Here is a 72,089-nt window from a genome sequence, read left to right on the forward strand (position 1 = left end):
TGGCATCCTCTGAACACCATAGTCCTGCAGTCCTTCCCCATGCTCAGCTTCGCCAGCTCCATCCCACACCAATCTGCTCTAGTCCTAGCCTCTCTTGGCTGGTCCATGGTTTATCACTGCCTCCAAGAACCATCACCAGATCCCCATAACCACCTGGAAGATTTGGTTCAAACATTTATATTTTTCTGTGACTTTTCAACTTTTCTTAGCCTTTTGCATTACTGTGCGCATTTTGAAATTAAATTGCTGGTGTGTGACCAGTGGTGTCAGAACTGATTTTAGCGATTCGGAAGATTTTTGTGATTTCATTAGCAGAGCTGGCACACCATCCCTTCATGCCGTGCCTGAGCATAAGCCTTGTCTTGCACACAGCCAGTGTCATGCATTCAGCCCCATCTCCTGTGCCACGGTTCCTGGAGCTTCCCCTAAGGCTCTCTCCAGGTCCCTGGAGAAACCAGGCAACGGGTCATGACACTATTGCCCTCAAACTTCTGGTCCTTTTTTTTTTCTAAATATGCAACTGGTAAAGAGGCTCCTGGATTCCTTTTGTGAGTTATTTCACCCTTCAACAATCTGTCAATGAAAACAGCTGCCAAAATATTGTTGACTTTAGACAAACCTCAAAAGTCTTTCTGAACTCAGAAGCCAGAACTTAGAGCCAGGCTGTTCGCCTCTCTTTGACCTTGAACTCAGAAGCCGACTATTTCATCACTTTTATCTTCGGCCTTTGATTGAAACCTCAACATAAAACCATATTCCTCCTCCAAGGAATGGGAGGAAACCATTGGCTTCGGGGTCAGGTTCAAATCCAGCTTTGACATTTATTAGCTGTGCCTGGGGCGAATGGTCTGATGAGGTTACACAGAATACCATACTTCCAGCCTCCAGCACGGAGCCTAATGCTTGCTCAATGCTCTGTATTTTGCTATGTCCTCTCAGCGTTCCTTCTTAAACATGCTTATGTTAGAAACTACTGAATTTGTCTTTATGTTCCATAATCAGCTGTCTTCATTCTTAATCCCACTATGACCCCCCTTCCTCTGGGCACATTATAAAATGTCAATAAACAATGCTTTAGCAGTTATCTTTTCTGAGACAGGATCTTGCTGTGGGGTACTGGCTGGTCTAGAACTCACTATGTATACCAGGCCAAGCTCAGTTTCACAGTAATCTTTCTGTTTCAACCTCCCTAGTGCTGGGATGACAGGCATGTGCACTTGGCAGGCTTCGCCGCTGCTTAATAACTGTTCTCTCACATCCACAGTTCTAACTGTAGAATACATTTTGACATTTTGACCTCTCCTTAATATTTATTTAATTTAGTGGGGCAGTGGCGGTGTACGCTTTTAATCCCAGCACTTCAGAGACAGAGGCAGGCAGCTCTCTGAGTTCGAGACTAGCCTGGTTTAGAGTGAGTTCCAGGATGGCCAGGGCTACACAAAGAAACCCTGACTCCAAAAAACAAACAAACAAACAAACAAACAAAAAAAAAACAAAACAGGTGTGTGGGGACACGCATGTGAATCTTTGTGTCTGTGGAATAAGCCTGGAGCTGGATTCACAGGCAGTTGAAATCTGACCCACCCGAGCACTGAGGACAAAACTGGGGTCCTTTGTGTGGGATGTTCCTGAACCACTGAACCCTCTCTCCAGCCTTTTTCTTTGTTTTTTGTTTTTTGTTTTGTTCATGGTTCTGTTAGTTCTTTTCTTTCTGCAGCTGAACACCTCGTTTTTGGATTTGAAGCACTTTCTATGTCTAGTGTCCTGGGGATGACTACCACCCTCTGACCATGGTGAAATCGCTAACCAAGTCAGTCACCCGGACTGACACTCCTGGCTCCAGGTTCTTCTGTGGCTACAGGCACCACAACAGTGCCTCGCCAGCTCTTTTGTGCTGCGGCGTAGCAGCACCCTCACGCTACAGAGCTTTGGTAGATGGGAACTAGGCTGTTTGAAGGCAACTCAGAGAGAACATGCCTTCTGCCACTTAGTTTTGCAGCCCACGGAATGTTTTAGTAGCATGTTATGTCTGACATAACATTTATGTCATACATAAGGCCGTTTGTGTGTTTGTTCTGCATTCAGGAACACATCCCTGAATTACGTACCATGAGAAACGTGAAAGAAATCTGTCCCTTCCAACATGGACACAGAGCCTGAGTCAGCTTGCTGGGAACACTCTTCCCTCAGGTCAGGGGCTTTCCAGAAAGAACCTTAAATTCTTTCTACAAAGGTGCACCTGGCAGACAAATCCACCCAGATCCCAGAGGCTCAAATGTCTAACTTAGCTGTGGTCAAGCATGAGCTCTACAGAGGACCCCATAACACTGTCAAGTGTAGCAAAGAGAAAAGTCCTTCCACATTATATTTACACACTAGGAATGGAGGAATGTGGCTTTGTGTTTTTTTTCTCCTCAGGCACAGCTGGAATTCCTTCCCATTCGACCCTTCTAATGTAAGGGGAGCATGGCTTGGCCTTCCATCATTTCCTTTCACAATTGCTTTACATTCGTACCCATACGCTTATCTGATCTTCGGACTTCACCAGAATATAAATCTTCCAAACATGATTGTATTTTTAAGACATTCATTCTAGGGTTCAAGTAAAGAAATTTCCTCCCCCAAAAGAATTCCCCTCATACTGATCAGCAAAATAGCTACAAACCCAGGCCTGCTGTGCACAGCTCCCTTCTGGTGCTCAGCCTGGTCCCCTGAACTGAGGCACATGTCCAGGTGTCTTGTCTCAAACCCATCAAGTCTCTGAAAGGTCCCTGTGTCCCAAAACCCAGAAGCACAGCATGTGGTGACCTCACCTCTGCAGGGGACTGCAGAAATCGGGATGCTAAAACACTTCAGAGTTCATATTTAGAGGAGGAGATGTTAGCACAGGACTTGCCTGAGGTGAGACTGCGGTGTGGAGAGGGGTGTGGGAGCACCAGTAGCCCCATTTAATCCCCTTCATCTCTGCTTGCATCTGCAGGAGTGATGTTTTATCCTTAGGTAGTTGCCACTGACATCATAATGAGGGTGAAATTATTTACAAAAGTATTCTAGAGCATACACCCCTGCAGTCATTTGGGTTTTGCTCAATATATGGTCAGGATGAGCACATTTGTAAGGAGAATTTAGGATGACTAGCAAGGCAAAACATTGCAAAGCCAGGGATGAAGGAGTCTTCAGGAACTCTGGGGAAACAACCCAAATGTTTCTCCCGCTTGGCTTAGAATGGTAATGTCAGGCAATCTTACACTTCTGTCTTGCTAGGACATAAAATGTGCCTCCTCCTTCCTTGTCATTTAAGCATAGCACTGAAACACACAATCCTCAATTCTATAATTCTCTCACCATAGAAATAGATCCACAGAGTTCAAAAACAACCCTATGTAGAATTCTTCATTGCCTTAGTTTCCTTCTTTCTTCACATAACCATAATCACCATAAGATCTAATCTTCTTGATGATGCCTGGAGTTTGCCAAAATAGTTTGTTACATTAAAATTGAGATTGTTTTCATTTCATATAAAGTGAGAAAACTAGGGAAAGCATAGTGGTTATACCATACTAATGGTGACAATAACAGCAAAGACATAGGTCTTAATTCATATCTGCATTGCTTAAATTAGTTGTCTCTGAGTCCCAAGGCCTGGCATAGATAACACAAAGAAGGAAAAATTTCTCTCAGTGCATGGTTTCAGAACCATCAGTCTGTTACCACAGAACAGTGTAGTTTATGTCATTAACAGGAGGTAAAAAGATATTACAGAAAGCAGCCCTGAAGGATAGACCTACTTCTTTCTACTGTACCCCACCAGCTCCTTTCACTGTCCCCCAACAATGCATTAATATTATGAGTACAACAAGGCATTAACCCACTTATGAGGCCAGAGCTCTCATGACATCATTGACTCTAGAAAGTCATCTTAGTCACACCCTAAGACACTATAACAATCTCCTCGTTGGTTCTTAAGTTGCTGCCATTGTCAATCAATATCTTAATACCTATTTCATAAAAGCTTTTCTTTGTCAATTTATTACAAGCTTTTAATGGTCAGTCTGTTTTGTCAAGGATTCCTGAAAGTTCCCCCTGGCTAACAAGACCGATGTACACTTTTCCAAACAGGATTTGTGGAACTTCTGAATTAGGAGTCATACCATGCCAACTCTGACTTGATATAGTAATTATAACACTATTGCTATTATATATTCCAAATATGAGCTCACTCTTAGTCAACAGAGAACAGAATAGAGTAACATTTTCAGTATGAGCCATGAAATGATAAGATCATTGAAGGAAATAAATAAATAAAAGTGAATAAAAGTTCCAGCCTCAAGAGAGGGGTTTGTTCAAAGCCAGACCTCAGATGGAGCCTAAAGAAGTCCAAGATGAGGTTTATTTCAGGAGAATAAGGAAAGAAGGAAACACTTTCCATTAAGAGCCACTGAGATCTCAGTCCATCATATCACTGAGCTATGGGATCTTACCATTTAGTCACATGTCTCCAGAACCACCTACAGGCTGATGAATGAAGGGCTCATTCATCATAAAAGGTGTAGCTGTATCCATGTTGTTTAAGTGAATAAGTGAAGTGTTAACGTTACATGTGATAAGACACACAGAGAAAGCCGCTTAATAACCCAGTTGTAAATCCAATTTTTAAATGGAACTTTAAAAAAAATACACAAACCTTCTTAAAACTAGACATTACTCGACAAAGAGAAAAAGCTCAAGTGTCACTATCATGCCAGACAATTAGGTCAGAATGTAGCAGAATATAATATGATGAACCCAGAGGTTTACATTTTAAAACTATCTCTGTTGTAATTAACTGGTCATTGGGAAGAATTTACTTAACCTCACAAATTGGCAGAGCACTTTGAAATTAAATGGTACTACATAATAATCAGAAACCTGATTTAGCCCATTGATCAGTGGGATCAATGAAAATGGAGACACAGATCATTTGGGAAATGCAAGCATAAAAAGTCCTGCAGAATCCAAGAGCTGGGAGACAAAGCCAGCACACATCAACCCTCCAAAGGTGAGTTCTCTACACTTCTTTAAACTTTGGTGGTTTTCAAGTTGTTTGCACCTAAAGAATATCAAATATTTCAGGCCCAGATTGCTCAGCTAGTAAAAATTTATCAAACACTTAAAGAAAAAAAATATTAATTCCACATAGATTCTTCTAGGAAAGATAAAAAGAAGGCAAGGCTTTTTAACTCATTTGAAAAGGCAACATTATCCTGATCAAAACCCAACAAAGCTATTTAAATAAAATTAGTGACAAGTATCCATCATGATAATGGCATACACAGAATAAAAATCCGCACAAAATGCTAGGATTCCACAGACAACAGCACATGAAAAGCATAAATACATCATGACCAGGTAGGGTTGATCCTTGGAATGCAAGTTTCATTCAATACCTAAGAATCAATTTAATACATCTATTTATATAGATATATATTTATATATATGCTAACAATAAGCCAATTAAAATTATAATTTTTGAAAGTACAACTTGCAATAACAATATAAACTATAACATAAAAAATAAATAAATATAAGTAAATCACCATGGATGAAAAAGTGTAGTGATAAAACCAACAGACTAATGAGATAACAAAGTTACAAACATACACTATGTGAAACTCTTGGACTGTGCCTCCAGAGGAACTGCCATAGCTGCCTAGATGGAGTGTGCTCAAATCCCGGAAATCTCAAACTTGAGCTTTAAAATCTCATCCTGAGAACGAAAGGTGGGGGACAAAACCTGCCTCGGGAGCACATGACACAAGCCCCAGGGAGCTGCAGGTGGTCAGTCACATGAGCTTATCACCGGTACCTTTCCCCATGCAAACAGAACATTGCCAGCATCCTAAGCCAATGAGACGCAGTCATTCGCAAAACCTCTCCACACTGCCAAAGGTTTATAAGTCCCTGTTTTGTATGAAATAATGTAGCAAGCGCCATCTACTTCATTGAAGGATGTCTGAGACTTGCCGTTTATTCTGAACTGTAACTCTCCGATAAGAAGGACCTCTTTCTCCCCGAAGAATTCATTGCTGGACCCCTGGTCTTGACTGACAGCCAGGCGGTCACTGCGAAACCTCTGTGGTCACTAGCCTCAAGGGCTAAGGGCCAAGTGACATATAAAAGCAGACCTATTAGGATAACACCAGACTTCTCAACCAAGACTTTAAAAGACAGAAGGGCCTGGGCAGATAGCGTGCTAACCCAAAGAGACCATAGATGTCAACGCAGACTACAATATCCAACAAAGCTTTTAATCACCATAGATGGAGAAAACAAGATATTCCACAACAAAAAACAAGTTTAAACAATATCTTTCCACTAACCCAGACCTACAGAGAATCCTAGAAGAAAAACTCCAATACAAGGAGGTTAACTACAGCCAGGAAAACACAGGAGATAAATAATTTCACACAAGCAAAAACAAAAGAAGGGAATAGCACTACCACAAACAGCAAAATTATAGGAATCAAGAATCATTGGTCATTAATACCACTCAAAATCAACGTTTCCAATTCCCCAATTAAAAAATACAGGCTAACAGAGTGGATGTGAAAACAGGACCCATCATTCTGCTGCATACACTTCAACAACAAAGATAGACATTATTTCAGAGTAAAGGCTGGAAAGAGATTTTTCCAAGCAAATAGACCCAAGAGACAAGGCATAGAAACCATTCTACTATCCAATAAAATAGACTTTCAATCAAAAGTAATCAAAATAAATGGGGATGGACACTTCATTTCATATTCATCAAAGAAAGAAAATTCACCAAGATGACATCTCAATTCTGAACATCTATACCCCAAATTCAAGGACTCCCACGTTAATAAAAGAAACATCACTAAAGCTTAAATCATACACTAAACCCCACACATTAATACTGGGAGACTTCAATATCCCATTTTTACAAATGGACAGGTCAATGAGACAGAACCTAAACAGAGAAATAATTAAAATAATCAATGTTATGAATCAAATAGACCTAACAGATATCTACAGAACATTTCACCCAAACACAAAAGAATATCCTTTTTTTCTCAGCACCACACAGAACCTTTTCCAAAATTATCCATATACTTTGTCACAAAGCAAGTCTCAACAGACAGAAGAAGATTGAAATAATCCCTTATATCTTATCAAACCACCATGGATCTCAACAACAACAGAAACAACAGAAAGAAACAACAGAAAGTCTACAAACTCAATGAAACTGAACAACTCTCTACTCACTGACCACTGGATCAGGCAAGAAATAAAGAAAGAAATTAAAGACTTCTAGAATTCAATAAAAATGAGGCACAACATACCCTAACTTATAGGACACAATGAAAGCAGTACTAAAAGGAAAGTTGACAGCACTAAGAGCCTTCATAAAAAATAAAAATAAAATTTGGAAAAGTCTCATACTAGTAGTACATCTGAAAGCTCTAGAACAAAGAGAAACAAATACACCAAAAAGGAGTAGAGAGCAGGAAATAATTAAACTCACGGCTAAAATCAGTAACTTAGAAACAAAAAGAACAATATAAAGCATCAATGAAACTAAGAGCTAGTTCTTTGAGAAAATTAAGAAGATAGACAAACCTTTAGCCAAACTAACTAAAAGGCATAGAGACAATATCAAAATCAACAAAATTAGAAATGAAAAGGGGGACATAACAACAGACACTAAGGAAATCAAGAAATGCTAGCTTTTACTTGAAAAGCCAACATTCCACAAAATTAGAAAATCTAAATTAAATGGATGATTTTCTTGATAGATTCAACTTACCAAAGTTAAATCAAGATCAGGTAAACAATTTAAATAGTCCTATAACACCTAAAAAAATAGAAGCAGTCATTAAAAGTTTTCCAACCAAAAAACAAAAACAAAACAAAACAACAAAAAACAAAAACAAAAAACCCAAACAAATAAAAAAAAAAAAAAACTGCCCAGGGCCAAATGATTTCAACAAAGAATCACAAAATTCTACTAGACTTTCAAAGAAGAGCTAATACCAATACATCTCAAACTATTCCACAAAATAGAAACAAGGAGTATTGCCAAGCTCATTCTATGAGGCCACACTCACCCTGACACCTAAACCACACAAAGACCCAAAATAGAAAGAGAATTCCACAACAATTTCCCTTATAAACACTGATGTGAAAATACTCAATAAAATACTTGCAAACTAAATCTAAGAACACATAAAAACATCATCCACCATAATCAAATAGGCTTTATCCCAGGGATTCAGGGATGGTTCTACATACGAAAATTCATCAAAATGTAATCCATCATATGAACAAATAAAAAGAAAGAAAAACACACATGATTATTTCATTAGATGCTGAAAAAAACCTTTGACAAAATCCACCACCCTTTTATGATAAAAATCTTGCAGAGATTTACAAGGCCAATACCTAAACATAATAATGGCAATATACAGCAAGCTGATAGCCAATATCAAATTAAATGGAGAGAAAAAAAACCTAAAACAATTCTGTTATAACCAGGGATCAGACAAGGCTGTTCATTCTCTCAATATGTAGTCAATAAAGTACTTGAAGTACTTGAGAAAGAAATTACAGAAACAATATCATTCATAATAGTCAAAAATAATATAAATTTATCTTGCTGTAACTCAAACCAAGCAAGTGAAAGATCTGTATGAAGAATGTAATTGAAGAAGATATCAGAAGATGGAAAGATCTCACATACTCATAGATTGGTAGGATTAACAGTAGAAATGGCCATCTCACCAAAAACAATCTACAGATTCAATGCAATTCCCATCAAAATATCAATACAACTCTTTACAGACCTTGAAAAGGGAATTCTCAACTTCATATGAAAAAATTAAAAAAAAAAAACAGGATAGCTAAAACAATTCTGTGCAATAAAAGAACTTCTGGAGGTATCACCATCTCTGATTTCAAGCTGTACTACAGAGCAATAACAATAAAAACCACATGGTACTGGCATAAAAATCGACAAATAGATTAATGGAACCAAATCAAAGATGCTGAAACAAACCTACACAGCTATGGACACTTGATTTTTGACAAAGAAGATGAAATCATACAATACAAAAAGGGAAAGCATCTTCAACAAATAGTACTCATCTAACTGAAAGTCTGTATCCAGAAGAATGCAAATAGACCCATATTTATCACCCTGGACATAACTTAAGTCCAAGTGGATCAAAGACCTCAACATATCGTATACTCTAAATCTAATAGAAGAAAAAGTGGGGGAAATAGCATTGAACTCATTGGTACAAAAGACAACTTCATGGACAGAATACCAACAGGCAGGTATTAAGATCAACAATTAATAAATGAGACCTCATGATACTAAAAAGTTTTTGTATAGCAAAGGACACTGCCAACTGAACAAAATGGCAGCCTAAAGATTGGGAAAAGATTTTACCAAACCTTCATCTGACAAAGGGCTAATATCCAAAATAACTCAAGATGTTAAACACCAAAACACCAAATAATACATTTTAAAATGGGGTAAACCAAGAATTTTCAGCAGAGGAATCTCTAATGGCCAAGAAGCACTTTAACAAATGCTCAACATCCTTAGTCATCAGGGAAATGCAAATTAAAACAACACCATCAGAATGACTAAGACAATAAAATTGAAGTGACACACACATTGGCAAGGAGAAGCAAGGGTAGCACTCCTCCTTTGCCTGTGGGAGTGCAAACTTTAAAAAGCACTTTGGAAATCAATCTGGAGCTATACAACTCCTGGGGATATTCCCCAAAGACAATCCAACATACCACAGGGATACCTGCTCAACTATGTTCAGAGCAGCTTTATTTGTAATAGCCAGAAACTGGAAACAACCTAGAAATGTCCCTCAACTGAAGAATGGATAAAGAAAATGTAGTACATTTATGCAATGGAATACTACTCAGCTATTGAAAACAAGGACATCATGAAATTTGCATGCACATAAATGGAAGTAGAAAATATCATCCTGAAGGAGGTAACCCAGAAAGATACACATGGTATGCACTCACTTATAAGCAGATATTAACCATATACTACAGGATAATCCACAGACCCAAAGTAGTCAAGTAGCAAGAAGCACCCAAGTGAGGATGCTTAAATCTCACTCAGAAGGGAAATAAAATAAACATAGAGAGTGGATGAAGAGAGAAAACTTGGTGGGAGAGAAGTTGGGCGGGGGAAAGAGGCTGGGGATTAAGTTGAGGAAGAGTGGGGTAGGAGATGAGAGGGCTGGAAGAGAAAAGGGAAAACAATGAGGGGGGCATGTCTTGGCCAAGTTGGAGACCCATGACTGGGTAGGCTCCTAGGGGGATATTGTGGTGATGCTAGCTGAGACTTCTAGCAGCAGGGGACATGGAGAATATGGCCACCTCTTATCCAGATAGGACTTCCAGTGGAGGAAGAGAAGACACCAACCTACCCACAAAACCTTCGACCCAAAATTTACCCTGCCTACAAGGTGTGCAGGAATAAAGATAGAACAGAGATTGAGGGAATGGCCAAACAATGACTGGCCCAACCTGAGATCCACCCCATGGGAGAGAGCCAACCCCTGAAACTATTAAGGTTGCTTTGTTATGCTCACAGACAGGAGACTAGCAAAACTCCTCTGAGAGCCTCCAACCCAGCAGAGGATCAAAACAGATGCAGAGACCTTCCCACAGCCAAACATTAGGTGCAGCTGGGAGAGTCTTGTAGAAGAGTTGGGGGAAAGATAGAGGGACACAGAGGGAACAAAAACTTCACAAGAAGACCAACAGAGCCAACTAACTGAGGACCAAGCAGGCTCACAGAGACTAAACCACCATCCAAAGAGCATGCATAGACTGGACCTACGTCTCTGACACATGTAGCTGATGGACAGCTTGGCTTTCTTGTGGGTCTCCTAGCAAGTGGAGCAGGGGCTGTGTCTGACATGGACTCTGTTGTCTGCTTTTGGATCACTTTCCCCTAGCTGGACTGCCTTGCCCAGCATCAATGCAAGAGGATACACTAAGTCCTGATGTGACTTGATGTGCTGGGGAAGTTAGTCAGGGGTGGGCTCCCCTTTTCTGAGAAGAAGGGGAGGGGGAAAGAGGGAAGAGGTTGGGAAGGTGAGGCTGAGAGGAGTGGAGGGAAAGGGCAGTGATAGGGATGCAAAGTGAATAAATAAATAATTAAATTTAAAAGCAAGAAAAAGTAATTTCAATCATAAGAATGCTGAAACAATGAACGTGAAGATGAAAAGAATATTCTATGTGGAGACCTAGACGCAAACACTAGAAGAATACATCAGAGAGAAAAAAATCTTTGCAACCTTGTTTTGTTTATAAAACAATTCCTAGAGTGCAAAAGGAAATTAATAAATTGGACTTCATCAAAGCTGAAAGCTTCTGCTCTTACTGAGTTTGCTAAGGAAATAAAAACAACCCAAGAGGTAGAGGTAACTAGACTGCTATAGGTTTGAAGCCGGTGTGGTCTACATAGAAAACTCTAAGTACATAGTGAGAACCTGTCTCAAAATAAATAAATAATGCTAAAGAAAAAGTTTTTGACTGTGACATCTCAATAATAATAAGAAAAAAAGTAATACTATGAAGAAATAATAAAATATTTTAATAAATAATTCATGAAATAAAATATAGACCTGGCAATGAACTCATTGAAAGATGTTTTCCATTTTTAATGAGATATCATGCTGCTACATAATTTTTACAGTACAAGTCCTAATCCTGAGTATCATGCAAGATGACTGCAAACATATTTCCTTTACAGGACACCATAGGAGGCCAGCAAGAAGGCTTAGTGGGTGAAGGTGCTTGCCACCAAGCCTGACAACCCAAGTTTGATCCCCAAAATTCTGGAGAGAGAAAACTGACTACTTCAAGTTGTCTTCTGACTTCCTCACACGTGTGTACACACATACACAGAAACGGAAACATACACACCAAACAAATAAACAAGTAAATAACAGCTTTTAAACTACACACAAATATTTATGTCTACTTTAATTATAATTTCCAAACTGTAAACAAAACAAGTGACTTTCAGCTGGGGAGAAGCTCGAACAGTACAGTTCTGGAAGCCGGGGAGGCAGCACCAGAGAGAGGATAAAGGGGGCGTGCTAGCAAGTGGCAGTTCATTCACTCTCTGCTCTTAGGTCACCCTGAGGTGAGTGTACTGGGCTATTGCTTGCTCCCAGCATGACGCACTTCCCCAAAACCAATGGCGCCAGATGGCCAGGAGCTGAAACATCTGAAATCAGGAAACAAACGTTTCCTCCTTATAAAGTGATCATCTAAGGCATTTTGTAACAGTAATGGAAAGGTTGCTGATGTAACTGTATACCATAACAATAGATTCAAACAAAAAATGAGAAAGATGAGATGCTTTGTGGCTAGCAGGGACAGAATGCTTACTCAGACTCAAAGAATCTCTGACAAAATGGATATTTATTAATCAATTATTAATAAATAGAAAATATCTATTCGCTAACGGGGAAAACACTAGGGCTAATAAGAGCAGGAATGGAACCACCTGAAGCTGCCTTCCCTGAAGCTTCAGTTAGGCAATCAGTCAGAGCTGACCTAAGAGAACATTACTTCTAGAATGTCCCTGCCAGATGTCATAGCTCAAGGAAGCAGACCAATCGAGAGTAAGAACATGTTGCTTGTACACTTCTAAGCGAACTGCTGGAGATAACAAAGGCATGCTTACTTGCCCCAGACTGGAGGAAACACACCTGGCTGCTAAATACACTGTTTGCTGCTGGTCTGACTCATCTGGAAAGGAAAGGGAGGAAGGTTTTCTTTCTGCTGCTTCACAAGATTTCTTTCTTTCTTTTTCTTTCTTTTTTTTGTGTCTATTATCCTAAATGAAATTGACAAAATAATAAAAAAGTTTTGAATGGGGTTTGTGAATTACATAGCAGCCTTATAAATGTTAATTTTCTGATGTGTGTGCATGCGCATGTGTACATGTGTTTTTATATACATAAATACTCTAGTTTGATTAGGAATGACTGAAATATTTAAAAATAATAGAAATAATATCTTTTCAGTTGAAATAAAATACAAACAATAGGTGGTAGAGGTAGAGAGCACATGACAGATGAAAGATACAGATACAGAGAAATTTTAAACAAACAGACAGATGATAGACAGACAGAGGATAGTGGATAGCAGAAGATAGACAGACAGACAGATAGATAGATAGATGGATAGATAGATAGATAGATAGATAGATAGATAGATAGATAGATGATGCAGAGATAGATAGATGGGCAGATAGATAAATAGAAGACAGACAGACAAATAGATGATAGATGACTGATAGAAAACATTGCCCACGTGGCACGCTGAGGTTGGCTACCCAGAGGCTATTTAAGCTGTGGGCTGGCTTTCCCCAGGGTCAGATGATTGTTCAAGGTTCCTGAATAAACTGCATTGAAAAAAAAAGAAAATAAATAGGTAAATGATAAATAGAAGACAGGTATTCTAAAATCTAAAGTAGAAGTAATTAGAGAAATGATGCAAAGGTTAAACAAGATTTAGTTGCATTTTTTGTAAGTTTGAATGTATTTTTCTGTATAAAAGATTTAAACAACAAAGACAATATGCTTTCTCTATTTTTTATAATGTCCACAAAAATATAAGTGGCAATAGGAACATCCATTACCATATTTTTCACATACCTTATTTGGTGTGTTTTCAAATTTTAAAAATCGGCATGAACGCTGCAGTGTGGGCGCAGGAACACTTTACAAAAACCATGAAGACTGTGCAGCCATGTTTTCATTCCTGTGGTCATTACAGGCTCTTTAATTTGGTCACAGTTCAGAGCTGTAAATACATTTGCCCTTGCGACATACTCGTAAATTCTATTTATTAATGCTCTCTTAAATAAAACATAGCCTGAAGAAAAATCTTTCAAACTGACACCATATAGTATTGGAATAAAAAAAAAAACTTTTCTGGTGAAATACATGAAAATTAACAGGCATTTGTTGATACATGTGTACATGCTTGAACTGCAGTCTAAGCCTCTTTTATATGAGGCTTGGGTCTGCAATTACTGGTGTCAAGTCATGTGTTCAACTTCAGCTTGCTGTCATATTTATTGTAGTGGTTAAATGTTGACTTCGGCGTGGGACACGTTCTTCTTACAATACTACATGGTTCTGATCTGAAATGAAGCATTCTGTTTTCTCTCTGAAAGACCCTTGTGAATGAGAAGAAATAAAATTTATGGATAGTTTGGAGGTGGATGTATTTTGGGAAGGAAACTTCACTACTGATTACCCCTAAAATTAACACAAGAACACATGGTTTAAATGCTATTTTAAATCCGCAGAAGCTAATTAAAGAGGGAAAATGTGGCTAACGCTTTAAAATTTTATGTTGCCTCATTCCAAATGACTGGACATACCCACCACCCCACACAGTGACCCCAACCAGAAACAGAAGAAGAAAAGAAGGCAGTTGAGTAGAGTTCTGTTTCCTTGTCATCATTGTTTGGTTTAACTGTCCATTTAAGCATGGAATTTCTCATGCCGCAGTCAATAAATATCAGGAATCCACGTTCGACATAACCTGCACTTGCTGGGTGTCTGTCTTTTGAGTTAGCCCCTGTCTCTCAAACAAAACCTGGGTGGTGAGGTTACTCTCTAGGGAGGGAAGATCATCAGCATCACCCCGAATCACCTCAGCCTTCATCCCGTCATAAGAAGAGAAGGCTCTGGAATCACCAAAGACCCACCTATGCCTTTTAAAGAGAAAAGCAGACACAGGGCATGTCTGAAAGTATTACTTTTAAGGATGACTCTAAATTTGTTTCCACCCTAAGCAGGGGGTGAAAAGCAAGTCAGTGCCCTGCATCTTCACTTTCTACCCCACTAGGGTAAAACTTTTTAAAAACACAAGACAAAACTTGGGAAGGTATCAACCACCAGTCCATCAAGTTGGACAATCCCGGGTGGTTCTGTAGGCAGGAATTTTCACACCAGACAGTGAGATCCTTAGCTTTCAGTCCAGTGTGGAGCTGACTGACCAGCAGACACAACTCACTTTGCTTTGAGTCTAGCCCGCCCCTAGGCCAGGTCCCCAGGTCTTGCCATCTTGCTGCACTCTGAGTTTTCACTCATTTAGAAAATGTATCCACAGTCTAGCTACAAATCAGAAGGAAAGGCATATTCAGGACAGAAGCAGGAGGTGTGGCTTCTACTCAAAACTTTTTAAAAAGTTAAGTAACGTACCGTATCTCTCAGGACCCATCAGACCATCATTCAACATTACTGGGCAATAAGCGGCCTCTAGGAGCCAGGTTTTAAATCAGGTCTTATATGGAAGTTGAGTCTTAAGCAGTGTGGCCTAATCTTTTCAGATATCGGGTTCTCTGTTTAACAGCACAGCTGTAGCAGGCTAAACTGTACCCTGAGAGGCTGTCCAGCAAGAGTGGGACCCGGTGACAAAGGGCAGCTGTTACTAAATAAGGAAAGCAAGAATTTTTTTGAGGTAGGTCCTAATTTTGTTCCCAATGGCAGAAATATCTACCTCTGCTTTAGTTCTCTGGTATAAATATTTTTTGTTTGTTTTGTTTTGTTTTGTTTTGTTTTACCAGAATTGCACAAAACAGGTTTACAGCATCTTTCTATGCTACAAGGACCTATGCAGTCCTTGAAATCTTCAAGAAGGAGTTGTGGACTGACTCAGGTCTTACAAACTCCTAAGTTCTTTTGTTTTTTAGTTAATCGGTAAGGTCAGCATACTGTCTACAGCTAAACCACTCATTCTTGTCTTGTCTCAGGAAGTCAGCATATAAAGTAACACATTTTACTGTGGCTTTTTTATACACGTGGCACAAACCTGTGCTCCAATACATCCCCCATGACCCGTACCCTTCTTCCTGTTTCCTGCTCTCCTCTGACTTGTTCCACTCTGTTGTTTCACAGGTGAGTTCTTTTTCACAAAAAGTGGCAGTCACTGAAGGAACAAAGCGTTACCTCTCTCCCACAGCTTCACTCAGTCTCACAAAAGCTCAACTCAGATTTCACTCCACACTGAGCCCTCATTCTGCAGGTGCAAATGTCACTTCCGGCTGCTGTGTATGCCTGGTGAGGCTGCATCTCTGTCTCTCTCAGTGTCCCTATATGAAAGGTCGGCTCAGCCTACCTAGTGAAAAACAAAAGCATGGAGCTCTGTGTTGAAACACAAGACAATCATATTAGAGCACTGAGCCAAACACAGACACCACCCCCCACACACTGAGCATACACACAGAGATACATAGATGATAGATTGGAAACAGATGATAGGTAGATAGAAGATAGACGGATAGAGGAGAGTATCTAGATGGTAGATAGGTAATAGGTGATAGGTAGAGGACAAACAGACACAGAGACTTAGGTTAGGACACAGATGAATATACAGATAACTCTAAGTTGCTCTGAATTGCTGGCCTTGCACCAGCTTAAATGAACCGTCTCCTTTCTCAGCAGACAGCATAGCACAGAGACCAGATCAGCACCACTGTGTGTAGGCATGTGGAATCTATCAGTAGACAAGGCCAATGTCTTTCCATGACACTCCACCAGGACACCTCAGCAAAAACACAATTTCCATGTCTGCCCATTCTAAGCTGATGACGTTGAGGTCTTTACATAACACTCAATCCTTCTTCCTGAAACTCTAAGAAACATTTCACAGTTCTGCAGCATGCAGGTAAATCTTCCATACCTGATAGAAATAGACAAAACTGAGCCATGCGGCAAGGACAAAGAAAGCTGTCTGTGCTTCCCAGGAATGTAAGAAAGAGCAAGACAGAAGGGAACTGGAGACTGTGGGGTGGCTCTGTGTCCCCACTGTCACCCTCAGCATGCACAGTGAGCCAGAAACTCAACGCTGAACCACTTTCATAGTGTTAAACAGACAGTCAGAACGGGAAAGTATAACAAATGTGATTTAGGAAAGAAACAACTACAAATTAGCAGAGGAAACCTGAAAGGCAATTATCTAAATGAGGTTTCCGTTCATGAATGATGAGAATGGGGTCAGAAGTGGCTGTCCACAGACGAAAGAAAAACAGAGAAGGGAACGCCATGTCTCCAGCGGACCACAGTGACCCAGCATGCACAGGGCTGCAAGGAGAGGAATTTCTTGGTGCCTAGGAGAAACCAAACAATCCTGTACTTGATGCCTGGAGACAATGCCACAGCTTCCCACTCTCCTGCCCTGGGATCTCTGGAAGTGTAAATGTTCTCCGAGTCAGTTTTGCCTGGGCTGACACCACAGGAGCCATTCTGGCTTGTTTTATGTTTTTTCTAAACCATGCACGTTTCCACATTTTTTTTGAAGTCCCTCACAACCTGTCTGTTTCATGGTAGGAATGGAACAAATGTTTCTGCTTTGAAATTTTTCCACTTAGCTCACTGAAATCTCCATAAAACATGACTCTTAAAAAATCGGTAGATTTCACAGACTTTATATTTGTATGTCAATAAAATATATATGGAGTTGGACCTGTCACACAGAATCTGGGGATATTTAAAGGAGGTAACCCACAGATACTGCATCATTATTCATTATATAGGAGGAACTTAGATAGCTACATACCTAATAGCTGAGGTAGAAGTCAGCCCTCACTCTCCATGGATATCAGGGACAACCATAGCCATTTTCTACAGACACCAAGACATTCGTCCACCATGACAAAATTTACCAGCTGCCCACCTGAGAAGTAAAAATCCTGGATTAAGACGGTGGCAAAACTAATAGAGGATATTTATTGATCATTTCTGTGCCCATAAGTCTTCAGAAGACAGAAAATATATTACTTCTTAATTGTCAAACTCATGCAGTGAAACATATGCTGACAATCTTACCTTGATACAATTTCAAGACTTGTTCTATGTTAGTCAGTTTTTGAAAACCTGGTATATGTTTCAATGTTGGTCTTTCACATTTCTGATAACTTCTGTGCTTTATTTTGATTTTACGGGCTTACTATACTAGAATTACACATTGACAGAAACATTAAGCTTCACAGACACAAAGGACTAACAGTAGGTGCCATGGGTTTGTGTTCTCTGTCACCTGTGTCACCTCTGACCTGAGCTGTGGCAGTAGGCAAGCAATGTGTGAGCATTGCTGTGCTTCCTAATAAGCTCTGTTTCCTCTCTAAATTTTGTACAAACCAGCAATACATAGTAGACACATTTGAGGGGCTTCAAGGCAGGGTCTCTCTACATAACCCCAGCTGTCCTGGAACTCACTCTGTAGATCAGGCTGGACTACCAACTCACAGAGATCCTCCTGCCTCTGCCTCCCAAGTGCTGAGATTAAAAGTGTGCACCACCAATGTCTGGCTGGGAGACACAATTTTATACCTTAATTTTGTCACTTAAAACTATAGCATTAGCAATGTCCATATTATAACATCATACAAGCTATAAAAATCATATACAAATAAGGGATGGAAGCATAACTCAGTGGTAAAACATTTACCTAACATGCATGAGGCCTTGATTTAAATTTCCAGAACTCTATTTACCCACAAAAGAAATTATATACAAAAATATCCATGACTGTGTTCCAATAAAATATATCTCAACACAAATTTAAATTTTATATTTTTCTTGTCATAAAGTATTCTTTAATTTTTCCAACTATATAAAACTGTAAAATCAATTCTCCATTTATTTTTCTCCTAAGGTAAAGATAAAATATTCAGGTCCCTGAGACTCAGAAGCCCACTTTAGACCACAGCAAAGCATGTATCTGCGTATTAGGGTGCATTATCCTGACAGTTTTTCCAACCAATGGGAAAAAAAAAATCTGTGGGTATTGATTGAGTGGCAATCACATAAGACAAGGCACATGACTTTCTAGGCTGACATGAAAGCTGCTCTGAGTCATAGGGCCTATGATACAGTTAACACAGTGCTCCTCAAAGTTCTTAGCCAATAAGAATGCACCAGAGGTTTTAGAAGTCTTTTCTATAAGACACAATTCTACTGAGTTTCATTCAGTGATCTGCTCTCCTTGGGAGGTAACTTTAGTTTTGAAGGGTGTGTGTGTGTGTGTGTGTGTGTGTGTGTGTGTGTGTGTGTGTGGAGTATGTATCAGTTTGTGCATGCATTTGTGAGGTTTATGTGTAGAGTGTGTGATATAAGCATGTGGTGCATGCATGTGTGCACATATGGTGAGGGGTATGGTTTGCCCACTTGTGCACATTTAGAGGATGACTGCCTCTACCACTCTCTGCTTTATTCCTGTGAGGCAGGTTCTCTCACTGAACCTCATGCAAGGCCAGCAGCTAGCAAGCCTCAGTGATCGCCTGTCTCCATCCTCTAGTGCTGTGAGTGTGTATATGTGTGTAGTAGGAATCAGAACCCAGATTTTATGCATGCACAGAGTACTCTCTGAGCCACAGAGCCATCTCTCCAGTTCAAACCCTTCTCTTAACAACTTCCAAACTTGCTTCTTCATCAAGAAGAAGGAGAAAGAGAAGTAGAAAGAGGAGAAAAGAAAGAAAGAAGGAAGGAAGGAAGGAAGGAAGGAAGGAAGGAAGGAAGGAAGGAAGGAAGGAAGGAAAGAAAGAAAGAAAGAAAGAAAGAAAGAAAGAAAGAAAGAAAGAAAGAAAGAAAGAAAGAAAGAAAGAAAGAAAGAAAAAGGCATGTCACGGCTACTTGGAACCAATAGGTTACCAGGGGACCTAAAAGCCCATTGAGCACTGGGTGTTGTCAAAACCACCACAGTATGAATTCTGATGTGCACTACAGCATTTCTTGTCAGCTAGAATAGTACTCCAAGCCAGCCACGAGCAGGTGCTGGAAGCACACGTTAGCTGCCTGAACAAGAGATCCAGGTGGCTCTGGGGGTTCTTGCTACATTCTCCCCTCTGCTAACCCTCAACCAGCATATAAATCTTCACAAGGAGTTCCTATGACTAGTTGAGGAAGATAAAGGTTGCAGCAAGGTTTAAAGAGAGCTCTCCGTGAGACAAACCAACCCTAAGCTCCCTCTGAACTATCCTCAAGGAAATGGTGAAGTGATATGTGATGACTTTGGTCATAAGGGATTCTTCTATCCTGGATGACAGCTCTTGCTGAGTGTCCAGGCCTTTAAAGATGCAAAGTCCCATGACACTCTACATTCCCACCCTGTGGTGATTTACATTTCCGGTTTACGATGCCCGACTGCCCAGAACCTCCACCACTGTCTCTGTTTCAGCGGCTCTAACTAAAGCTCACACTGTAGACAAAGAAGATGGTAAGAGTGCCCTGAGAACCCCATCAGCCATGCTCATCTTACAAAGCAGTCCACACGTGCAGCACCGCTGTGACTTTTCTGCTTAGGTAGGTCTGATTTTTTCTTTCTAATTAGCACACTAAGTCATAGGTTTTCTTACAGCATTGCCACGCACACTTAATGTTGATGGCTCTTGTTCCATCTTCTCTCCTGAATCCCGCTGGCCCTATCCTTATGCCCCAGCATTCATCTCTTCACTTTCACATCACATGAGCTCTGGCCTCCCCCCCACATCCTCCCTTAGGGACCTCTTTTCCCCATCTGTGGGCTTCTTCCTAATTTCCTGGCCCTTACTCACACTTACTCCCATGTAGATACATATATATAACAGTTGGAAGCTGGAGTCGGCATCTGGGAGAGGACATTCAATATTCATCTTCATGGAGGTTTTGTCACTGAATAATGCGGAAGCAGTGAAAGATGAGGACACCTGTTTCATCCTATCTGTTCTCCCTAGTTGTTCAGTTTCGGCCTAATTCACTTTCAGCTCATCGAAAAGTCATCTACAGACCAGAATAAACGTGGCTAATTTTCAAATCGATGATTGAGGTGAGTGTGGTGGTGCATGCCGGGTCAGAGACCAAGACAGAAAAACTGAAAATTTAAGGCCAATGTAGGCTGTAAAGCGAGATACTTTAAAAACAAATACCAATTTTATTGCTTACAGAGGAAACAAAGCCATGTTCGCTAAAGGATGTGTTAGCCCAGAAGTGATGGCTAAATCTCAGTATCAAAGACTAGTTTGTCTACAAGAGCCTGTCCTAGAGGCTGAGTCCCCTGGAGACGGAATACGAGGATGGTAATGGAGGCACAGTGGGACTTTAAACGCTACAAGGAGGAGTCATGCTAGTGAGGTGGCAGAAAGGAACAGCAGCAATTGGATATTTAAAGCCACTTAAGGTGAGAACGGCATCTCAGAATAAAGATATTAGTGACTCTTACCAAGCCTAGTAGTTCTGGCGACAAAACATTTGAGAAAAGCAACTTAAATAAGAACAGTTTTATTTATTGGCTCATGCAGGGGATACTGTCCATTGGAGGATCATGAGGTCACAGTGCCTCTTGTGTAGTCAAACCAAGAAGGGTAGGAGAGTGTGGGCCAGAATAAGAGTTAGATATATTTTTCAAGTGCCACAGCCAGGTGCCCACTCTTGCTAGCAAAGCTGCAAGTGCCAAAGGTTGGAACATTTCTCCACCAGCTGAGAGCCAAGTGTCAAATACGTGACCCTCTCATTAGACCACCATATAAAATTGGACTGTCAGTATGATTTGATTCCCAAAATGGGTGCTACGCAAGAGAATTCTTTGGGGTCAGCTGTGATAACCTACTTCCCTGGATCTCATGAGCGGGATCCTGCAATGGTTAGAAGGCTTGTCTGTTTCACACGGTGACCAGGTTCTCAGCAACGTTTCCCTTCCAGAAGGAAGGCGATTCTCTGAACCAAAACACAGGCTGTTTCCTTTGCACCTGGGACACACTATCTTAAAGCCGTAACTCAGAGAGGTTGTCTGTGACGCAGTAATACCAAATAGTATATTAGGAGGCATGCTTGCTTATTGGTAGGTCAGAAAGAGAGAGGGGAGGAGGAAGAGAAAGAAAGAAGATGAGAGAGAGGGAAGGGGAGAGGGAGAATAGAAAAGTTATTCCATAAAACTTTGTAGGTCAAGTGATAAGAAACACCTTTCTGGAATATCCTGTAAGCCAGCTAACACACAACCAAGCTGAGGCATGTGCTAAAGTCTGGTCTTACTTGGCAAAAGGGACTCAACACAGCATGAAGGAATCACAAGGATTAACCATACTGCAAATTAAAAACTTCTCTTAAAACTTGCTAAAGAAATATTTTGAAAGCCTCGCTTTCTGGAATGAGTGCTTGGACACTGAATACTTAGAAATGTGATATGCCATTTTGTGTTTCTACAAAAAGACCAGACTTAGGGGTCCAGTCATGGTCGTTCAGAATGACGGTGTCTGATAATTAATTCCACATGCTGTTCTGTGGTATTTTCATATGAATGAAAGCAAAAGACAGTGAAAAAGTGAGAAAGGAACCAGGGGTTCAGATTTTTCTCACAGCCAGTCTGGACTGGTTGCAGGAAGCACGGCTATTTTGTGAGTTCATTAGGACAGAGATGCACAGATCCAAAGTGTGCCTCTCCTTGATTATGCAGGAGTTAAAGCTCCTAATGCCATTTTACCTAAGAGAAAGGAAGAAGAAAATGTCTGACTTCCAACACTCAAGGTCACTCACACTTAGCAACCTCCAAGAAATAAACAAGCAAAGCTGGGTGCGTGGTTGTCAAGTTTCCATTTTCCCCTGGCTAGCCTGTCCTCCAGCCAACTTCTCTAGTTTCCTCACTGATCAAGTGACCTCCTGGTTCTACTGTCTGTTGCCAATGCCCTCATCTCTTCTCTGTCTCCTGCACCTGGTAACATTGCACACCAACCGTCTCTTCTGTGAACATTAGTCTTCAAGTGGCAGTCAATGCAGTCCTCCACATAGAAGTGTTCTACATACTGTCTAGTATTTTTACCCAGCAGCTACCATTTTTTACAATGATAAAATTATTTTCGAGTGTGTATTCAGACTGAACTTCTCAATTTCCACAGTCTTCCTCCTAAAGCTTTTTGCTTCTACTTTGGGTCGTTTCCCCTGTCTGGTCTCTAATGACTGTTATTTCTAACAAAACCGTTTCTTTCTCTTCCCCCCTTCTTCCCTCCTCTAACCTCTCTCTCCCCTCCTTTCTCCCTCTCTCTTTTCTCCCATCTCTTTCTTTCTGTCATTCCATACCTAAAACACCTCTATAATTTTAGTCACTACCTTTGGTAGTTATTCTCAGTTGTCAACTTGATAAAAATCTAGATTCAGCTTTGAGATAAGCTTTCCGGGAATGGGAAGACCTGCCCACCGTGGGTGTCACTATTTCCTAGGCTGGGATCTTGGACTGTATAAAAGAAATGAGATGATGAGTCGGACACAGGTATTCATGAACCTCTGCTTTCTAACTGTGCATGAAATGTGATCAGTTGCCTTAAGCTCTTGCCTCCTTCATTTCCCTGTAAGGATTGATTGTAACTGTAACCTGCAATTGAGAGTCAAATAAATCCCTTTTCCGTTAAGTTTTGCATTTGTCACTGCTTTATCAAAACAACAAGTAATGAAAGCAAGATACCACCTATCGCCACCACCCTTACTTCTTATTTGCCTTTTGCCTAATTCGTTCCAAACTCCTTCAATTCTTCATGATACTTCCAGGCCAACAACTTCCAAATTGGCAAAGTTGGTGGCTTTCTGTTGTCTACTAAACTGACTTAAAGCCCTTAACACTGACAGCTTCAGTTGCTCAATATCTGCCTTTCAAGCCATGCACATAAATCACTAAATAACCTAAATATCTCTGGTATCTGAACAACAACCAAACAAATTGTCAAGAATTTCCTTCTAGGTTTCTTTATTCTCTTCTCAGCTCTAGTCTACCTTGGTATGTCTTGAGATTAGGTATTGTGAGCCTTCCAGATTTGCTCTTTTGTTATCATTGTTGTTCAAGATTGTTTTGGTTATTCAGTCTTTTGTAACCCTATATGAAGTATAATATTTGAGTCTCCTTTTTATTTATTTTATTTTGCATTCACAAGGCAGGACACCATGACAGAACCCTGGTTAGGTAAGTGCTTGCTATGTATAACAGGCTAGCCTTGTACTCACAGTAATCTTCTTCCCTCTGTCTCCCAAGAGGAAGAAGTACTAATTACTAACTTGTGTCACCATGTTCAGTTTAATTTTTCACAGTTGAAAACCCCTCAGTGTAGAAAGCACAACCCTGAATATATAATGGCAATACTCTCTGAATATATAATAGGCATTCAGGATCTTTCAACTCACTCCCTAACCTGCTTGATGGTGCAACTGACTATTTGATGCCTTGAAAATTTGAGAAAGTCTGAGTCTTTTCTCTTCTTCCTTAATGGGGCCTATGTAGAGCAAGCATTCTCTTCTGCCCCCAGGCGGTATATGATGGTCTAGACAGTCAGAGCTACCTATGTTGGGCAGACTGAATCTGCCCAATCCTGGGATTAGGAACAGGAAACACATTTGTGTTACATCCATGTCACCTTTTCCCAAAGAAAAAGAAAAGAAAAGAAAATCTTCATGTTCTGTTGCTGTCACCGTACCACCTTATTCTTGGCTCAAGATGGAAAAGAACAGGGGTCCCATTGGAGCCTCTTTTGTGTTTCTTACACCATCCTTCTGATAACCATCACTTTTTCTACTGGACATATATGCTACCCACCTTCCCTCCCAAGCATGGCTCTCAGGTAACATTGACTCCTCTTACCACTGTACAGCCTTCCCAAAGTCTTGCCCTTCCCTGTAAATCTCCAAGAAGAGTATTAGATGATTTGGAAGTTTATTACAGTTTTTTAACTTTTTCTGGGAAATAAATCTAATTTTGGTCCAGGTAAGTCCTACTGAAAAGCCCACAGTCTTAAAAAGGGCATGTGCCCACTATTTTTTCACACGCTGTAACCATAGAATAAATTCCGGTTGCCCTGAACAGCTATGATCTAAAAAACAAAACAAAACACTTCTCTTCACATCCTCTGGCTTCAAAATACTTATACATTTCCAAAAAAAAAAAAAAAAAAAAAAAAAAAAACCACAATTGAAAAGCCTAACATTTCAAACAAAGAACTAATATTTGAAAATGGTTTTTCGGTCAAAGACTCAGAAATACATGACTATAACTCAAGAGCACACTGGTCATTTGCTGTAAGATTCCTGAGCAATGCAGACCACCCTTGATTCTGGTACAGGGGAAGAAACAAGCATTACAAGTATCCTTTCTTAAGATAAGGGCATTGGTAGCTGAGGCAAAATAGGAGTTCAATACAGAGCTAGAATTTGCCGTCAAGAGGGTCTAAACCAGAACTTCAGGGTTTGTTTATCCCTAGCCAACCACATTCAAGAAGAGACAGAGAAAAGATAATCCCATAAGAGTGGAAGGAAAGCCATGGTGAGACACCCCTGAGATGCCAGCCACATATTTTGAAACTACATTAAATCACCCAGTCACTGAGAGAGATGGGGAAACAGAGTCAGAACTGAGCTCCAAGGAGTACCACCTGAGAATGAAAGTACAAAGAAAAAATAAGATAGCAGAAAGCATAAGAGAGAAAAGGATACTTTAAGGAGTATGTTGGCTATTATCTGGATTCTTCCACTGGGTCAAGTAAGGCTGAGAGGTTACCACTATGTGTAGCAACCTGGAGACCATTGATGACTTTATTCATGTAGACAAAAGAAGCTTAATCTTGTCACTGTCAACCTAAGCCGTCTGGGCTATCTTTGATCTTTTATCTCTTTAAAATCTCAGTCTGTCAGTAATAATAATGATGATTCCTAATTCAGTAGATGCTAAGAGAAACAGTAATGACAAGCGCTCCGTAGAGGGCATGTCACCTTACAGTTATCAGCTGCTGTCTATTATGAAAGGACATACAGGAGCCACCAGTAACCCAACCCCTTTGCTCTTAATTCTCATAGGAGCACCATGGGATGGTCCGGGATGGCCACACCCATTCAGCCACACGAAATTTCTTTTCTCTTTTCCTCCCCAAATCCGAAACATCACCCTACCCCACACAGTTAGACATTTACAAAACAAAATACCACCCCATTTCCACGAGACAAACACTGTAATGTCTCCTAAGCGGCTCCAGGCGCCTTCAGTTTAAGAGATGAAGAAGTCAGGCCTCACGTTTTCAGCTCACACTCACACCCTAAGACCCCCGGCAACATCCCAAGCTCTCAGTGAGTTCTGAACACATATACACCTTAAATACCCTTGTGTATGTGGAGTACTCAGCTCCTAAATTTACAGCACCTAATAAAAGAATTGCTGAAAAATATTCCTATCTGCCTACAATATGTCTGTAGGAGAACTCTGGCGACCAATAAAATCTTCGATTCGCACTTGACAGCACACAGGGTAGTAATCCCTGTGCTGACAGGTGGCTAGTAACTCCAGAAGTAATTGTGGAGATACTGTCTGCAGATGTTTGGGAACGTACTACAAGTTCTCGCAAATGGGTGCCACAGGAATATGTGGAAAATGATGGCTGATATAACTTTTATTATAAAGAGACACATCCTCTCACGAAAAACATCTGGAAGGCCTTGTGTGTGAAAGAATTAGAGGTGGGTAATGGGGTCCATGCTGAGAATATTGGCATTTTAGACTCGCGCACAGCTTCAGGACGTCAGCCAAACACTGAACTGGTGTGAGAATTCTAAGCTTTTACCCAGCATCGGCCCCCTCACTTCAGGATGGGGGCCGAGTGAACAATTCTTCTCTTTTCTCTTGCAACAAAAAGAACAAACTAGGTCGATATATCAAATGTTTAACTGCTAACAAAAGGCGGTGTGTGTACGGATAGAGTTCCTCTTTCCAAATGCTATTGAAGTGAGGTGTTCTGAGTGCAGCCAAGATGCGAATCTCTGTGACTCCGCGTCCCAGATGGTGACAGTTTCCAGAAAAGACTCTCAGGACCTGTATTCCGCTGAACACATTAAAATAATGTCCATTTTAAAATAATGCATATAGTATAGTTCTAAAAGTGCTTTCCTGCTGGTATGGATTCTTCCTGGTTGGCATTAATATTTAAGAGGTAAAATTCATTAATCAAATAATCCCTGTCTTGTTAAGAATGTCATAATTAGGGATCCAGATATGTAGAACAATGTGTTTTCTGGGGAAACTGTATTCCTGGGACTGCCCCTTATTAATACCTATAGATATTTAGTTTGGTAAAGCATATGAGCTTTATTTACAGAAATGCCCTGTAGTCCATAGCTGGGAATAATATGGCTAAAGCAAAATATTTAAATATGTATCGTTTGGATTATAGCACCACATATACTCTACTCAAATAGCTGTGTTCCTGGCTAACAATGCAATTCACAATTTCAGTTTACAAATTAATTACTCTAATAGGCCAACCATTAGGCATTGTAAACTCTTCTTTAGATAAGGCAAATGCTCTAAATTACATTTTTAGGTCATTTAGTAAAGTATCTTTCACACCTTTCATTATTCAGGTTTCATTACAATCAAGTGACACAGGAAGGGCCTTGTGCACACACACACACACACACAAACACACTGAGAGAAAATGAACTGCCGTTCTCTGGGTTTTAGATGCTTGCTTTAGACTACTCATGAATCTTCTACTGGACAAAAATAAGTTACCTTCTGAAAGATAGACATTGCTCTCCATCCAACTGATTGCTACAGTTCTTCATATTGGTTATTTTGTATTTAAAAAGTAACTTTTCCCAAACAAAGATAGGACTTTCATCCTCCTCAGCCGAGAATTCCCAGCCTGGAGAAGTATGTGTTCCAACTCAGGGCCTTGACTGATGAACAACCCAACAGTCCAGTGTATCACAGGGGCTTTGAGTCACATGGTGATGAGATGGAGTGATAACTGTCAGCCATACGGATCAGGGCACTGCGGCTCTTCTTAAAGTCTGAGGTCAGCCAGCAGTAATTGTCCTTGTGTATTGCCACACACAGAGCTGCATTGCTAAAACCTTGCAGGAGGACCATAGACACTCCAAGCTGGTTCTGCCCTGGACTCCTCCCTCTGTGGTCTTCCCTCAGTTGATTTTGCTCTGAACCCTTTAATTGTAATAAATCATGGCTGTGAGCATGTGAAAGAGTATTCCATGCTTTCTATGAAGCTTTCTGGAAAATCACCAACCAGAAGAAGGTTCCAAGAGCCCATGGGCTCTCAGGGAGGTGGTCAGAAACGAGTGCAGTCTTAGTGACACACACTCTCTAATATCGGCTCTGACTGGTGAGCTAATGAACATCACAGATGGCTGTAATGCCTCTCTGTATTTATCAATCTGCTAGTCCTAAAAAAGAAAAATCGCTTCTTTGATTTTTATCAAGAAAACTACAGTTCATGCCTTGAATTCCAGCACTTGGGATATTTGCATCACCTCTTCCAAGCACCATCCTCTCCTCCTCACTGCCATGCCAGCACGGTGGCTCATCACTTGAAGAGCATGAGATCAGTCTTTTAAGAAAGCTTTGAGCATTGCAAGCCAACCAACCAAATTACTAAAAGAATAGTCTGCAGTAAAATCCGCAAAAACTTCAAGCAAAAGAAGAAACTGATACTCACACACTTGAACACATCCCACTCGGAAAGTGTGTAAGTTAGTTCATAAAACGTCACATGTGCCTGGGGCAGCAAACTCTGAGACCTACATGGGACACAGCTCACTGGACTGCTCTTTTTCCAATAAGAAGAGTGGAATATGATCCCTACCCCAGGAAAAACCAAGGTGTACTCGAAACATCTGGGTAAGTAGGGTTTCCTCTTACAGCCACTATTGAATATCATTTTAAGATTTAGGGTGTGCCAAAACGTAAGCTTTTCTGTTAAAAAAAAAATATAAAAGGATTTAAGAAACTTGGAGAGAAATTTAAATCTCCTGGAAGGGACCACAAAACTTTCTAACATTTTCTCAGTGAGATTTTAAATTAAAGAAAAAAAATAATTAAACATATGAATTTATCCCAATGTCCCAAAATAATTACAATATCAGAGTGTCTTAGATTGTTAAACATTAACGAAAGATATAGCATGTTCAATTTACTATATATGTCATTATCTAAGCAGTGTGACTCTTTACATATTGTATGTCCCCAAAGAACATTCTTATGGAAATTTTGATAGTTTTAGTAAATAGACATACTATAATCTGTATCCTCAATGTTTTTGTTTTCTTCAAAAGGGGCTGAGTTGATTATATTAACTAATAAACTATGAAATTCTATTTAATTAAGAGACATCAACTGAAAAATAAAACCTAACCCTCATATAAAGATTGTTCTCTTCCTGGATGAATAGTTTTCCATTTTGTGGTGGCAACACATTTTCATTATCTGACGACTTGCTTCTGGGCATCTAGGCTTTTTCTCCTTTCCTCCGATCATGACTGGAACAGCAATAAACATGGATGGACAAACATGTCTGTGAGAGGATATGGAGCTTCTTAGGTACATGCTCAGGACTGATAACTCCACTACATAGAGTAGTTCTATTTTAGTACTGTTGTGTTGTTATTGTTGTTGTTTAAAATGTTCAAACTGATTTCCACGTGGCTGCCACAGTTCACACTCTGATCACACGTGTCCCTCTTCCCCATAGCCTTGTCAGCGTTTGTTGCCCTTTGTTTTCTTAGTCACAGCCATTCTGACCAGGGCAAGTGAAAACTCAGGTTAGTTTTAATATGCATTTCCCTGATGGCTAAGACTGTTGAATACTTTAGTTGCTGTTGTTTTGAGGTTTGGATTTGGGGTTTAGGGGGGATTGTTTGTTCTGTTTGGTTCTTGTTTGTATGATGTTTGTTTGCTTTGTTAACTGTTTAAAGAAAATAAATTCTTCTCTCATATAATACATTCTGACCAGTTTTTCCTCCCTCCACTTCTGGCTCTAACCTCACATCCCCTCTCCCCCTGATCCACTCCCCTCCACTTCCTCTTCAGAAAAGAGCAGGTCTCCAGGAGACAAGAAAGGACAGCCAACAAGACAAAGCAAGATGCAAAAGAGACGAAAGGGGAAAGCCCTGGCTGGACCAGGCAACCCAATAGGAAGAAAAATGGTCCCAAGAGTAGGCAAAAGAGGCAGAGATGCATCTGCTCCCCACACACTGAAACCCATAACATATACACAGAGGAACTGCAGCATATATACAGAGAAACTGCTGCAGACTCAGGCCGGCCCTGTGCTTGGTGCTTCAGTCTCTGTGAGCCCACAGGAGCCCTGCTTAGCTGACTCAGTGAGCCATGTTTTCCTGGCATCCTCCACCCAGTCTGATTCTTACAGTCTTTCCTCCCGCCCTTCCACAGGCTTACCCCAATCGACATGGTGAGAGACCTAATGGAAACCGCAAATTTAGACTTCTTCTCTGGCTGTGGGTCTCTGCATCTGCTGCTAGAGGAAGCATCTCTAACGGCAACTGGACAAGGCAATGATCTATGGGTATAGCAGAATAGCATTAGGAATCATTTCATTGTTTTCGGCTTTTTCGTTTTTATTTTGCTTTGGCTTGGTTTTTGGATTTTTTTTCTTGAGACAGGGTTTCTCTGTATAGCACCGGCTGTCCTGAACTCGCTTAGTCCACCAGGCTGGCCTCAGACTTACAGAGATCCACCTGCCTCCTCCTCCCTGAGTGCTAGAATTACAGGCATGTGCCACTGAGCTTGGCCATTTCATTGATTTTTCCCCCTGTCCTGTTTGGTTTTACCCCAGAGCTCTGGGCTATGAATTCTCCAGTTCCTGGCCATCCAGGTAGTGTAGGGCCTGGGCATCCTTCCCTGGCATGGGCCTCAAGTTAAGCCAAACATTGGACGGCCACTCCCACGTGGGTTGAACACTTTAAAATAATTATTTGTTGTTTGTATTTCTCCTTGTAAGAACTATCTGTTTAGGTAATTGGCACATTTATTGACTGGCAAGTTTTTTGTGTTATTTAGTTTTGTCAGTTTATATATTATATATATATATATATATATATATATATATGTATTCTAGATATTAAACTTCTGTCTGATGGATAGCTCTTTAAATATCACTTGTCCAAATGGCATTTTCTATTCTTATGCTAACTGAATAGAATATATTATTCCCAAATTAATTATGTGTTTTATATCACTTGGAACAAACAAAACAGGACCAAAGGTAACTCCATGCAGAGAGTTAAGCTGAGGATGTTTATACTTCCCTGTCGCATAGAGAATCAGCTACTATAATCACAGCCACCTGTACAGAACTTTAGATTCATGAGCACAAATGTTTCCCTTTACAGGCCTTTTGTTTTACAAGCTTGTGAATCTGTGAGAAGCAGCAGACTTTATGAGGACTTTCCATGGGAAATGTTCGTGAATGGAGATACTCTCTGGGTACCACCATCTCAGCAGCATCATTTCACCAGCACTCACTGAATCTCATTGTTATGGGGCCAGAGCTACTTGGTGGTTTCCAAGAGATAAGCACACATTGTCTCTCTGATCAGGACATAATTATCCCAAATTCTTCCTTCTCTTTCCACGGAGCAACCCTTGCTTTGTGTAAGACTAAGGTTAAAATGTCAAATCCTGTCTGAATTATTATCTGTCAAACTCTGCCTTCCTTCTAATAGTTGGCCCCTGACTCTATTGCCCTCTGCTGTTCCCTGCTGCACTTCTTTCCTGAGCCCTTTAAAAAAGCACCCCTGCCCTCCCTCACATTTGCAGGAGGAATTTAGGCCCCAGGGATTCCATGTTTACTAACACAGGCTCCCATTCTTCTGCTGAATCAAGAAATTGGAGCGCTTCCACGATTCCATTATAGAACAACGTCTCCAAAGCTACTTTCCTTTCAAAGCAAACTTTATTGTTTATCTTTAAAGTGCACAACATGCTGTTGTAAAATATAAAGGGGCATTAAGAGCGTAATGTAGATGCGATGGTTTGTGTTGTCAACAACAACTGGAATCTACAGAGAGAGTCATGATGAAGGACTGTCTAGGCCAAATTTGCCCATGGACGTAACTGTAGGAGACTGTCTTGATTATCTTTTTTTTTTAATATTTTTTATTTTTTATTTTTTATTTTTTTATTAATTACACTTTATTCACTTTGTATCCCCCTGTAGTAGCTCCCTCCCTCCTCCCCTCCCAAGCCCACCCTTCCTCCCCACACTGCACTCGTACCCTTCCCCAAGCCCACTGATAGGGGAAGTTCTCCTCTCCTTCCTTCTGATCTTAGTCTATCAGGTCTCATCAGGAGTGGCTGCATTGTCTTCCTCTGTGGCCTGGTAAGGCTGATCCCCCCTCAGGGGGAGGTGATCAGAGAGCAGGCCAATCAGTTCATGTCAGAGGCAGTCCCTGTTCCCATTACTATGGAACCCACTTAGACACTAAGCTGCCATGGGCTACATCTGTGAAGGGGTTCTAGGTTATCTCCATGCATAGTCCTTGGTTGGAGTATGAGTCTCAGGAAAGAACCCTGTGCTCAGATTTTTTTTTTTGGTTCTATTGCTTTCCTTGTGGAGCTCCTGTCCTCTCCAGATCTTACTGTTTCCCACTTCTTACATAAGATCCCCTGCACTCTGCCCAACAGTTGATTATCTTGGTTGAAGAGGGAAAACCTACTATTGTGGTGTCACCATTTCTTATACAAAGCATCCTGGACTGTGTAACAGAGAAAGTGAGCTGAGCACAGGCATACATGCTTTCACTCTGCCTCTTCTTGACCGTGGATGTGACTGGCTGCTCTGAGTTCCCGCTGCCCCTACTGCCACACAGTGCTGGATAAGCTGTAATGTGTAATTATGAGCTAAAACAAACACTTTTTTAAAATGTCACTCTTGTTGAGAAGTTTATCAGAGCACCTGGAAACTAACACAACACTGAATCAAATTATCATATTCAGCTTTTTCACTTACTCATTTTGGAGACAGCAGGGACAAGAGTTCCTAAAAATCTATGTATTTAGCAAAAATCTCAAATAAAGTATATTGTTTTTATGCCCTTATGTTGCACATTAGCTCTCTAGACTTCTCATTAAATATCATTCTGAGTGTGTGTGTATAGATGCATATACATAGGTGCTTATATGGGCCAAAAATAAATAAATAAAACAAAAAACTGGGTATGATTCCTTGGGAGATACCTATCATTTTGTGTGTGTAATAGCATCTCTCATTGGCCTGAAACTTATCAAATAAGCTAGGCTGACTACCCACAAAGCCTTAGGAATTGTTTATCTCTACATATCATCACAACCAGGTATTTGCATTATTTTATGGATTTGTTGTTACTTGTAGATCCTGGGGATAAAAGGCAGGTCTCTGTGATTGCAAAGCAAAAACTCTACTGCCTGATCCATCTCCATAGACCTATAATATGTCTTTCGACTTCCATTGTCCAGTGTCTCCCTGACTTTGCCTCTCTTAACCACCGTTCTGCTCTCTGTTTCTGTATATTTGATTATGTTCAGGCCTCACATGTAAAATAAATCATGGACTATTTCTCTTCGTTACTAGGTTGAACTGAGGTGTAAGGGAAGGACAACTGTGCATGTTAGTTAGCCATCACTCAGTTTCCCAGGTCACATATACATTGTGCAGTGTTTAAAGCAGGCTGAGCAGGCTCTGCTAATCCTAATGATTATTATTAACAGAAATCAGTTGCTTTTTATCACTTCCATTATTATTACATTCAGACACTGGTTCTCAACTTTGCCTGCGTCTAGAAATCCCTTAAAATTCTCTCACAGTGGTTCTCTATGGTATAGTTTCATTAAATTGCTCATGCTGGACCACTGAAGGTGTTCTTCCATCTAACCACTCACACATTTCATTCTGCTCTTCTAGGGGCAGCATTGGTAAGATATTAAAAAAAAAAAGTCCAGGTTGCTCCACACTGACCCCACACCAAGCCACCATCTCCCCAACCAACAGCCTTTATTTCAACAGCTTCACGTCACATTTGAGCACCTCTGTTTTTCTCTCCCTGAGCCTGTCCCTTTCTGTGAACTGCAGAAATGCTTTGCTTGATAAATCACCCAGTCCAACAGCTTCCCTTCATCATGGAAAACATAGCTCCTGAGCACAACCCTCTGATCTTTCTTGTTTAGCCTCACTAGCCATTTCCCACTCTTGCCCTCTCTCACTAATAAGCCACACCCATCTTCTCCAGTGTTCAGCCGTGGCTCAATCACTCTCTAGCCTCAAAGATTTCCAGTCTTACCAGATATCCACATGACTCATTTCTTTCATGTATCCATTTTTTTAATCTGTTACCCCCCGCCCCCAGAAGATTCTTGTGATTGTTTAATGAGAATGGCCCCATGGGCTCCTATATTTGAATGCATAGTCATCAGTCATCCAGGAGTGCCACTATTTGAGAAGGATGAGAAGATTATGAGATGTGACCTTGTTGGAGGAGTTATGTCTTTGGGGGAGGGCTTTGAGGTTTCAAGGGCCCAGACCAAGCCAGAATCTCTTTCTCAGCCTGCAGATTAGCATGTAACTCTTAGCTACTGCTCCAATGCTGTGAAGGCCACCATTTCCATGCCTTGATGATAATGTACTAAACCTATGAGTATGTCCCATTTAAAAGCTTTTCTTTGAAAGAGTTGCCTTGGTCATGGTGTACGGTGCCTAAGACGGGTTGTTCTATAAACAACTTGTGAAGATGACCATTAAATCTGCCACTCACTATACTATGAATTTGCCCCTCTCCTCAGCTGAGAGTATGTGTGCCTCCTTCAATAGCATGTAAGTGAAGAAAGGGGACACAGAGTTGCTTGTGTCTCCCCAGATCCTGAAACAAGACCCAGCACTAATAGATTCTCAATAACACCTAACGTGTGTGAAGGAAGGGACAAAGGTGAAGAAATTCTGCCTCTATCAACCTTATTGACAGACAAACGGACTAATGCTGCAGTCAACACTCTTTTTACTCCTTATTTTAAATGCCATGCTCACGGCATCTTTGCTAACACTAAAAATGTGTCTACAAGAATGAGGTTCCTACTACATACACATAAGCCCAAGGTAAGAGAGAGCATAAGTAATGCTGTCTTCAACTCTAGAACTGTATAGTTTAATTTTCTAGATGCCAGACTTAAAAAAAAAAACTTTCTTTGTTTTTTCATTGTTTCTAGAGCAACCTCTTGCACCCTAGAAAACCTCTGAATAAGGCGTGAGAACTAGCTACCTTTTGGATGATCAGTGGACTCTACAAACATAACTTACTGAGGGGAAGAATGAGCTGGACCTCTTCCATCCAAACATTTCCATATGGTGTGACTTGAGACAAACTCCAGACCCTGGTGAGGCTTCAACTCCCTTACCAAAGAAGGGAATGAGCAAAGAGAACATTCCCAAGTGTGTTTCCATCTCAAAGACCATGCAATTTCAAGAAAGATGAGCTTACTTTCTGCCTACAATTTCAGTTATCCATTCCACACTTTTACATGAGTAAAAACTGGGAATTCTGTTCATTGGCTCCAGCCTTGTGTTTTTATTAAGCCACATTTTTATAGATAGTTATTTATCTTGGAATGCAAATATTTAGAACAAGAAGGATTTGCAAAATGAAAAAAAAATTCAACTTTGGACCCAGAAATATTCTGAGCATTCTTGCACCAAATGGCAAAAGCAGGTTATTAATTAAAACAAAACAAACAAACAAGCAAGCAAAAACCATTGCCATCCCTGCGGCACACAGTATAAGATTCTGCAGAGAAAATACATGACCAGGATTGTTGCCTTCTGCACTGCAGGTTGAGCCAGGAAACAGCAGAAAGGAATCGTGAGTGGCTCTAACTGTTCACTCCTGCTCAGTTTCTAGACAGGGGCCACAAATGAAAGAACACTGGCCTATGGAGCCTATGGAAAAGCCTATGGAGAGCCAGAGAGAAGCACAACTCTACAGAGCTGTGATCACCCACAGACCTCATGTTGCCAAGCATGCCAACAAGGAAGAATTGTGGCTTTATGTGTGCATATTTACATACATGTTTCCTTAGTCTTCATCTTTTTCATTTTTAGCTTATGCATTTTGTTACTGCCTTATGTGCTTTTTCTTTAAACTTGTTTTTTTTTCCTCCAATTAATAGTTTTGCTTTATCCCATTCTTTTTTCCCTTTTCTATTTCCATATTTTCCCAGTTTCTGTTTTGTTTTGCTTTCTTTGTTTACTTGTTTCTGGTTTTGAAGACAAGGTTGCTCTGTGTAGCCTTGGCTCTTCTGGACTCACTTTGTAGACCAGTCTGGCTTTGAACGCACAGACATTCGCTTGCCTCTGTCACTCTGAGTGCTGTGATTACAGGCATGCACCATGGTGCCTGGCTATATTTTCCCCCCTTTTTTTTTCCAGTGCTCATTGCAGACTGGCCTCAGCACACACACACTTCCAGGCTAGACTGACTAAGAATGTGAGTGGTCACTCCTTGTAGATGCACCTTTAAAGCAACAGCAGAGAGAAAAGCGCAAAGGTACACTTAGGTCCTTCCCATCAGGCATAGCCACAGGTTGTTAACACTCCTCCAAAATCAAGATAATAAAACTTCTAAATAAACTAGCATAAAATGATCATACCTAAACATAATAAAAGTTGTGTATAAATAAACTTATCACCATCAAACTGAATAGGGGAAGTTAGAAAAAAACATTTCTTCCAAGGTCAAGAGTAAAATAAAGGGTGCCCATTTTGATCACTCATATCCATTAAGGTACTAGAAATGTTAACTAGGGTGATAGCAAGAAGAAAAGAAACAGCATAAAAATTAGAGAGGAAGATGTTCTATCATCCCCTTCTGCAAATTATGTGATTCTATGTGCAAAACAATCCATGTCTCCAACAAAATATGGCTGCTACAACCAACATCCAGAAATCAGTAGCTCCTCTGAACCCCCATAACGCACCTTCTAATAAAGGAATTGGGTAAATAGTCTGTTCTCAAACACACACACAGAGAGAGAGAGAGAGAGAGAGAGAGAGAGAGAGAGAGAGAACTAGTCATAGACCTAAGAACATGAAGAACATTTAAACAAATTATCAAGGACTGAAGAAAAAACTGAATGAGACACTAGAAGATGGAAAGATCTCCTAGGCTACTGGATGGACAGAATTAATATCAAGAAAATGTGTATGAGTGATCTGTAGACTCAGTGTAATTCCCATCAAAATACTAGCATCAGTCTTCACAGAACTAAGAGCACTAAAAGTCATTTAAAAGCACAAAATATCTTAAACAGCCAAAAAAAAAAAAAAACTGCATAAAAGCAAAGCTAGAGGTACACATACTGGTTTCAAGACATACATAACCACAGTTACAAAAACAGAATGCAATGGAATAAAAACAAGCTTCCAAGCAGTTGCAGGGAGCAAGCGAATTCCCGAGTGTATGTATACTGTGTGCCATGGGGCTATGTCCTCCACCTCAGTGGCTCAAACCATAGGAACCCATACCAAATCCTTATCCAGGCGAGGCTCGGAGGGATGGCATAGCCATCTTCTGGTCTGTGTATAGATGTTCACAACATAGAAAATGTCCACTCCAGCTTTCTCCCCCTAGGTGTTTACTGAATGCGGCTCCTGACAAGATTAACTAAGCCTGCCTCCTGCTCAGCTGAATGTAATAACCCTACTCCTTTGTTCTCTGGGTGTAAGGAACCCACCTTCTTGTCCAGCTATATGCAATGGTCCTGACACCATGTCTTCAGTTTATTCTTTATAAGGGTGACAAAAGCACTTTGGAAAGTGGTGTCATCATCATCAAATAGTTCTGGGAAAACTGAGTGTCCCCGTGGGCAAAATGAACAAAAATCCAATCAAAATGGAACAAAAATTTTAATGCAAGACCCTCAACTTTGAAACTGCTAGAGGGAAGCAGAGAAAAATCTTGTCAAAATGTTTGTGCCTGCATCAGTCTCCTGGAGAAAATATTATGAGCACAGCACAGGCAACAAAAGCAATAACTGACTGATAGCATCACATCAACTTAAACCAAAGGGAGAAGCCAGCGGAGTGAAAGATGCCTACAGAAATGGAGAAAAGCCTTTTTTGATATTCAGAATCAATAGAGAACTAAAAATTAAAAAGTGACACTAACCTCAAGTAACAGATTTAATAATGGGCAAATGATCTAAATAGATACTCCCCCCCAAAAAAAAATAATTCAAGTGGCCAAAGGATGCATACAAAAGTGTTTAGTGTCTTTAACCACCAGGCAAAGGCAACTAATGCTTACATTGGTCTCTAAAAGACAACATGGGCACTCAGGACTGCTCTTTTCCCGGGGAGATATGAAATTGCCAATGGGATGATACAAATACATGTTTCAATGCTTTGTTTTGTTTTTAAAACCTATTGTGGTTGCATCTCACAGCAGTCAGTGTGGCTACCTTAACGAAAACAAAACCAACCAATAACAGTGAGATTGTGGTGTGGGGGGGGATCCTCCCCCACTGCCCAAGAGAGTGCAAATTAGGAAACAGTTCAAAAGTTCCTTTAAGAGATGCTAAAAATAGAACTTGTATGACACATCCACCCCATTCCTGAGAATACACTCAAAGGAATCAAAGGCAGATCGAAGCAGAGACTGTTGCATATGTCTTCTAAGCCCTTCTCATGACAGCCAAGTTATAAGCTCAACCTCCATGTCTGAGATGATACACTATTATGAAAATATCTCTTACAACCTAGGAGACCGGAACTGTTGAGGGACCTCACAGCCAGAGTTAGGAATACACTTTGAGGTCATATAAGACTGCTGTCCTACTGTGTACTCAGCCTGTTTGTTTAAACTGCCTTTAGCAGAACAATGTAACAGCCAACTTTATTTTCTTTGGATTTCCCATGCAATCCACTTGTAAACACAAGCTAATGTACAGCTGTTCCCTTAAAGTTATTTACTCTTCCATGCCTCTGATGAAGAAAACAATGTATATGTGTTTGTATATGTGCTTTGATAGTCATCTGTTTAAAATGAAAGCAACCTTAATAAAGTGGATATCTGTCATAAGTGTTGAAGACAACATACAGGTATTGTTTGATAGCATTTGTTTGTTTGTTTTCTGGGTCAGGAGGGCTCAAAATTGAAGTCAGTGATAATGATGCAATCCCTTGTAGAACTCTGTTAAAGATTTCCATAAAGTATAGCTCATTCCTTCCCCCACAAGGGGCTTTCTGCCCTGTTAATAAAAAGAAATCAAAGCCTTAGTTATGGACACACACACGATATAGACATATCGTTCCAGGGAAAGCCAGAGGGACAGGACGGCTTTCAGGCAGGCACAGATTCCTACTCATACAACACAGAGATGACAGACAAGAAATGACAGAAGACACAGGGAGAAAGAAGTATAAAATTCAGATTGGGGCTTGCTTTTGATAGAACTACTCCAAAGGGAAGTGCTTTGATTTCTCTGCCTTACTGTGGTTCTGAGACATTTTGGGTACTCTGGTACTCTGGATCTATTACTTCTATATTTCAGTAGATCCATCAACAGATTAATTAAATACACACAGAGAGACACACACATACAGGAACACAGGGAAACATATACACATAAATACAGACAGACACACACAGAGACATATTTGTACATATACACACACACAGATACACACATACAGACACACTCATACACCACTGGGGTACTATTTTTATCATAAAGAACACATCATTGAAGGAAAATGGATGAAACTCAGAAACATTATGCTCAACAAAGCAAGGTAAGCATAAAGGGCAGCTCCTCGCACTTCTTGGCCTGCATGTGTGGAAACACGTTGGTGAACCCCATTATTCTGAACACAATTCATATGTGTTCACTTGCAACCCTGTTATCACTAGAATACAAATAATAAAGTAGAACTTAAATTATATGTCTACTGTTAAAAGGATTACAGTTTCATTTTGTTTTTTTTTTATTGTACTAAGACTTGGGCTTGAGAGATGGCTTAGAGTAAGGCACCAGCCACTAAGCCTGACAGCATAAGTTCAATCCCCAGAACTCACGTGGCAAAAGAACAGAAGCAGAACCCAGTTCTGTGAGTTGTCCTCTCCCCTCCATGTGTGTGCTGTGTGTGTGTGTGTATGTGTGTGTACACACATAAATAAATAAACAGATAAATGTAAAAACTTCAATAAAAATGCAGCATAAAACTCAAAGCCCACCATTCAGTGACTCTATATTTTGAGACATAGGCATGTGCTCCAGGTGACATTTATATTCCGTGACAACATGCTGAGTCGGCCTTGCTCGGAGTCTTTATGGGAGAAAAGTAGGTGATTGCTACAAACCCGGGCTTCTTTGTTCTGGGGATCCCACAGCTAAACCCTGTATGTCCCCAGCTCACTCTGAACATGCTGCGTTAGAGTGGACATTAAGAAGCACAAGCTACAGTCGGACCGAGGACTGAGCCTGGAGTCTTCCCCAAACTGGCAGGACCTCATTCTTTAAAATATGTGTGCTGAGCTACAGCCCCGTGGTAGAACAACACTTGCCTAACATGCTCAAGTGACTGGGTCTAACACCCAGAACCACAGAAACGAGCAACAGAGGCAAAGCACCAACCCATGTAGGACAGAAGGTTTTCCTTCCTCTGCTGAGCCAATGATCTTCACTGCAGGGCCAGGATACAAAGATGCACAACTATATAAAATTCACTGGTGCGTCAACCAATCAAGATATTTTAACACAAAGAGAAAATTGCCTACACATTATTTCTTCTCAGCAATTGCACACAAAAAATAACAACTTTAGAATCCACAATTTCTTTAGAGTATGAATTTAAATTCTATATGCCAAGACTCTAGACCACAGAGATACAATGTTTTTCTCCATAAAGTCACACAGATGACAAACATTTGGGACTTACAGCCCATGCAGTCTCAATTGTAATTAAAATACAAATGAATGTGGCCACAATCTATTCAAAGTTTACTTACAGCTTGTTTCCAGTTTCTGGCTTTTATGAATAAAGCTACTATGTTGAGCAAATGTGCTTGTTGTATGGTTGAGAATCTTTTGGGAGTATGCCCAGGAGTGGTATAGCTGAATCTTAAGGTAGAACTATTCCCAGTTGTCTGAGAAAGTGCCAGACTGATTTCCAAAGTAGTTGTATAAATTTGCACTCCCACTAGCAATGGAGAAGTGTTCCCCTTTCTCCACATCCTTGCCAACATGTGCTGACACTTGAATTTTTGATCTTAGCCATTCTGATGGCTGTAAGATCTGGAAACAACCTAGATGTCCCTAAACTGAAGAATGAATACAGAAATTGTGGTACATTTACACAACGGAATGATACTCCGCTATTAAAAATATGAAAATTATAAAATTTGGAGCCAAATGGATGAAACTAGAAAAAAAAATCACTCTGAATGAGGTAACTCAGAGTCAGAAAGACATGATTGATATATACTCACTTCTAAGTGGACATTAGCTGTATAATACAGGACAAACGTACTACAATCCACAGACTTAAAGAAGCTGAATAACAAGAAGGACCTTTGGGAAAATGCTTAATTCTCATTCAGAAGGGCAAATAGAATAGAGACAAGAGTAGCGATTGAAGAGAGGGATTAGGATGGGAATCTACCATAGATATCCTCTGAAAGACTCCACCCAGCAGGGGATCAAAGCGGATGCTAAGACTCACAGCCAAACTTTGGGCAGAGTGCTGGGAACCTTATGGAAGAAGGGGGAATAAAAGGACCTGGAGGGAACAAGAGCTCCCTAAGAAGACCAACAGAGCAAACAAATCTGGGCCCATAGGGGCCTGCAGAGACTGATGCACCAACCAAGGACCATGAACAGAGAGGACCTAGACCCCCTGCTGTAACTCATAGGCAGCTGTGTCTTCATGTGGGTGACCTAGTAAGGGGAGCAAAGGCTGTCTCTGACATGGATTTTGTTTCCCACTCTTTGATCACTTTCCCCACTTGCCAGGCTACAGAGGAAGAGGATGCAGGCAGTCCTGATGAAACTTGATAGGTTGGGGTCAGATGGTAAGGGAAGAGGGCTTCCCCCTCTCTAAGGAATAGAGGAAGGGGATGGGAGTAAGACGGAGAGAAGGTGGGGTGAGGGAGGGAGGAGAGAGGAGGCTACAATCAGGATGTAAAGTGAATAAATTATTAAAAAAATTTTAAATTAAAAAGAAAGTTTATTTACAGAAAAGACAGCAGGCCAGTTTTAGTTTGCTGACCTCTCTCTTAGGCAACGGCCTGTAACTCCAGTTCCAGAGGATCCAGTGCCCTGTCTGCCCACTTTGAATGCTACATTCATATGCATATACTCACATTCAGACACTCATATGTACATATCATTAAAAGAAAGCACACACATGCTAAGTGTGGATGGTGCTGCAGAGGCAGGAGCGGCTTGATACCCGAAGCTTACGGGTCCACTAGACTAGCCTAATCAGTGAGTTCCAGGTCACTGAGAGACACTGCCTCAAAAAACAAACAAAATAAACAAATTAAAAGGAGAGAAAGTGCCTGGGTAATAACACGTGAGATTGTCCTCCATAGGGATTCAACCACACACATGTACACACAGAGATTCATTCTCTCTCTCTCTCTCTCTCACTCTCTCTCTCTCTCTCTCTCTCTCTCCCTCTCTCTCTCACATACACACACAGAGAGAAATAAGACCTCAGGTGTCTTTCTTCCTAAGGGCTCCATCAGATTGGAGCCCTACCCTCATGACCCCCATCAACTTTGGTCATCTCCTCACAAACCTTTATCCCCAAACAAAGTTTCTGGGAGTCTTAGGCTTCCAAAAGAATGAGGCCTATAATTACAGTAGTTGCTCAAAGAACCTCATTATTTCCATAACCTTCTTCCTGGGCTTTATTACATGTTATACAGTAATTATTTGGACTTTTGTCATAAAAAGACAAAGGCCATCTCGAGAGTTATAGCAAAGAAACGTCTCCTGTCCCTTTGCTTTTGCATACAAGCACTATGGGAGAGAAGCATTGAGCCACTGATGAATCACTTTTTCTATCTGTCCCATGCAACCAGTGCATTATAGTGTCATAAACTTGTCAAAGGAAAGCCTAACACATCGCAGCAAACACATTCTCTGTTGACAGTGAGCTAACATTTAGCTCCACAGTTCTTGCAATCACTGTGGTACTCCTGATGTTAAATGCAATTCCCAGGGATTTCAGGCATTCTCTTCATCAGCATAAAACCGGCTGGGATGTTTATTCCTTTTCTTTCTGTTTTCCTTTTATTTTATTTTTTCTAGAGTTTCATTGTAAGAAACTTAACAATTGCATGGCTTTAATCAAACAGATTGCTTAGAAAGGTTTTTCATATGGTATTTTCTTCTTCTGTGCTATTTCAAGACGATAACCAGCTGGAATCTATTGATGGTTTCTATGTCTCTAAGACAGGGTAGGAACAAAGTGGGCTGGAAGGAGAGCTGGGACATCAGACCCCCAGCCTCCACACACATTTCACCAAATGTGATTTTATTCTGAAGCGGCAGTTACAAGTAAATAAAAACTCACAGTGCCTGGCGAGATGGCCCAACAGGTTAGGATGTGTGTGCGCTTACAGAGTTTGGTTCCAGAATGTGAGTGGAGCAGCTCACAGCCCTCCATAAGTAACTCCAGCTCTAGGGGAAGCCAACAATCTCTCCACGCATCTTTGGGCACCACATTCAAATGATTCAAATGCACAAGCACACACATACACACACACACACACACACACATGATGTTTTAAAAATAAAAAATAAATTAAAATTTGAAATAAATTTTAAAAAGCTAGAGTCCACACACTTTTTTAAAAGCTTCTCATAAAGCAGAAGAAGTTGGAGAAAGCTTCATAGTTCTCATTTTCAGCGACACCAATGATGAGTTAGAACCCCTTCTGACTTGATGCCAAATTGGCTCGTGACAGAGTATTTTTGTCACCTTGGAAAATACAACACTCAGTGTCATAGTATCATAGCCATTGAAAACTGGTGTCACATCATGAAAGTACCAACAATATTCTCATCTCACATACCTTAATGTATCTAAGAGTTCTGAAACATAAACTAATTTTTACTCTCTCGCTGCAGGACATTTATGTATCCCGGGTTTGTTTGGTTTTGGACCATTGCAATGATTTTTGGATATTATGGTCACATGATAACAACAAGGTTTGCTGACACATTTTCATCAGGCTTGATGGAAAGAAGGGGAATGCCAGATAGGCGTGTTTTAGGCTGATCTCAGAGAAGATAGATGCAAGTCAGAACAAAGGGTCAATGTGAGATGGCTTATTGATTAAAGCTCTTGATGCCAAGCCTAGCTACATAAATTCAATCCCCAGGACCAACATGGTAGAGGGAGAGAACAAACTCACCCAACTTGTTCACTGAGCCCCACACTCATGGCCTGGCATAAATGTGTTTACACACACAAAGACACATACACACACATATGAATTCATTAAAAAACAAACAAACAAACAAAAACAAAAACCAGAGTTCCTTGCCATACATCAATGGCGTCTTTGCATCTAAAAACAAGTTTAAAATGAACAATGATCTTCAATCGCCTCTGAGAATTTCATAGAGGATGTCCATCTTGGTAACCATTTCTCTCTCTCCCGCTTTAGTGATAGTTCCTGGTGTCCACCCCTATTGATGTCTTTACCCCATAACTACCTCCTCATTTTCCCAGGTCATCTACACTGTTGAGGTCTTCAAATGGTACTTCTCTTTCTTAGCTTTGTCTGTGTGGGATCATGAGCTCTCCAATCTCATCTTACCTCAATCCCATCCTCCAGCCACAGTTCCTTCGATAACCTTTCCTAGATAATGACTTCATCCCTCATTTCCTCAATGTATCTTTTTGCATCAGATGTACATATACATAAACATACACATATAAATGTGTATGCAAAAACATGTGTACAGAAATACATACACACAAAAGTACAAACACATGTACACATACATGCATTTTTTTCTAATTCTAAATAATTCTGATTATTATATCTACAAAATACCCAACAATCTTCATGAGGTCCTCTGTGGATATATGACAGCTTTTAGCTTAGCATTTTTATGAGATTCTTGACTATGAGAATGAATGGATCTCTGACTCTTGTAACTCTTTTCCTTCTGTTGGGATGCCATGTCCAACTTCAATATGATTGTTTTGCTTTACCTAATTATACTTTATTTTGAAAAAAAATCCTTTAAAAAACTCATTTAAAAAGGACACTGTAGGTTTCTGACCTTTGGTTCCCCTGGGATAAAGCTGAAGGGAAGTCCTCACAGCTATGTCTTTAGCCCTTCTTCTGAGGTAGGCATGGGGAGATGACAAAACTGGGGAAACCTAGCCCGTTTGTCAGTAAGGGAAGACAAACTGGATACAACCCCGTTATGGAATACCACGTGGAAAGAACAAGGAAGATGCATGAAAACATCCAGGGAAAATCGTTGCCACAGACTGCATATGCACAAATGCATAAATATGTATTGTGCGAAGACTGCATATGCACAAATGCATAAATATGTATTGTGCGAAGGAATAGTTCTGAACTAGGAGAAAGCACCCAAGGCCAAGACCAGGGTCAGAGGACAAAGGTGATCAAGAACTAATGTAGCAACATCTGTTGTTTTTGTTTTTCAGTTTTTTACAAAACAAATAATCACTCTGTAGCCCAATTTGGCCTCCATTTCCAAGCATTCCTCCCACCTTGGCAATCCAAGTGACAGATGTCAGCCACCTGGCCCCTTTAAAAAAGAAAAAAAAAAACTTAAAAAAAAAAGGACACTGTAATTTATTTATCCAGTTCTCCCTTTTCTGTCCAATATTGTCAATCCAGTTCACATAAGTTCCTATGCAATAGATCATAAGTTGTCATAAAAGTACATTGTTTAATTGTGTTTTGCACTCTGCATTTACTTGGGAGCTCTGTTACATCTATTCTCCATTCATTGGGGCCTTTGAAGAAAAAGTTCATTATTTACAAATTAGTCTTTATATGTTCATCACTCTTGTGACATGTGCAATTATCATATCTTCAAGACAACAGTCCAGGGAACAAAAACATAGATACCTTAGGTCTTCGTTGGAGATAGTTTATGCTCAGATAAAATTTTACAAATTTATGAGGTCTGTCATAATTAGAGCATTTTCTTTACTGTTCGTGTTTTAACAAGAAAGGCAGCTTTATTGAGTCATCTTTTTTCATTTATATGTGGGTGGGTGTGTCTCTGTGTTTGTACGTATACGTCTGTGCTGGGTCCTGGAGAACAGTGGAAGAAGAATCTCTTAGAGTTTGAGTTCCAATCATTTGGGAGGCCCATAGCATGGGGAAGTATGTCACTGGGGGCAGGCTTTGAGAGCTTAAAGCTTTGCCCTACTTCTAGTTGTTTGTTTGAGGGGGGGTTGTTTGTTTGTTTGTTTTGTCTCTGCTTCTTGTTTATCATTAGAACTATGAACTCTCAGCTTCCTGCCACCACAGCTGCTGCTTGCTGCTATGATGCCCATCCATGACAGACCCTTACCCATCTGGAACTGTAAGCTCACGTGGCCTTTCTTATGTAATTCACGTTGGTCATGTGCTTATCACCGCAACAGTAAAACACATAACACATTTCTGCTGCTTGCCCAGAGCCTGCACTCCTTTACTATTGTATAGCCTTGGGATGCTGGAGGCCAAATACCCAAGGTCATGACAGAACTGCCTCTGCCTCGGGGACACCATTATGGTTTCTCTCCCAGTAAAGACAAAGAGACTTGAGGGTACCCAGGAGCCACATTGGATGGTGCCAGTGTGCTCAGACATGGGTATGTTATATGTGAATGGGCATTTCCATTTCACTATGGAGTGATTGCTCAAACGTGAAAACATTTGTTTTAACATAGTTTATTCAGTGCTAACCTTACCCGTAAATGAAAAGCATCTCTTTTTCTCCCTGTGGTATTTTTAGAGTATCAGTCTGTTAGAGTATCAGAAGCAAATGCAGTGTTTACCTGCCTCTGTGCTGCGCAGCAAAGGCCTCCGGGTGCCAGCTGCTTCCAGCCAAGGCCCCTTCTCAGAAAACTGTGTCACTTACTCTCACTGACACCTGGACACCAGAACCAAACCACATCAGCTGTGCCCTGAGCTAGTGACACAGAAAGGTGCAGACCCAAATGCTGCCAAGTGACACTAAAGCCCCAATGGTGGCTTCTGTTCCAAGACAGAGCAATGCTTCATGGGGTCTACTTCTAGTTTTCAGGCCACTGAGGTACGCAGAGCACGTCTCTACAATGAAAAGATTTTGAGGAAGGGATAGATTTTGTAGTAGTAGTAGTATTTTAACCAATCAAAATCACAAGGGAAGTGGTTTGTCTCTTCCTTCTCAATTGACATATAGTCAGTCAACTCCAGAGAATCTTGAGGCTGAGTACCCAGCTGTGACCTCTCTGGCCTGAGTTTCTCTTTGTTTTACTCTGGCTCATGCACTTCTGGACAACACATTGCTCATTAGGACCACCCCCCCCCCCAAAAAAGGTTGTCAGGAAAAAAAAATCCACTGGAACAGACGAGCATCTATTCTGCTCCTTGTTAAGTCTGCAGAGCAGGGACTGCGGAAACCATTCATTACACTGAAGCTCTCACACTGAGAGGAGATGTCAATTACCCGTGCATCCCTGGCTCCCAATGCCATGGGTAACCGAGAGCTGGACTCACTCCTGAATACCCCTGCTGCCACAGTCTGCTTCCCTCGTGTTTACATTTACCTCTGCTCTTTCTGCCCCCTGAGAATGTATAACACAGCCTTCTCATTTCCACATTTTGTGAACATCAGGACAGAAAACGTCCTAACAATTGTTTCAAACTAGGTAGTCTAAGCGACTCTGGCATGTGCTCTATACTTGCCAGGCTGGTTGAAAAAAATAATAATAAACAAATCTGAGTTGTGCATGTAGGGTGGGTTCTATTAAGTGACAGTCTGAGGAGGAGAAAAAAATTAGGCCTGTTAGATCTTATAAATTTAATAAGCATTAACTACTCAGATTGGGATGTGATATTTTGAGACTATTAAATTCGAATCTCTTTTCTTCTTTGTTATATATGAGATATATTGAGTTTTAATTTTAATTTCAAACACAAGGAATTCAAAGTCAGTGGGATGAAACCGAAACCTTATCTGGAGAGAAGACTGGCGTTTTCTACACACAAATATTAGACCATTATGCTCCTTCATGATGTTTTAATTAAGGAGAATAAAAGAGATTTGAAAGGAATCTAGAGTGGTTTATAAAGAGAGCAAAAGTTCACTCGGGGAAAGAAAAAAAATGTGTTTCTATGAACATAAAAGACATAGATCTAAAACTCCACAGTTGCGGAGTGGAGGATAGTGAGTTAACATTATAAGAGACTGAAGAGTAGTGAGCTGACATTGTAAGATGACTGTGAGCCTGGCCAGTCCTGTATGCTGTCATCCCTCATAACATTGAAGAAAGAATATAGTAATAATAATAATAATAATTAAGAACTGAAATAAAATGCAAAGTTAATCTGTTCATCCATTCAGCAATTGGGAACTTAAAATCTAAACGTGGAGACTCAAAATGCAGCATCTTCCATGTTTGCAAAAAGATTCAGAGAAATAATAGCAAAATAAAGTGTTTCACATTGAATCACAAATTCAAATACCAACAACTCTTGAATCAGTAGGTGTTGGGGGGATTATCACTGAAACTACTTAACCTTTCTGCAAAAGATTTCTACTCTTCCTTCCAAGGATCATAGTAGAAATCCTAAAGTAATAGCTTTTGTTAATTGACAAAACATAAAACTGATTTCCATGGTTTCACTACAACCATGATAGATATCGATGACTACCAGTAGGGATGACTGACAGTAAGGACACTAAATTCTTTTCAACAATGCTCTAAGAAGCTGCATATAGCAGGTAATAAAGGTATTCTCTCATAGTCCTATATTCTTAAAGACCCCAGCTGTGAGATCTATAGGTTAGGAATTGAGGTATAGCAGAAAATGCTATAATTTGGTATCCAGATTATTTTAAGCTAAAGGTAATTAAAAAGACACACACACAAGAAAAGCCCCTGCTCTCTGTTATTTGCCTAAATGCAAGGCAACAAATCTGTGCATGTGATCTTCCTGCATCTCTAAGGGAATCACGGAAGCTAATCCTGGTAAACAACTGTAGACTCCTCAACCGAAGAAGGTACCAAGGGAATCAGCATAACATCAGTCTTATCTTCACTAGTTTCCAACTGATTTTTACCTTTCCAAAATCTGTCAGCTGTGATAGTTGTCTTTGTCATAATTGTGACAAAATTCCTGGCAGAAGCAACTTGGATGGGAGAGATGATTTATTTTGGCCATGGTATCAGAGGATTTCAGTCCATTACAGCAGGGAAGAGTGGCTGGAGCCATGAAGGTGGAAATGTGTGGCAGTGAGTTTCTTATGTGACAGACCAGGAAGAGAGAACATCAGGTCAAAATCTGAGCATTGTAGTTCAAATTAAATGTCCCCATGCCTGTGGGCATTTGAACATTTGGTCTGCAGAGTGTAGCACTCCTTGGGGAGGCTTGGGAGGTACAGCCTTGCTAGAGCAAGTACGCCACTGGAACTTCCTGCCATCATGCCTATCACTTGCTGCCGTGGTTCCCTGCTGTCTTAGTTAGGGCTTCTATTCTTTCAAAGAACCACCACAACCAAAACCAAGTTGGGATAAAAGGGTTTATTGGCTTTCAGTTCCACATTGTAGCCCATCAACAAAAAGAAGTCATGACTCAAAACAGGGCAGGAACCTGGAGGCAGGACCTGATGCAAAGGCCATGGAGGGTACTGTCTCCTGGTTTGCTCAGCCTGCTTTCTTATAGAACCCAGAACCCCCAACCATTCACAATGGGCTGCTCCCTCTCCCATCAATCACTAATTAACAAAATACCCTACAGCCATATCTTACAGATGCATTTTCTCATTCAAGATTCCCCTCCTTTTAGATAACTTTAGCTTATGTCAATTTGACATGAAACTATTCAGCAAACCTGAAATGATGGACTTGACCTTCTGAAACCATAAGCCCAAATAAGCTCTTTCTTAGATAAATCGCCTTGGTCATGGTGTTTTATCACACAAAAATATAATAAAATAGATCAGCTAAAATCTTCCAAGGACCACTGTTAGTGACTTCTTCCACCAGAAAGACCCACCCCTAAACTCTATGGCCTTATCCATAAGCTGAGAAGCAGGAACTCAATAAATGAGCCAATACAAAACATTTTATGTGGAAGCCATGCCACTGTGTATAAAAGCTAAAGGTCTTTCTCCATTGTCTTGTCATTTACATGCACATTTTGGTGCTCTTTGTTAGGATTCCACATAAGCCAAAGATCTAACGCCTTCGTTTCAAATTACTAAGCACTAAGCACTCCCGCGTGATTACTCAGTGCACATGCTAACAAACTTGTTTGTTTTTCACCATTTTATAGGCCCCAGGCCTGCAATAAAACTCCCACAGATAGAAAGCAAAACAAAATGTTCCTCTTCCTCAAAGCTTACAAGCTTGTAGCAAACTTAAAGCAGAAATGTCTAGTCACACTGAATTTATGACAATGGTTAGACAATCCTTATCTCCTAATGTCTTACTCACTGTGAATGACCTTGGAATATGTCTTAAATATACTCTCATGGAATGACACAGATTACAGATTATTTAGTATAAAATTCTATGTGACAGTGACTTTGATGCAAAAAAATACATTTTTATAAATTTTAGAGTATGTGAAACTGTAGGCTTTATCAGTATGGTAGCCACTATCCACTCATGGTTATCAAGCACTTGAAAAGAGATGAGTCTCAACTGAAAAACACTATGTGTGAAATGCATATATTTCTTTTTTATTTTGTTTTTTAAATTAAATTTTTATTTTTATTTTTATATTAATTACAGTTTATTCACTTTTTATCTCAGCTGTAGCTCCCTCCTTCTTTCCTTACCAATCCTACCCTCCTTTCCTCCCCATCTCCTCCCATTCCCCTCTCCAAGTTCACTGATAGGGGAGGTCCTCTTCCCCTTCCATTTGACCCTAGCTTATCAGGTCTCATCAGGACTAGCCGCATTGTCCTCCTCTGTGGCCCGGCAAGGCTGCTCTCCCCTCAGAGGGGCGGTGGTCAAAGAGCCAGCCATTGAGTTCATGTCGGAGACAGTCTCTGTTCCCATTACTAGGGTATCCACTTAGAGACTGAGCTACCATGGGCTACATCTGTGCAGGGGTTCTAGGTTATCTCCATGCATGGTCCTTGGTTAGAGTATCAGTCTTAGAAAAGACCCCTGGACCGAGATATTTTGGTTCTGTTGCTCTCCTTGTGGAATTTCTGTCCTCTCCAGGTCCCACTATCTCCCCCTTCTTTCATAGGAATCCCTGCACTCTGCCCAGTTTGGTTAAGATTCTCAGCATCTGCTTTGATACACTGCTGGGTAGAGTCTTTCAGAGGCCCTCTGTGGTAGGCTCCTGTCCTGTTTCCTATTTTCTCCTTCTTCCAATGTTCATCCTGTTTGTCTTTCTGAGTGTTGATCATCTTACCCAGGGATCTCTTTCTTGATTAGCTTCTTTAGGTATACAGATTTTAGTATGTTTATTCTGTTATATGTCTAGTATCCACTTATAAGTGAGTATATACCGTGTGTGTCTTTCTGCTTCTGGGATTCCTTACTCAAGATAATCTTTTCTCTTTCCCACCATTTGCCTGAAATGCATATATTTCAAATACTTACTATGAAAGGTGACAGTGTAAAAGCTCTAATTATTAAATGTTACATTTATTACATATTGAAATAGGTAGTGCTTTCATAGGGGGAAGGCCACCACGGTGGAAGGAATGTGGAAGGAGAATAAGGGAGCTGGATGAATTGCATCCACAGTCAGTAAGCAGAGAGGGAAAATTACTTGTGCTCAGCTCACTCTCTCAATTGAACCTAATCCTGGGCTCTAGCTGATGGGATGGTCCCATCAATATTCAAGGTGATTCATCCTTACTTCATTTAAACCTCTCTAAAAATATGCCTGGGAGCATTTCCAGAAGTGTTTTTTCTTTGGGGACCCTAAATCCTACCAAGGGGATAAGAGAGACCAACCATCATACCTGGTCTTGAAAGTAAGTTAGTTAAGCATTCCCGTAACCTAGATAGGAAATTCTTTCATAAAGAAATCTTAGCTTTCTGAGTTATTCCTTAATCCATGATGAGAAAGAATAATCTATTAAATCCTAATACAATAACCTGACATATTTTGTATAGAAAAAAACTGTAGAATGAAGCAATCAATCTGACTAAGACTTAGGCAACCAGTTGTTAGTAATCTTGTTTTAACACACATACAATGCACACACACACACACACACACACACACACACACACACATATATATGAGTGTGTGTGTGTGTGTGTGTGTGTGTGTATGTAACAGTAGTTAAATTTAACTCATTAGAGACCTCTGTCCAGAAGTCTCAGTAGCAATGATTGGAACCAACCTCTCAGACATACATCACATGCACCTAAGATTGTGAGAGATCTCTAACTAGACAATAGAGCCTCTAGTTCAGCAGAGGTTAAAGACATGGAGACAGAAGCACAAAATTGAAAGCTCACATTCACTACCAAAATGTCAGGCACAAACATGTAGACTTTTTGGCAAAAAAAAGTTGTTATTGTATATGTGTAGTTTCCTTTACTGGCTGTTTCATTTTGTAAGCACTCACATAGCTGAGTAGAAAACCTGACTTATCTCCATAGGGTTAATCCTTCCATATTACTGACTTCTGGTATAAATTTAATGATCCATACATTTTGTGCTGAATCCCATATGTTCTTTTAAGTGTCCCCATCAAGATTTCTAATATTCCCTATTCTGTTATGTTCCTTTTAGACCCAGAGAGCCGAGCCATTGGTCACTGCCCAGAAATTAATATCTACCTATACCATTTTTCCTTCATCAAAAAGTTAACTGCTTAGTAATGTGTCCTCTTAAAAGATCTTCCTTCACCAACATGTTTCAGGGTCCTTCCAGAATAGAGCTGCCAGGTGCCAGCAGCCTGTTTCCATCAAGTATCAACATGTGAATCTTCCTATCCAAGAATCAGACCTAGGATTTTTCTTTCTTTGACAGCTCTGAGGTAGAAGTTATCACAACAGTAGAGGATGCTGTGAAAGGTGGGACAGCAGCTTATACAGCCTGTGCCTTCAGACATGCTTGAGCTTATGCAACCTTACCATTTAATGGGTCCGACATACCAGAGCATCACATATCAATCAGTCACATAGTCACATGGTGTCCTCAACTGCAGCTCTTAGTTGCTTTTAAAAGTGATAATTCTTCTATCCCAACATATCTTTGTTCAAGAACCCAAACAGGCTGGAGAGATGGCTTGGAGGTTAAGAGCACTGTCTGTTCTTCCAGAAGTCCTGAGTTCAATTCCCAGCAACCACATGGTGGCTCACAACCATCTATAATGATGTCTGGTGCCCCCTTCTGGTGTACAGCTGTACATGCAGACAAAACACTATACATGATAAGAAAATAACTTTTTTTAAAAAGAGAGAGAAAATCCTGTCCCATGCAAGGTCATAAAAAGAAACAAAGCAAGAACCCAAACAGTCAGCATTTTGACAGTTCTATTCAAATGTGCTGAGGAAGCATACGACATGTTCAGCTACCGGACAATATTAGATACAACGGGTACTGTAATCCAGTGCTTCACACCACACTCTGAGCTCACTTTAAATTCCATTTCTCTAGGTCCGACTCAAAACTTTCAGGCTTCCAAAGCACTGGTCCAGTGCCTTATGTAGTCCCTGAGTACATAGTCAACATGGACCTATCTAACAGCAGGGAGAAGTCTCACTTTGGATCCCTGGCCGAGATTTGAAAGGCCTACACTAGAAGTTACTCTAGCTGCTTTGGTAAGACATACGCATGCTAGATGATAGGGAATACATGCTGCAGTAACACGTAGGCACACAATATCAGTGAAGTGTTTAGACTGATCTTGGCCATGGCAGTGTATATTGTCCAAGTTGAGGAAAATTGTTATAGGGGCTAGAAAAATTGTTCAGCACTTAGGAATGTGGTACTGTTCTTGCCAAGGACTCAGCAGTGTACAGCTGACTGTGACTTCTATTCCAAAGGATCCAAAACCCTTTTCTGGCCTCTGAGGACAATCACATTCACATATACCAACTCCACACAGCAGCACACGCATCTGCTGCCCCTGTGGCCTCGCAAGGCTGATGCAGCCAGTCCTGATGAGACCTCCTAGACTAGGGTCAGATAGTAGGGGAGGAGGACCTCCTCTATCAGTGGACTGGGGGAGGGGCATAGGAGGAGAAGAAGGAGGGAGGGTGGGATTGGGAGAAGATGAAGGAGGGGTCCACACCCAGGATACAAAGTGAATAATCTGTAATAAATAAAAAAGCAGCACATGCATACACATAACTTAAAATAATTTTTTAAATAAAGGGAATTTATCGTACCTTGTAATCTCCACACTAAGTGAGAAGTCCACAGGGATGGTAGACACAACAGAAAGTGATGCATATCTGCAATTAGTTTATGGATTTACCATAAACTTCAAGACGTAGGTGAAGAACTGTGTTCTTCTAATTGCAATAGAGAAATGATTCCTGTAATAACCTATGGTTCCTTAGATATTCAGTCACCTAGTTTTTCTACAGAAGTCAAACAATTGCTTGTAGGCTATTCATCGGTTTCACTCCTTCAGTGTGTGTTATGACCCTTGGGGACACAGTCCCTGGTTGCTGTCATGGTCTTACAGCCCATGGTGGTGCTTAGGTCCATCTAGACACTTAGACTCCACTTATCCTGAGACACGCTTGGGTGCTCACATCCACAGACACACCTGTTATCATCATGGTCTATAGGACACAGCTCCACAAAGCCACCAGAGACTTTTCTCCTGCTTTGGTATCTTCAAGCTCAGTTCCCACGCTTCATTCTTCTAGCTCCCTTAGCACACTTTAACAAGTTACATCAAATTTTGGTCAACTATTCACTTTATTTAATAGCAGAGTAATATTTCTCTTTTCAGGCCATGGGAGATTCATTGACCCCAGCAAAGAGGCAGAGAAGAGGCAGAGACAGCTGTGAAAGGAAGCTGTCCCTCATATTACCTAACATATACCCTATGAATCTGGTCTCTAAGAAAAGAAGGTTTCTGTTGTTGTTACATTTTTATTGGAAACAAATTTTCATACAACCTATTTTGATTGTGTCTTTCCCCTTCCTCCAACTTACTCCAGATCCGCCCTCCCATCTCCCTAGTCTAAGAAAAGAGAGGAGAAGGAGAAGAAGAGGCCTCTAAAGAGAAAGAGGAAAAGAGAATAGAGAGGCAGAGTGTTGGGAGCCGCATGATCGTCTCGCCAGCAGAAATGCACGCGGACACAAAGATCCTCCTGCAACAAAACTTTATTACAGTCACGCGATGAAAAGAGGAGAGGAGAGAGAGAGCCCCGATGTGGCGCTGTTTATATAAGCCCGGGTCGCACCTAAGTGACGTGTCAATACCCTGATTGGCTGCTCACTCTTTACCCCGCCTGATGACTCGGGCCCAGCGTGCTTAGCGTGCTTACGCAATTCGCGCATGCGTACTGGAGGCTGTTTACAGTTTTGAGGGTGGAATGTCAGCGCCATCTAGTGGCGTCTGAGTCTCAGCTCTCCACATCAGAGAACCAGGAAGAGACAGAGAGGAAGAGGAAGAGGGAGGGAGAAGAGGAGACTGACTTCAGGCCCAGAGGTATTAGGTAAAATTAAGTCATAATATCTCCTAGCCCAGACACTCAGATGTGCTAACCCCGGATCACAAGGCTCTATACATTCCCCATTGGCGTCCTTTTGTAAGTGCAGAAATGCCTACATCCCCTTTAATTCATATCTTCACAATTTACAGTTCAATCTTGGCTCTGTTTCTCAGCATAATCTGTTTTCTTGCTTCTAGAGAAATGAAGGTCTTTAAAGGGCACACTGGAGAACTTGTGACTCTCTTAATCATGTCTGAAGACAACATTTGGTTGCCCTGTGCCTGTATGTCCCTTCCTTTGGGACTTAGAAGGACACCATTACACAGTACTATTATCAGTGGCCACACAGTGTTCAAGTAGACAGTGATGAATCAGCTGGAGCCGTTCCTTCTGCTGTGTGCCTCTTCCAAGTCTACCTCAGACATCAGTGTCAGACCCAGGTCACCACCCAGTATCAAACATTGTTACTGCCTGTCATCTTCATGTCACTTGTTTGCCTCTGACTGGAAAGTCAAAGACCTTGGGTAGGTTCTACTCCCAAGGTTTTACTTCTCAACACTTGGTTTCCCCAAGAACTAAGCCTGGTTTCAGAAATGGAATACAAGCAATTTATGTGACAGACAATCTTGGAGTTAATTTCTAAATGAACTCCCCATTCTATAGGATGAGTACACACTGAGTCTTCATGTGTTGGACACTATTTTAATTATTACTGTATATGTGTTATATGTTATATAATGCGTTGTTTTATTATTATTATTATTATTATTATTATATGCATATTTGTTAACTTGACTCCAACTTTAAAACTGGATAATTGTTGAATTGTTCGGAAAGACAGCTATAGGTGTGATTTCAGTGCCAGCAAAGTAAAAGAAAATAAAAATACAGTTCATCCTCAATATTCCATCCAGAAATTTCCCTCTTAATAATAGCACGAATAGCAGACAGAGTCATGTCTACTTTTGTATCTCAAGTGCGGGGAACGTCACCTCCTCCAGTGTTCCACAAACATCTTATCATAGATCTCCTTTAAGAGACAAGGTCTGCTGGTTCACTGAAGACAGTAAGGAGCTTCTCCTTTACCTTGTTAGATACCTCCTCAGTTTTATCACCAACAATTCTAACACTAACTTTATGTCACTTCATAGGCCCAATGTTAAACAAAATCTCCTCTGAATGTCATAGCAGTTTTCCAGATAACCAGGAAAACCCATCTAGTAGTCCAATGCATTTTACTTGAAAGGACTATATCTTTTCATCTGATCCAAACAAGAAGTTGCCACATGTATTATTCTCTCTATCTAGAATGGGCAGCAGTTTTTCTTTGTATAGAATTACTATACAAAGGCTCAGAATTCCTTCACCCTTCCTTTTGCTGCTCTAAAATAACATGCAGACTTCATCTTCCTAGGAGTCACTTCTAGACAGACATTCTTAACACTAATAGCCACTTAAATTACATGGCTCATAAGTGTGTTCTGTTGTAGAGGAACCACAGGACTAGATACATGAGTTCTACTAACTTCACAATAGAGATCCTCTCGGATATCACCATAAACCCATTTCCCCACCATAGCGATGAGGAGACGTCAAGTTTAAGTGGCTACAACTTAAAGCTGCTGGGCATTTTTGCTCTTAATCATAGTGCTAAATTTCAGAGAAAATATTAAAAAGTCTTTGCTGGGCTGAGTAGAATGTGGAAGGAAAGACATAGGTCAAGCCAGAGCACGAAACTAGGGAAGCCCCATGGAGCAGTTTGGACTCAGTCCAGTCTCCACTTGGGAAAACCCAATTGCAGCTTCCCAAAGAAATGCAGCTGGACTGAGACTTGCTACTCCAGTGTCAAGCTTGGCCTCTAAAGTTCAACCTGGTCACAAGGCATATGTAACAAAAGAAGGAGAAGGAGAAGAAGAAGAAAAAGAAGAAGAAGAAGAAGAAGAAGAAGAAGAAGAAGAAGAAGAAGAAGAAGAAGAAGAAGAAGAAGAAGAAGAAGAAGAAGTGCACTTATAGCCAAACTTTGGGCAGAGTTCAGGGAATCTTATGAAAGAAGGGGGAGATAGTAAGACCTGGAGAGGACAGGACCTCCACAAGGAGAGCAACAGAACCAAAAAAATTTAGGCACAGGGGTCTTTTCTGAGACTGATACTCCAAACAAGAACCATTCATGGAGATAACCTAGAACCCCTGCTCAGATGTCGCCTATGGCAGTTCAGTGTCCAAGTGGGTTCCAAAAGTGGGGACAGGGACTGTCTCTGACATGAACTGATTGGCCTGCTCTTTGATCACCTCCCCCTGAGTGGGGAGCAGCCTTACCAGGCCACAGAGGAAGACAATGCAGCCACTCCTGATGAGACCTGATAGACTAAGATCAGAAGGAAGGGGAGGAGGTCCTCCCCCATCAGTGGACTTGGGGAAGGACATAGGTGAGAAGGGGGAGAGAGGGTGGGGTTGGGAGGGGAGGAGGGAGAAAGCTACAGGGGGGATACAAAGTTAATAAAGTGTAATTAATAAAAAATTTAAAAATATATTATCTGAGAAAAAAAGAAGTGTACACCTCACACTCATCAAAAATTCCAGTTGCATAATTAGGCAAAAACAGACTTAGTCTAAAACAGTGCAGAATCCATCCTTTCACCCATCTGCCAATTTCTCTGCTCGTTCCCAGTTTGGAGACAAGACACCTTCAGGCCTTACCTCTCAATCCGACATCCCTGCCTCACAGACTAAACACACTGATTGCCAATCAAAACAAACATCTTTACTGACAACCAAGCCCTGCCTGCATAATTCTCTCCTGTAAAAAATAATAAAGTACAAAGCCCACTCTGTCCCCAAAAGAATTTGTTCCCCCGTCTCCTTCTAGTGAAGGAGAGAACGGGATCCTATGGAAAATCAGCTGGCTGCACTCCTGACTGGTTAATTTCACCAGGGCATCTGCATGGCCTAAATTTAGGATGAAGAAAAACCTTGAGCTAAGAACCAAAAATCAAAGCTGAAAGCCCGCTTCAGCTCCACATTGATCTGTCTTTCAAAAGACCTGCTGGAGAGCACACATTCCCGCAGCCATCCTCTCTCACCATGTGGATCTGAAATTACTAACAGATACATAAGTCCAGGTTTGATCTCATGTCTTGTGCAGCCCTGCTTTTAACTGCATGCATATTCCATGCTGAGCTGCCTCTGCAGCTCTAACAGGCTCCCTTCAGAGGCAAGTCTCTAGTCTCCCAGCTACCCACATTAGTGAGAAACGTGGGCTTCAAATCACAGCCTCGGGAGAATGATTTTCTTCCTGTAATGGGTTTCCAGAACAAACCGCCTCTGGAGTTTAACATATCTGCAGAAATTAATCTAGGAGTAGATATTGGAGGGTCTTGGAATAAGGAAAGAAAGGTGCCTAAGTTCAGGCTGGCATTGGTATTTGCTGGTACTGAACATCGAGGGAAATGCCTGTTTCTGGCTGTGTTAAAAAACAATCACGGGTATCATTCCAGAGATGTGAGTGTGAGCCTTGCTCACCTGGACAAAGCTAAGCTGGTATCTCTCGCCGTAGGTCCATGATACAACACAAAACCCAGGTATGGCATTCATCTTTAGGGCCAACTTGATAGGATTTGGAATCACTTAGGAGACATGCCCGGGGGTGCTTCCAGAGACGTTTAACTAAGGAGAGAAGAAAGGCCCACTCGGAAAGTGGGCAGCACTAGCCTTCTAACTGGGATACTGATGTAAATAAAAAAGCGAAGGGCAGCTGAGCACCGGCATTCTTCAGTCCCTGTGTCCTGACTGTGAGTGAAAGGAAACCAACAGCCTCAAACTCCAGCCACCATGCTTTTCTCACCACGATGGTTGTGTCTCCTCAAACCTAGAGCTGAAATCAACTCTTCATTGCTCTAGTGTTCTGTCACCCACAAGAAGCTGAAACAGTGTGTGAGTAGTTTAAGCCCAGGGATGAAGGTGTCTGAAGATAGTGGGTTTTCTGCTTAATAAAAAATTGGTAGAAAATTCCTTCTATTTCTTTTGTATTGTTTGTTTTTCTTTTTTGTTATTTTTTAATTTAACACACTCCTTTCCAGATCTAGCCCCAGCCTCTTTTCATGTTGTTCTGTTTAGAAGAGACTATTGCATAGCAGCCTTCTTCCTCTTCTGGCCCTTACAGTTTTTAGGCCCGCTCTTCTGTGATGTCCCTGGATTTTAAGTGAAGGGGTTGGTTGCAAACCCTAGGTCAGTGGCTCTCAACCTGTGGGTAACAACTCCTTTGAGGGGGGTTGAACAACCTTTTCATAAGGGTCACCTAAGACCAGCATAAACACAGACATTTATATGACAAATCGTAAGAGTAGCAAAATTACAGTTATGAAGTAGCAAAAAAATAATAATTTTATGGCTGGTGGGGAGGTCACCACAACATGAAGAACTTAATTAAAGGGTCACAGCATTAGTGTTAGGAAGGCCAAGAACCGCTGCTCTAGTTGTTTCTACTTTGTTCTCAGAAGGAAGTTTGTGTACTCAAGTTCTTCTGAACTCTGCAACCCCAGAGAAGGAAGATAAACATGGACACTGAGACAAAAACAAAACAAAACAAAACAAAAACCCCACAAACCCTGCTCAAGGTGTCTTTGAGCGCAGAAAGGCCTTGTGTGAGCAGATTCTTGTGTCTCTGTTCTTCTCAAGGTTGTGTTCTCCTGGCAAAGGATGACAGAAGATAATGCCAACCTGTTAACAGTTCTGTGCTTCCTGAAAGGGGGACATCCTGGATGCTCTTGGGGCCCCTCTTAGTTCCCTTGCTTCCTTATGTGGCCACAAGCCTGTGGTTACAGATTCTCATGGTTGTGGACAAATATCCCCACCATCATTAACTCCAACTTGGTGTAGACCTCACTGAGGGATGTTGTGCATTCTGTGCCAAGCAGGAAAAAGAGAGGCATGGAAAAAAGTACATGGAGGAGGAAGAGAGACATGGAAAAAAGTACAGAAAGAACAGAGTAAAAGAATGAATGCTGGTGAGGGGAGTGTTGTCTGTCCCGCACTGACAGTTGAATAGTGTTAGCAACATTAAATATATGTTCTTTTTTATCAGCCTTTTTTATCTCTTATTAGGAGAGCAATTCCAGGCATGCAGTCCAAAGACAATGTATTTCCACTTGACTAATAAATGGCCTATGTGCCATCTATAAAGTAGTATCTAAATATAGTCTACTTTATCTGTCTACTTGATACAAATGTTTTACACAGGTAGTGTTCTTCCATTTAATAGTATGACAAACAGTAACAAAATTTAATCTTAGCCTAGAAATCTAATCTAATGTCCACCCACCAGGACCTAAACTTTCAGCAGGTCAGCAAAGGATCCCTTTGTCTGAAGACTGCAAGCCTTTCTGATTCCCACATCACATGCAAATAGGCTGCTACTTGGGACTTTATTGACAGAACCTTGGAAAGATGAGGAACAAAGACACGCAGCCAAGAAAGGAATGTGGGCTTTCAGACATTCTATGTGTACTAATAGTGATACTTAAACCACCAAGATTTCCATCCATCAGTACTAATTTATTTCAGATTGCTCCGAGGATCTGCTAATCAAAGCCAGCAAACGCTCACTGAGAAAAGACAAAGGGGAAAATGACTTCCCTATCCATACATGCGTGTGTCGGGAGGTGGTGAGTACTCAGGACGAATCAACCCAGAGTTTACTGATGCCTTAATTCCACAATTAGCAGAATCATCAGTTATAGGACCAGGCAAGAAAATGTAGAGGGTCTCTTAAGCTTTCCTAAAACCAATCCTAAAGTTAGACTCAGATACCAGCAGATGCCTAAGTTCAGGCTCCATTATTCTGAGGGCTTTTCAAGTGTTTGTTTTTATCAGAAACGGTCAAAATAAGAGTTGTGAGCTAAATTTTTTGGAGTAAAGAAGAGCTGCCCTCCGTGACATGAAGGGGGAAAATGGGCACAGAATGAACACAGTGGAGAAGATACGACATATAAGTTTACCACTTACAAACACCTGGTGAAGTATGAAAAGGTGATTTTACTTCCAGGTAAAGTATTAAACAGTGAATTGCATCTAGGGGAAAGTATGCCCACACTTTAGTTTTAATGTAATATATATATAGTTGAAAAAACTTCCTGTACTAGCTACTTCTGCGCTGTGATAAAATACGGTGACAAGAGAATTCATTAATCTAGCCGATGGTTCCAGAATCCATCACGGCAGGATGAACAGGAAACTGATGATAACCTTTACACCCACACTTAGGAAGCAGAGACAGCAAGCAGGAAGTCAGGCCAAGATGTAAATCCTCAGACCCCGCCCCTCTCCCTACCCTGTGACTTAGTTCTCTGGCAGGGCTTCGTTTTCAGAACACTCCATAACCTTACCAAGCACTGCCACCAACTGAGATCCAAGTTCAAAGGCAGGAGCCTCTGGGGAGCATTTCTCACTGAAACCACAGCAGTAGGCCCGCATATTTGTCTTAAATTTTTGTTGTCGTTTTGTTTTTTGCTTGTTTGGTGTTTGTTTTGTGGGGGGATGGGGGTGTGGGGAAGCAGTACAGTTGAGGCTAAGTGAAAACAGACGTTCTTTTCTAATGATTTTCAAAATGGTTTGAACCAATGAAGTCAACACTATGATGATATCTTTAAGACATATTTCTAAGTGTAGTTTTCTAGTCCTTACACTTGAGAACAAAATATGATCTCTGTGAACATAGTCTTTTTTTTTTTACATATAAAATACATATATTCAAGCTGGACACAGTGGTACTTGCCTGTAATCTCAGCACTCGAGAAGACAGTCGGGCAGATCGCTATAAGTTTGAGGTCAGCCCAGTCTACAAAGCAAGTCCAAGACAGCCAAGGCCATACAGAGAAACCCTGTCTCGAACCCCCCTCCAAAAAAAAAATTCATATATACATAGCAATAATGAACACTTGGTAAAAGTTTAACCAAACATTCGAATAGCTACTGTAGGGGAAAGGAGAGGCAAAAACAAGTTGATAGTAAGAATAAAAAAGAAAAAACAAGCCAGGTACAGTGGCACACGCCTCTGTACTCAGGGAGGCAGAGGCAAGTGAATCTCTGTGAGTTTGAGGCAAACCTGGTCTACAAAGCAAGACCAGGATACCCAAGGCTAAATAGAGAAACTCTGCCTTGAAACACAAAAGAAAAAAAAAAAAAGAAAGTTTAAAAGGAAATCTTGCATTGATCAATAGTAGCAGAATACTAAAGGTTAAGAAAACAATTATATCAGCTGTCTCGTCCAGGAGCCAAAGTAAGTATAATAACCAATAAAGCTTACACATAGTTTAAAATAAGAAAGAGAGTGGTTAATTACATAAACATGAGACACAATATCAGGCCAACAGAATACTGTGGCTGCCTGTTTTAGAATCCTACAAAATTTATTATGGAAATATAACTTTCTTTTCAAGATTCCTCATGTTGTGTTTAAAAATCAAAACAAACCACTGAAACTAAACCTGGGCATCCAGTGGGAAGCCATGTCAGGTGTTCATGGACATAGTGTATACATATCCTAAGTAGGAAAACGTCTACTTACAGATAAAGCGTTAATGACAGACCACAGAAATGAATCTACCCAAGTCTAGCTAGGTGAACCCACAGGCTTCCTGGGTTTATTTCTAGTAGCATGGGTAACTCAAAGGCAGATGTATCCTGGTGTTGGCTGCATGATTTGTGGGCAACTCTGCCTCCATCAGAGTCTTCTCTTGGCCAGCAAGTGTTGTTCTTTACGTGACCTTGAGGAGCCTCTCAGAATTCTATGAGGATCCTGAGTTTGTAAGTCTTGGGATTTGGCTTCCTCCTTCTAGAAAAACTTGTTCTGATGAGGACAACACAATGGACAATACTGATTTAAAAAAAAAAAAACAACTTTCATGGAAATAAAATCTTCTATAATCAGTAAATTAGTGGATTTTTTATGGCAGTTTCTTAGCTTCTGGTAATAAAGCTATCTGCTGGGTGGTGTAAAACAGAATACTTAGGGATTTTCTCATAGCATTGTTTCAGATTCAGCTGAGAATCTGAGAGCGTATTATATAAGTGGTTGGGGTGGCAGTGCTAGAACTGATCCAGGACCTCATGCACACGCAGCAGGTGCTCTACCACTGAGCTATATTCCAGTCTGACTTCACCTTTTATTTTGAGACAAGGTCTTACTAAGATACCCACCCTGACCTTGAACCCTGCCACAGCCTACAAAGTAAATGAGACCCCAGGCCTGCCACTGTATTAGGCCTTCAACAGATACTTAAATGTCAAGCCATCTATGTTACACAGGCGCCTAAGTACCAAGAAACAACGACATTCATCCTACCTCTCATTCTCTTCCAGTGTGATGGCCGAACTTCACCCAGAATTGGAGTATATGCTCCCCAACTTTGAACCTGATTGACACACACATAGATGCTTCAACCCATCAGTCATACTGAAAGGGACACTGACTACATGGCTGGTCGTGAAAAACGACATAGCTTCTACTTGTCAATTTCTTTCATGGAACACCTACTATGGGATGTCAGAGTCCATGTTTAAGAACTCTGCTGCTTCTGAAAGAAGGATCTTAGGAACTTCTCATGAAGAAATTACACAGGTAATGAAGTAGACGATCTCGTTATCATATCTCATCTCAGCCACAAGCTGTTGGAACCCATAGAATTCAAGCCTAACATGAGTGGGTCTCAGAGTGGCTCCTGGGTCTCAGGATCTATCACTACAACAGCACAAGAGAGTCAGGCTAAAATTGCCTGGTTGGGCCACTGCTGAATTCTGTGTCTCAGACATTGGTGTTCTCTAAAAAAAAAAATTTTTTGTTGCCTTAAACCACTAAAGTTTGAAGCCTATGGTGCAGCGGTAGATCACCGATTCTGGGGTCTTCAATGGAAGCTGGAGCTAAACCAAGGAGGATCCAGGCCTGGCTAGGGACCTCATCTACATGTTCTGTGCATATCTCTAAAGCTAGGTCATGGGGGTCTCATTGACCTGACTTATTGCAGCTGTTGTGATTGGCTAATGCTCACCGATGCTTCCAGTGTGCCGGGATGCTGTCCTTAATGACCCACTGACACAGACCCACTTCTCCTGTTTCCCCGCTTTGCAGCTGAGGAAGTTAAAGCCTGGTCTGAAGCTGCGCACCCCCATGGCAGTCATGACAAAGCCCTGCCCTGGTGGAGCTTGCTCACAGGCACAGCCTTCTAACACAGCCTCTTCTCCTTTGGGCACTTTTCAGGATGAAGGGAAATTCATAAAGTGATGATGAAACTAAAGGGGGAACTACCCAAATGCAAGCCCTAGGCTGAGGGAGGGGATGGCTCAGTTGGGAAAGTGCTTTGTCATGCAAGCATGCAGTCTTGAGTTCACTGCCCAGAACTAACCTGAAACAGCTGAGCACAGTAGAGTGTATCGCTCCTTGCAGGGGAGGAGAACATTGGAGAATGCCTTGGGGCTAGCTGGACAGCCAGGCCAGCTGGATCCATGAACTGTGTGTTCACTGAGAGACCCTATCTTAACCAGTAAGACTTAAATGGAGAATGATTGAGGAAAACACCTATCTTAGTTAGGGTCTCCTTTGGCTTATATGTCCACGTCACTGTGATCATCAAAGAAAGTAGGAAGTCATGACAGGAACTCAAAACAGGGCAGGAACCTAGAGGTAGGAGCTGATGCAGAAGCCATGGAGGGGTGCTGCTGCTGCCTTGCTCCTCATGGCTTGCTCAGTTGGCTTTCATACAGAACCTAGGACCACCAGCCCAGGGACCTCAGCACCCACAACAGGCTGAGCCCTCCCCCTTCAATCTGTAAACAAGAAAATGCCCTACAGGCTTGCCTTCAGCCCAGTCTCATGAAGGCATGTTCTCAGTTGAGTTTGCCGCCTCTCAGATGACTTTATCTTGCTAAGCTGACATAAAACTAGCATGCTTATCAACCAACATCAACCTCTGGTTATTATCCACACATTCATGCATGTGTGCACACATACACACACACACCACCACATCCAGCATGGCTTGGTACTGGAAACCTGACAGGGGTGAAAAGGAAATGAAGAAAGGACAGACACACAGAGAAAAGCTGGAGTCAGGCAGCATGCGTACAGTCTGATAGAGCCTTAGCAACCACACCACAACTCAGAACCCCAGGGTGGTCCTTATGTATATGTGCAGGAGGGGTTGTTTAGTCTCTAGAGGAGGTTCCTGGAGGTGAGCAGTCACGGGCTGTAAACATCCGGTAGGAGGAAGCTGCACTTGCTAGTGTTTGCACACAATGATTAAGCATTCCTAAATACCCATTCGTGAACACACACAGTCAACATTTGTGCTTGGACAGGAGGAAGGCTTCCCCAGTTCTGAACCTGCTCTGAATGACTTTGCCATTCTCATGGGTCTGAGGCACTGAGTTCTTGACAGTGCCCATTTTGACAATATGCATTCACTCCAGACTTCATCAGCTCTTTACACATTCGCACAGGGCTTCCTTGGCTCTCCACAACCCACAGAGCAAAAGTGGCTAAAAAAATTTGCCTATTTCATGAGCCCAAACAAAATTTTCTGGTCCTGTAGAAAAAAAATTTAGTGACGCCCAAATTTTAATATATACTTAAACTCAATAGACTCATATAAATCAGAGCAACTACCCTGAGTCATAACGACCCATCTCAAGGAAGATGGAATTACCAGATAGGCGGTGACATTGTTAAATCTTATTCTAGAATTTAATAAACACGGAATGTTCAAAATGCTGGTATTAAAAAAAAAGGTTATCCTCACTTAAACAAAGGAGATGGAAGGGAAAAATGTTTAAATTTTGTCTCGGTCGGTAGAAAGCACTATATTTGGGTCAACCACTTTAGAACGAAAGTGCTGGCAGGAATTCCACACTGGTCCCTGCTTTCCTGAGGCATCATTACCATGTGTTTCCCCCCGGGAGAAATCACACCTAAACACTTTCCCTCCTATAAACTGTCAAGAAGTACCACTGCACTTAAACTTCAAGATGGAGTCAGTGGTCTCCCTACATGTGTGGTAGCTGTGGGTGGGATTGGAGTGTGAAGTCCCCATCAAAATATATGGCAACCAGAGCTTTTGACACTAGTTTCACATGATGGACACCATAGTTCAACACCCTCACTGTCACATGTGTGGTGTGCTGGCAGCCCACAAGCATCACTAGAGTTCATAAAATCAGAGTACATTTTTTTCCTCTGTTCAACATTTGTTGTGTAAATATGAATTATAGATGCAGGAAAAAAAGCCTGAAGCATAATTTCATTGAAGTGATTTTTTTTTAAATCACATTTCCCTAAGGCTGAATAACTGCTCGCAGTTCTGTTGATGGAGTCCTGAAAATGTCTTTGAAAGACACATCAGTGGAATCAGATTGTTGGCTGCTTACCCCAAGATTAAATCAGTACAGATAGATAGATGAAAATGATGAGGCATAAGAAACTAAATGGGAAGAAAGAACCAGGCAGAGACAAACTACAGCCCATCTACCACCTTGGGAATGAACAAACAGAACATACTGACTCTATCTGTGCAGCCTTTAGAAATACCATGAATTAGGGATAAAGAGAGATGGCACAACAGTGAAGAACCCTTGCTGATCTTCCAGAGGACCCAAGCCTGGTTCCCCAGAACCCACATGACAGCCTACAAAGGTCTGTACCTCTAGCTCTAGGAAACCCCAAAGCTATTCTGTGGGAACATGCATACCTGGAAGACACACACACACACACACACACACACACACACACACACACACGAGAGAAAGAGAATGAATAAATACATCTTAAGTAAAAGAAATAGCATGAATGACCCCTGAGTGACCCCTGGAGTGATTGTATCTCAGTCTGAAATGTCCTCAATACTGTGTCTTTACTCCTCCCTTATGACTCTCCAAAGTCTCCCTCCCTGGTTCTACAGCCCACATTTCTCCGCATCCTCATCTCTCTGGCAGAGTTTACAGCTAACTGATTTCCAGAGTTCCTCCTCTGCATCTTTGTCTGATCAGCCAGACTGAATTGAATGTGAAACTGAAGCACTGTGCTGTTATTCACATAAAAGTAAAAGACTCCAGGGAAGGACGCAAATGCTCCTCAGATCTAAAAATTGTAAGTTCTACTCGTTCTGTTTCTAATTCTTTTCCCCCACACTCTACTCTCTGACTTTCATGTTAAAATTAATGGTATTACTTTTCTAGTCCCTCAAGCTGACAGCATATAAACAAACTTCTCTTTCCATTTCTACAAGTAAAGATCAAAATAAAACAGGTCTCATTAATTCTTCCTTCAAACTCATTTTAGTTTTCTTATGTCTCTTCCTTTGCTGCTTTCATTCCCTTTCCACTGGCTTGGAGATTTATCTTTTCATATCAGGCTACCTCAGTAGCCACCAAAGCTAACCCATATATTTTTTCCTTCTCTTATTCCAAGGTATTTATATATTTTTTAAAATTGAAATATAATTACATCATTTACCCCTTCCCTTTCCTCCCTCCAATCCCTTCCAAATGGTATGTGTGTGTGTGTTACTATTCCTAATACACAAATACAATCTGATCAATTTGTATATTACATGTCTATGATTTCAAGACTGACCCCTGGTATTGGATAATCAATTGCAGGGGGCTCTTCTTGGGAAAGGCATTTTCTCCCACATTCAGCATTCCTTGGTTGCCTACAGCTCTTTGTCTGGGGTTAGGTGGTTCTTCATTGCCTCCAAACTACAATTTAAAACCCTTCTCCATATGCCTTCTGGCTCTTCTGGGAGCGTGTGACTACACTCTGGGAGAATGCAGTCCCCACTGCCTGTGGGGAGGTAAAGTTGGACAACCTCTTTGGAAATCAGTTTAGCAGTTTCTGAAGAACATGCCTATCCTCACACCTTTGTTCCAGGTTCCGCTTTTAACCTTTCCTTCGGGAAGTGAAAAGTACTTGATAGGAGACACACGGGAACATCCATAGAAACTGAGCTGGGAATAGCCAAAAGCTAGGAGCAGTGAAGACACTCATCAACATGTAAATGGAAAATACGCCAATAATCTATGCAGTGGAGTACTATGTAGTTATGAACTATAACTATGTAGTTATGAACTATAAATATATCTGGAATGTAGGTGAGTCAAAGAATAAGCCCGAGAGGAAAAAAAATACAGGAAAAAGATGTGCACTTAAAGGAAACTAAAATTCAGGTAGATAGTTTGCCGAGAATTCATGGGCACTTAGACTCAGTACCCCTCTTCCTTAACACTGTAAAATATGTAGAAAATGAACAATAATGGCTGTAGGGTCAGCTCATTTGGCAAAAAGCTTACTGTGCAAACAGTAAAGCATGTTTTCCAGTTGCCAACACCTCAGTAAAAACTGGAGCATGGTGAACACATTTGTGATCCGAGAGTTGGGGTGGCAGAGGCCCTTGCAACCCTACGACTCACTGGCCGGTCAGCCTAGCCTGATTGGCAAGCTCTCCCCTGGCCTGCATACACACACATACACATTTGTGTGCACACACATGCATACACAAAAGGAGTACATAGTGTGTAATGGCTCAAAGAAAAGGAGCGGGTCCCTGGGGACAGGAGAGTAGGAATATATAAAGGTTGACAGAAGAATCACACATCCAAGAAAATGTAGGCACAGATGAGCCTGTTAATTGTCTTATTGGAGTTATTGCTCTGACAGTTATATACACATGTCAGACCTTGCAGAACTGGGCATGTAAAATGTTCATCGCGTGCTATGTGTTAATAGTATTTCAATGAGTTTAAAGGAATATCTCAGGTCACTTACCTAAGGGAATACCTTCCATGAATCCAGCTGTCCAAATAACTAATCCAAATGTCCAACTAATTCAGGGTTACATTGTAATGTGCCCCATACACATATTCCACACATACTAGGAAAAAGAGAGAGACAGAGGCAGAGAGAAGGAGGAGGAAGAGGAACACACTAGGTTCTAAAGCTTAGCTTGGGTGCTCCAGATACTATGGTTTTCTGCTAGAGTAGGTATAACCTGAGTTCAGATGTTACGTTCAGGAAACAAAATGTGTTTAAATACTCTGCTGAGTTCCAAATAATACAGTGTTGACTTCCAAGTGCTTATCATCTGGGTGACATGGTTTCCAAAGCTTAATAAGCTGAGGGTCACAGATCTAATATGTGACTGAAATACAGTCTCAACCCATACCTTCCTGGTAATGTCATGATGCTGGTCACAATTCCACCTACTTTTCATTCACTAATTGGATTCCAGAAAACAATATTTAGGTTTTATCTATCTAGTAGTAATTTGTTTGTATGAATCGACTCCCTTCATGTTGTCTCTCTCCTGAGAAACAGACTCAAGATATTCTAAATATTTATTGTCCAGTGGACATGTAAAAATGTCCCCTTTGCTAGAAATTTTTATATTTAGAGACAGTGACAGGCAGGTGAGAGTTAGCTTCCACTGTGTATTTTCCCCTTAGAATTCAGCCCAGCGCCACAGGCAACGCCATGGTTGCCTAGCCAACTCAATGTCAGAAGCGTTGAATTTTCTTCTACACGGGGCCATGTAGATTTAATGAGGAGAGAAAGCCACCTTCCCTTAAGCAACACCAAAAAGAAAAAACATGCGCCAATTCAAATAAATAAGTGTTCAGTGGTATTTGGGAAGCTATTATTCAGAGCAGAGAACTATTTCCATAAACAGTGCTTTGGTGAAACACCTTGTTGAAGCCGCTTCAGCTGCAAACAGAAATGCTATAGTGTGTGTGTGTGTGTGTGTGTGTGTGCACTTTCTTTTATTGTAAAACTAAACTCATCTAAATGATCTTTCCTAAACACAAGCTAATGATGATTTCTAAAGTTTAATCAATCCTTAGCAGTTTGTAGAGGTTTGTGTGTACTTGGCCATTGATACTGATAACATTTCTCACAGGCTGCTGTGGTCTGTAAGTCTCATTTCAGTTACGAAGCATGAAACGCTCAGTGAGAGCTCTTCTAAGACTCTTGCGTGAGTTATCTCATTTTATGTTTGCCGGTCCAAGAAATGAGAATAAAGATCCAGCATAGGCTTCGAAGCTCTGGAGTTGTGTAGCCATAAGTGGTGACATCAACAACCCTGCTTGCACTCTTAATAGCTACAATGCACTCAGATATAACGCAGACGTCACAGTAAAATTTTATGGTCAAATTTCTAATAATTACTCCGTTTTCTCTCTCAGGAATCTAATGGAAAAAAAGGGTTTTAGAGTTTCATTAAAATAATATATTCAAGAAGGAAAAAAGAAAAATAAATAACACCAAGATATATACAATTTTACATAATACAGATATGTGCACACAGAGAGAGGCACATCTTAAATAAAGTTATGCCTAACCCTAACCAGCCAGGAGAAATTTCCTTTGGAATGGTTGGCCAAAGACAAAGTATATTGTCTCTCAAAACAATATAGATTATTAATGTAGCCTCTGGTTTCATCTCAGAGGTTGAAGGTAAACGCCTATTTCTGATAATATTGCTCACTTAGGACACAAAAATAACAGCTGTATCTAATGGGAAGGTCCTTTTCCGTGGTCCAGCTTCTATGAGTACCAGAAACTACTATGCAAGGTGCCAAGGGAGGGAAACAATTAGTAATTAATAGTCCTACCAAGCTGCAACACCTAGGAGCCAGGACAATAAGCAGCATGATGAAATATCCTTAAAAGGTGCCCAAAGTGACATTCATACATTAATAGTAACTGACATCTGTCAAATTGGACTTAAGGCCCACTCAACAGGAGGGAAACCAAGCCATCTTCTCAGCACTAGTGAGCTCAGAGATCTTAGAAAAGAATTTACTATTGACATTTTGCTTAAACCAGCATCACTCCTTACTACATCCTAAATTTTATCCTTATACCACGAATAAGGATAGCTACCTCCCCCTCATCAAAAAAAAAAGCTTCTCTTTTCAGCAAATGGAAACCATCACAGAAAACCACAACTGGACACAAGGCAGATATTAACAGATACTGGGGAGCCCAGTCCCAACTGACAGATGTACACCATAGCTCCTGCCTATACGCTCAGAGAACATTGTAGAAGAAGAGGCAGAAAGATTGTAAGAGCCAGGAAGTCTGCTGGGAAGCAATCTCTCCTAGAAATCGCCGCATAAACAAAACTGGAACAATGGTAGCAGTAATTAATGGACCCGGAAGAAGACATTTTCACCCTGTTCTCTCTCCAGACTAAGAACTACAGGTAACTAATGACTGCTGAGAGAAGGAGAATGAGCCTCCACCAGGGATGAGTTCAGTAATTGGTGAATTACCATCCAATACAAAGTGGTCATCTCTAAAAACCATGTACACACAAATAGCAAAAATGGAATCAGCAGGTTG

Source organism: Meriones unguiculatus, chromosome 2, assembly GCF_030254825.1.
Source record: "Meriones unguiculatus strain TT.TT164.6M chromosome 2, Bangor_MerUng_6.1, whole genome shotgun sequence".
NCBI lineage: Eukaryota > Metazoa > Chordata > Mammalia > Rodentia > Muridae > Meriones > Meriones unguiculatus.